The following is a 72,089-nucleotide window of genomic DNA, read 5'->3' on the forward strand; positions in this document are numbered from 1 at the left end:
TCATCGGCTGCATATCTTGAATAAACCGTAGTGATCCATTCTTCTTAGGTACCGTAAACCATCGACTAGAATACGACGCAAATGAAGGTTCCAATATTTTCATCTTTATCTTTTCTTTTAATAGTTCCACCAATTTAGGTAAATGTGTCCTCGATACTGGAATCGGTCTTAGATTCCAAGGTACATGCGGTACAGTGAAGATAACCATAGGTGTTATAATATTTGGATCCACACACCCAATTTCATGAGATTCGAAGGCAAACGATCTACCTTGTTTAGCCAACATCTTTTTGAAGCAAGTAATTTCCTCCGGCAATAAAGAACCATCAGAACCAATCTTCAATTCTTCAAAAGTCTCTTCAGTAAACTGATGTCCAATACTCATTGGATCTCTTAAACTTGCTTCTTTTGATGCTTCTCCCATTTGTTCTTTAGAATCCTCTGTAATGGTCTGGCAACAGGCTTTACTTTCTTATCTGCTGTTTTATATCTCGTCTCTACTGTGACTTCTGGTGCTTGAAAAGATTCAAGCATGGTATAAACCTCTCTCGAATGAATCTCAACAATCTTATCATTATCCCCTAACCCAATAGATGTAATCAATTCCAATGAATCTTCCAGTCCATTTTCTTCATAAACACCCAAAATCCTCTCATCATCTTGCAATGCACCTATCTTGCGTAATTGTCCTTCAATATTATATAATCTTTTTCTTTCTTTTCTTTTAAAATCATCAACTTTCTTATACATAATATTTCCATTCTCCAATATACCAATAAAACTCGCATCAAAGGCACCTTCATCTCGCGAGAGTACCTCCTCTTTTGTACCTCCATAATCTCGCTTTACAGTGGTACCTCCCCAAAATCCTTAAATCCTTCAACAATCTTTGGCAATGGTTTCTCCCTCAACCTATCTCGATTCCGTTCATGGTTAGGAGGTACTGTTAGAAATTGTACAGCTTTCCTCCCATCTTCGCTCCGTACCCTTGCATAAGCAGAACCATCGTCAAGTATCTTTGTTTCCATCCGTGTTGCCGTGATATAAGGTTGTCCTAAAATCAACGGATAAGACGTTGTATCTTGAACAAAGAAATGTTGCTCCATCGCAACATCCCCAATCCGAATTTTGACATCTGGACAAGCTCCATATAATTCACCCCGTGTGTTATTAGCTGCTCGTATTGCCCATCCATGTTCCATATCAATTGGCCATTTTTGCTTCTTATAAAGATCTTTAGACATGAGATTTATTTCAGAACCATGGTCGACCAAAGCAACTATTGGTTTAGTTATATCTCCTACCTTCACCAATATCTCAGTAGTTGCCCTTGCCCAATGCTTTCGAGTATAATGGCTCAAAGTTTCCATTTCCTTGTCACTAGAATCTTCGAAATGTACTCGCTGATTATACCCATTCTTTTCATTTGTTGGTTGCTTGTAACCAATATCAACCTCTTCTTCATCTCTACATATTCTTGCATCAATAGCATGACTCATTCCAGTTTCGTCCATTAATTGCCTCTTTCGCTTAATGCTGTCAATGATAACATCATGAAACTCCTTCTTTGCAATTCTCAAGACTTCTTTCAATGTGAATTCCACCTTAGCGTTTAATATACGTTCTTCCAACACCCCTTTCAAATTTGTTGCCGCTTCAATGTCAGAAAGTAGCTTATAGGCAATTGATTTGTCCTTACCTTTTGTCTCCGTTGTTTTTTCTCCCAATGATGATGAGGTATCCTTTATACGTAATTCTTGTGAAGCTGCCTCCCGAGCCTTGTCTCCTCGAGTTTGCCTCTTAAAAGAATTTCCTTCTCTAGTATCATCAAAATTTCCTCGTCTTTTTTCTTCCATCAAAGCTTCATGTTGGCTCTTAGCAATATATGCATGAACTGAAAGAGACTCAACAGGATCCTCCCAACCTGTTCTACCTCATATTATAGCTGCAGTTCTCAATAACGCTTCTCGAGGTAATTTCCCTTCTTGCATTGTAGAAACGGCAGAAGCCCAAAACTCACTAGTTTCCGTACTTCCACCAATTTCATCATCTACTCTAGCACCATAACTTGCACTTTCTCGTGCTACTGTTTCATGCTCTTTTAAGTAATCTTGAACCAATGCTCTCATTCTTCCCTTGCCAAAATTGGTTTGAAGAAGATCCTCTCGATTTTTCAATGCTATCTTCCCATCTTTCCAGCAAATAATTCCCTGCCGTATCATATTATTAAATTCATTGCAATCTTTTCTAGTGTGTGAAGCATCATCACACCAAATGCATCTTTGTACATATCCTTGTTTTGAAACATTCTTCGAATTGTTTATAGAAGTATTCTCTTCAAATCTTGCCAATTTGATTTGAAGATCTCGCATTCCTCATATAATTTCTTCCATACCCATATCTGCTTTCTTTGACAAGGATGTCGAAGGTTGAACTGTAGGCATTGTCGGTGGTGTTGTACGTACTGGAGCTTTGGGTGCTTGTACTGTTTTCGGAATATAGCTCCTATCCTTCCTCCTTTCTTTTTTTGTAAGCAACCCCACCGCATCTTCAACGTTCTTCTACTTCGTTGTCAATCCTTCATCTTCTTCTTTGTCTTCAAGAAGGGGTTCTAATTTCTCTTGCAATTCTCCATCAGCAGCTTGAAGAAATAGATCAACTTTGTTCGGCTCCAATGTCAATTTTTCTACCTTCGATAATTGAGAGTACTGCCTCTCAAATTCCCTTAGTAGCTCTGTTGCTTGCAAATTCTTATTGGGCCGTTCAATCCATCCCAGAAACAGCTTCTTAGTAACGCGATCAGCATCTTCCAAGAAATATTCGTCTTTCAATGCATGTGAAAAATCCTCCCATGAATTCTCATAACGATCCGTAATCGATGTAATGTGGTCTCTTATCTTTGGTATCGTGGCAAGTCCAAATAGTGCAACCATTTTCTTCTCAGAAACCCGATTTAATTCCATTTCACGAACATAACATCTTAAATACCTTGAAATATTCCTCCCATCAAATTGATCAATTTTATTGACCACTGCTTGCAATGCTTTGGTTGCTAAAGCTTCCTTTCGATCATTGCTTTGCTCTTGCTGCATTGACAATGAGAAGGCTTGAAACAAACTAGCAATAGACGGATCCATGTGCATACCTTGTCCTTTAGAAGACTCCCCACCAGAAACTCCTCCCAAAAATCCTTCAAAATTTTTATTTTCGTTTTCTATAAAATAAAGATAAAATCAACCGAAATCCAATACCTTCTACCTCAAGCTTTCACGTCGGGTTCACCACTTTTTGTCATATTACGTGCTTTCCTGCTCGAAAACGCGCTGGGCGTCTGGCTGTAGAAGGTAGTATGGAGATTCGTCGATAGTCAAGCAGTCTATCAGTTTTGACTACTGGAATATAAACGACTGCAACAATGTACCGTAAATCTATATGGATGCTCTTCGACTGCTTGTCGAAGTCCTTTTTTGCCCTAGCCGATAGGTCTCTAGACGTTATAGAGAACCCCAAACAACCCAAACTGTTAATCTTCAATACCGCTTTGTACTTACGATCTTGTATCCACTCACTGTCTTGTTAGATTAACCCAATAAATTTCATTCACTCCGCATACTCAATCCTATAGACATCCTTTTAATCCTTCAATCACAGACGTAACTCGATTTCACAAAACATTCAAGAGTATTCAAACCCACTTCATTAAAAATCTCGATTCACCATTACAATACTGACTTCAGCAGCGATTGCCTCAGCCTTCCCAAAACTCTACGAAGAAATCCATTTACCGAAAACAACGTTCCCTGAAACGGCACAGAGAACAGGACAGCCTGAAACAAAATCAAACCCCGTAATCGGGACCACATTGAGTCGCCCGACCAATTCAGGTCTCATATTGGGTAAGAGTCCAATAGTAACCTAGATGTTTCCGTAATTGGGTCAAATTGGTCCTGGCGTCAGATTGGCTAAGACCCGTAGTAAGACCTGGATTTCCCGTAATTAGACTGCATTGGGTTGACCGGCCAATTCAGGTCTCATATTGGATAAGAGGACCCAGATTGGATTCTCGAAATTGGATCCAATTGGCTCTTCGAACCCGTCGTGTGAATTGGTCCTTCTCTTCCTGCTGACTCCCGTTATTGGAATCGAATGGAGCATTTCAGTATGCCCTGACTGACTATAACGGAGTGACTGAACCTGACCACTCAATATTTGCACTGGAGTTGGTCGATGCTCCCAATATTCGAGGTAACTGAATATTAATAAAATTCCCCTTTATTTTTATTTTCACTGTATACTCGTGTTACAACACGAAAGTGGAAGAATATCTTACCTCACAGAGTTAAATTCAAACCAATGGAAAAGAAGAGGGCATTGGATATTATCTTACATATGAAATCCTATGATATTTTGAAGGATCTGCACACTATTCGGCCTTCTATTTCTATGAAGCAACTTCTAGTGGTCGTACAAGAGTACCATTCTATATTAAATTCATCGTTAACACGACATATGCAATGCAATAAAGAAGTTTGTGAAGTCAGTTTGAACCCTGACCCAGGTACACCAACCATCGATGTTTTAATTGATGGTGTTATGATCTCAGGTGTTCATATGGATGGTGGTTCCAGTGTCAATTTAATGAATGTTGATACAATGGATGCTTTAGATTTGAAACACTTAGTACTCACAACATTGGTATTATGGATGGTAGATAATAGTCGAGTTAAACCAATGGATATTTTATGGAGTGTTCAAACTATAATTGTCGGTATTGCATATAAAATTGACTACATTGTCTTTCGGTTACAACATTCAACTTTATCATATCCAATTTTATTAAGATGACTTTAGCTTTATCATGCCAAGGCCAAGAACGATTAGGGTCGAGGTACTTTGACAATTGGCAAGGACGAAGATAAAATGGTGTTACAAATATACCCAATACACTATCATGGAGAATCTCAATTACCAGCATCTGAATTGACATTGGACGATGAGCTTAGCGCTAATGATGATGTAGTAGCACTAATTATGGAGGCATCCGTAGAAGCAGACCAACACCCTAGAATGGTGTACCAATATGGCGGTCCGGGGGAGTACTTGATATACCCGACAGATTTGAAAATCTCTGCTAAAGTTAGTATTGATTGGATGATTAAGTATGATGTGCACCATGTGAGTGCCCTAGACACAGGATTCAATACTTTGCACATGTCGGACTTACTGATTGATTTTAAACTAGTGCGGGGGTTGAAACCGAACATTGCCACTATACCTTTATGTCAAACTATCAACTTAGCAACCACAGCAGAACCTCAGACAATTAAGGTATACGAAGGTATTAAAGAACAAAAATTAACCTGCTGAATAGAATTTTTCTTGCATCCTAAATCAGCTTTTCCTTGGACTTATGTTGATCTAAAAGGTATCTCCGCTGAAGTCTATGAGCATCATATTATTTTAGAAGAGAACGCTAAACAAGTACGGTGGAGGCAACATTACCTTAATCTTAAATATTCCCTCATAATGAAGGAGGAATTGGACAAGCTTCTTGCAATTGGTTTTATTTATCCGATATCAAATAGTAAGTTGGTTTTTTTAATCGTGACGGTGTCGAAAAAGAACGGAAAAATCTGAATTTGTCAAGATTTCTGGAAACTTAATGCTGCCACCAAGAAAGATTACTTTCCATTATCTTTCATAGACAGTATAGATAACATGTTGTCATTATCACTAGGTAGTAAAAGAATAGGAGTGGGGCCCAATTAAAGTCATTCTGTGGTATTATTTTGGATTGGCTGGAGTGCCATTTTCTTGTATTACTTGTATTTTCAAGAGTAGTAGTTCCAGTTAAGAATTAACAGTGAGGAGCCAGTCACAAGTGTCAATTGAAGATGTTCCAAAATGGATGAGTCAGCAGCAATAACAATTGGAACTTCAGGATGTCCAGATCTTGAAACTGGAAGCTTAAGTCCGTGAATTGGGAGAGTATAATGAAGATCTCTCAAACCAGTTGAAAAAAGAGCTAATGGACGGATTAGATGAGGAAGAAGAAGATTTGTAATTAGAACCAGATTTGATGGAACGCACATTTGATAATGCAGTAAATGATCAATTGGGTGGATTAGAAAAAATAGTACCTTTGTAGAATTTTGTTAAGTAGTTTTTAAATAGGTAACAATTGTGTGTTTGCGAGGGTGCTGCATGATTAGAAGTGGGGCTATGTAGAATAGGTAAATAAACTTTGTGATAAGTTATTGGTTGGTTATTGATAACCTTGAGAATTAGACTGATGATTAGGCAGTTTAATTGGTAACAGTAGGTTGTTAGTGGAATAAATAGTTAAAAATTCAAAGAGTCATAACCTTTGGAATCTACCGGCCGACAGATCATCTTTTTGGTAGAATAAAGAGGTTGAAGAAAGAGAGATTGGAGCCAAACTGTGAGAGTCATAAGCCAAGGGCAAGCTTGGTGCTACTTTTTTTTATTTCTTTGTTGTTGATGAGTAATGGATAGTTTCTCAATACTAAGAAGTTAGTCTGGAGTGCCAAACTTTGAGAATCATAAGCCAAGATATTAAATTCTATGTGATGAATTGAGAAACTGAATACAATAGGTAAGCTAGAGATCAGTAATTGAATATATATAAACTACAAAGAGAGTAAGTAGGAGATGAACGGATAAGAATATGGAAGTATCATTGAATTGATAGTCGTAGAATGGATTATGGGTTGAATTAAGATGGAAGTAGTAAGCCTTGATATTTTGTAGTTTGATGATTGATTTCAAATAGCCAGAGTATAGTCAATTGTGATACTAACAGACCCAATTCATATAACCAGTCTTTCTCCGTGTTCGAACCCACCTTTATTAGTTTAATTACTTTGGTATATTGAAGCTTGAACACAACAAGAACAATAGTCTTATATCCATTGGATGCCCTTACCATATATCAAGAGTCAAACCTTTGACCACTAACAACTTATCTAAGTTAATATCTTCTATAAGGTGACTTATTCTACTTTTACTTTAACAATTGTCACAACCTTCAAGTTAATATAATAGAGATGAAGACCATCAAGAATAATATTTTCTTCTTCAAATAGATGATAAAATACAATATGTTTGGTATCACAACCTTAGAATAGTCTTTCAATACTTAATAATACTATTAAAAATAGACACCAATATTATATAGTATTCTAAATATTTTATTTGAAGGAAGTTATAAAGACCTCAAAAATAATCAAATATTAGGATGGTCTTTTCTCTTTGATATAAGACACTATTGATGGCTGAAGGGATTTATTAATCACCTTCAAAGAAAACAAAGATCAAAGTTTGTGACAAACATAATATGCCTCATCTTAGACTTCTTCATCATATGATTATTTTTCTTTGTTGAACTCATTTCTACAAAAAGTAAGGGAGGGAAGGGAAGGAATAATATCAAAAATATATATATTTATCTAGATAAGAAGTATTATATAAAAAATAAATATAAATAAATTTAATATTATCTTATGGCAAATCTTTTTTAAAACTTTATAAATGCGTATTTTATTTTATATATATTTATAATTGATTTTTAGATTAAAAACTTAATCAATAAGTTAGCCATGTATTAGTAGCTTGTGGTACAAGCTAACTATGTAGCATACATATAAGAAACTTGTCTTATAAATTAGACATATATCTTGTAAGTTGGATATGTATTGAAGATTTTATAGAACGTTATCATATAGCTCCTAGTTAGATAATATATATAGAAGTAAGAATAAAGTTTTTTTCATTCTTGTCAATACCTATCTTATTTTTAATCTTATTTTAATAAATTCTTATTTTTTTTATTTTTGACAATAGCCATTTTATTTTAATATTATACCATCTTTATATAATTATATAGTCTTTTTGAGTGATACAAGAATATATTGATCTTTTAATTATTTGAAATTTATGTCCTTCATTCAAGGATATTTATCAATCTATCTTTGGTTTTTGTTTCTTACTTGTAAAAGATGTCACTACTAAGGACTCCAAAGAATCAACAATCATTGGCTTTGTCTTCAACAACGTAAGAATATATGAGACTGATAAAAGTTACAGTTGAAGTAATTTGGCTGAAACAATTATTAAGTAAGCTTGACTTTTTAAAAATGAATCCACAATAATTTATTAAAATTATAAAATTTCTATTATTTTAAATAAAAATCTTATATATCATTTATAAAATAAGCATGTAAATACTATATATTATTTTACAAGGAAAAAATATATAAGCAAAGAAAAGCTTATTAAATTCATATTAAAATGTATAGATTTTTTAATCATGTAATATAAATTAACATAATTCCAACAACTAGTAGAAAGCATTAACAATGCCAATTAGAGAAAAATGGTCTAAAAAAATAGCAAGATGATAATACTATATCAATTATTGTACTTGCAAGTTAAGATGTTACCACCACTTTGGCCTTTTTATTGTACCTTTGACATCATTAGAAAGTAATAAAATAGCTTATTTAATTGTGAATGTGTGAGAGAAAGAAAGTAGTGAAGAAAAATTTTCTAAGAAAATATTGATGATTAGCCAATTAGAAGAGAAGGATTAAAGTTTTTGTTGCTGTCTATTAGATGTTTATATATTTCTTTGTCATAATTATTCTATTATTAAAGAATATTTATATTTTTATATTTAAAAGATTATCAAAAAATATCATTGCTTAAAAGTCTTATTAAGATTTTTTATTTAGTAAATAAAAGTCTTTCTTTAGAAGTCTTGGTTCTTAGATGTAGTATAAAATGTAGAGAACTATATATATATATATATATATATATATATATACATACATATTTTGTTTCACAAGTCTAAACATATTACTTTATATTTTGATTTAATCAAATATAAGAAGTAGAAAGAATTTAATTTCTTTAAGTTTTATTTTAAGTAATTTTTGGCATTGATTCTCAAGTTTTTTTCAAAACTATATCTTAAGATGGATCTAATAGAAATTATAAAAAGTAAAAATATTTATGTGATATTGAAAAATATATATCTGATCTTATCTTTCCTTCTTAAGGCCTTTGAATTGATTTTTTTAAGTATATATAAATCACTATATTTTATTTTAAAAAATGAATATTAATCTTTCTTTTTGATAAAGCAAATAATCTAGTGATTTACGAAAAGAAGGTCTATTATAATAGCATTGGTTCTATGAAAAGGAGATATTGTACAAAGATGAATTGCTTGCTATTGAAGCATGTTTGATTTGACAATAAATAAGTAATATGTTCTAAATTATTTTCTTGGTCAACATTACTTATTTAAAGTTAAGTTTTTATCTTTTCTTTAGGATTTTTATATATATTTTGATTTATATGATTAGAGACAAGACTTTTTCTAATTATATAAAAATTAACATTTAGAAGAAATAATAGTTAAAAAGCCAAGACAATGTATTAAAGGACAATGGCAATAAAAGAGATTTTGCATTCATAAAGTGCTCAATTCAAGCCACTAATCTTTAGAAACATTATAGTAGATGTTTTGGCCTCTACTAAAGCAATAATTAATACAAATCAAAATTATGGTAGATATTTTATTCTCTTAAAATATGACTAAGAAATCTTTGATAAAGTTTTTAAGTCTTTTAAGTTTTCTACTTCACTTTGAGTCTTATGTCTAATATTTATTAAATCAATTTTGGCACATATAGATGATTTTGATAATGATTTTTTTTTCAAACAACATAATTAAAAAAAATATATATATATATACTAAATTTCAATTCTAAATATTGTTTTTTTATCTTAATAAAAATTTATATATAACTTTAAAACTTTCTCACTGGCTGCAATTTTATTCCAGCACTTCTCTTTAAAATATTTTCTACCTTCTTATCAATGTAGTTATGTTAACAAAGTTATATATTCTTTTAATACGGGCCTCAGATGTTGCATAATAGCAAGTCAAAGGCAAGTGTAAGGTTAAATTTTATTTTCTTAGAGTTTAATATGAAAATTATATTCTTTTTTATTAATTAAGGTTCTTTATATAGATTTAATGAAGTCTTATGTTTCCAAGTTCTTAATAAACATTTGATTATTAAAATAAGTGTTTTATATTTTGATTTTTATTTTAGGTTATTTTGATAGTTTCACTGATATAGAAAAACTTATTTAAATCTTAGAATAAAATAGTGTCTTGATAGATTAATTTCACATCATAACTATTAGATGTAAAAGTTTATTTTATTTAAAAATGAAATAAAAATAAAAAATAAAATTTTATAACTTAGAAAAAGTGTTGATTTTTAAGTTTTTATTTGTTTTAAAAATAATTTAAAATAAATTTTACATTTGAATTTTATAAATCTAAATATTTCTTATAGGATAACCTTAGATTTGAAATAGTAAATTCTTGTCAATTTTTTCTTAATAGAATTAAAATTTTTATTTTTTTAAATTACCTATAAAATATATTTTTATATTTTAGGATATTTAATTTAGTATTCATAGTATTTAGAACTTATTTTCATTATATGAAATTAATATTAATTCTTAATTATCTATAAAATTTCAGTTCTTACTTTATAAAAGACTTTACTGATGTTCTTTGTTATTATTAATCTTTGATATTATGTTATATTTTGATTATCAGTACTTGATTTTATTTTTAATTTTTTTAAAACATATTATTCAAAAATAAAAATAAAACCATCTATAAATTGATTAATTTTTAAATATATATACATATTTTTTTTCTTCAATTTATACTATTTAAATGCTTCTTTTCTTTCAAAAAAATAAAAATAAATTTTATACTTAAAAAAAATTAACAGTGTCTTATATTGCTTCTATTTAGTAAAAGATATTATATCATTAGAACCTAAAATAGATGAGGTTCTTTAATAAAGTTTGTAATTTTAGATTTTAAAAAGATCATCTTTTTAATTTCAAAGAATTTATCTCAATTAAACATCAATTATATCTATTTATTTTTTAATTAATAATTTTAATTAATTTAAGTTTTACATATATAATTTTAGATTTAAATATAATAATATAATATCATCTATTTTTAATAATTTTATAAATTAACTATAATTATTTGTATATTTTTCTTTCTATCTATTTCTTTATTTATTTATTTATTTTTCTACATCATTATTATTTTTTTATTAGAAATTAATCTATTCAAATTATATAAAAATAATATTTAATTTTTTTCTCTATAGATTGTTTTTTATTTAAACCATCACATCCTAGTTTCAAGGACAAGAATTCAAAGAATTCAAATAAATAAAAAAAACATATATCAAAGAAAGATGATAAAATATATGTATTCAATAAAAAATTGGAATGGATATTGTCAAACATTACTTGAAACTAGACTAGAAGCAAGAAAAGAATTAATAAGAGTGAAGAAGACATCATTCTTGCATCTATATATATTATCTAATTAGAAGTTATATGGTGACGTTCTCTAAGACCTCCAATATGTGTCTAACTTGCAAAGCAAATTTCTTGCTAGTGCACTACATGATCAACTTGTATTATAAGTGGCCAACATGTATAACATGTGGCTAACTTGTTTGCAAAATGTTTAACTTACCTCTCACTTATAAACAAATGTAAAGTCAAATTCGTGTCTATAAAGCTTCTTCACAAGGTATTATATAATTTATCTAATTTTATATATTTCTATTTATCTCCTCTTATTTAGGTAATTACTAGTATTGAATATATTAGTGACATTTAGTCATACTAATAAAATAATATTTCAAATAATTGATGTAAATTCTTAAATATTATTACAATAATAAAATCAACAAGTTCTATAGCTTATTTTGTTAAAAGTTTAAAAAAGATGTTAAGTATTGATTGGGTACATTAATCTATAATGTTTCTATAAAAAAATTAGCAAATAAATTCAAGACATTAGCTTCTTTGTACTAATTGGCATTTGCTATCAACTTCAAAAAAAAAAAGATAACATCTAGTTGTTTGAAGTTGTTAGTAAAAAAACAAATTTTCTAATGAAATGTTATTTCTTTTTATAAGTTTTTATTTCAACAAGATAGATAAGATATAGTATTCTATAATTTAGTTTTAATTTTAATTTTAATTTTTTTTATTGATTAGAAGTACTGGTAAAATTTAATTATAAAATAATTTAGTTATTATGTAGAATTTTTATTCATTTTTCAATATAATAAATTTATATTTAAAATTAAAATTAAAATATAGAAATCTATAATAACTTTTGATTTTTTTGAATTATTAAAAATAATTATGTAAAATATTAAATTTAGAATCTCATATTATAAAATTGTAGTTTGTCTTTTTAATACGTTAAATGTTTTTAAAATCTTATTCAAGTTCTATTATGTACTAGTAGTATAGAAAAAGTTCATAAGCAAATATTCAAATGTTATCATTATTTAGAATTTCTAATCATTTTGGAATCCATAGATTATTACAATAATTATATCTATCATTTTGATTAAGTTATATTTCTTAGAATGTTGACATTAGTTATATATTTTTTAAATAAAATAAAAATTTAAAATTTAAAATAATTTGTAACTTTTAATAATGTTATAAGTATATTTGTTAAATTTATATCTACTCTTTGTGTAAATCCTCTCAAATATTGAATACAAAGTAAGCTTTTAAAAATACTTGTTATTAATTTATTTGCATGTGAGTTTAATTTTTTTTCTTCTTTTAAACCATTTTATTTATTTTAAAGTAATTTTTAATTTTCAAAGTATATAATAATATTAATTTTAGTAAAAATAAAATGTAAAAGACTATTTATAATTTTAAAAAATTAAATAAATATATATTAATAAAAGAATACATATCCTACAATAAATAATAAAATTAGTTTAATTTTTTGAATTATTAAAGGTTCATAGTATGCAAATCTCAACCACTGCTGTTAATAAATTCATTCAATCAAATTTTCTCATTTAAGTCTTTTTGAGAATTATTTCTTTTTTCAATTAAATCGTTGTTTTATTAGTCACTTTCAATTAAGATTCAAATTGTTTATTGTATGGACCAAATATTCCGTTGTAAATATTAAGTAATCCAACAAAACATTTTTCTGCATCCTTGAATTTTCTTATATATAAATCTTTTACTACCTATATTAAATATGACTAATATGATTATCTTTATTATTGCAAGTCTGTGTAATAAAATTCTGATTAAGTCAAATAAGAGTTATCTCAATTTCACGTGCATTTAGAAAAAAGAAATGCTACAAATGGTTGTTCTTTTGTTGTCATTTTTCCTTGAAAGATAGCTTTACTGGTTAAGATAGAGCAATCTTTTATATGTTTTTAATTTTAAAAATGGTGATAGAGTTTTAAAAAAAATTATTCATAAAAATTAAATCAATCTATAGAATTTAAGTAAGTAAAATAAATAAATAAATAAAATAATGTATATATATATATATATATATATATAAATTAAGATTTTAATTCAATTAAGAAGCTTTAAAGCTTTAAAATTAAAAATTAAAAAACAAATCAAGTAATGGTTATGAGATATTAATCATCTAAAGTAATACTAATATGAATGTAGATAGACACCTCAAAAGAAAACATATTTATGCACAATTGAAAAGAATAAAATAATAAAAAAATATTTATAAAGTAAGATCATATAATAATATCTATTTCTAAATACAAAAAAATCAAAAATCTTAAAATAATACTAGAATATAAGATTTTTTTGACAAGATTGAAAATAGCCTTACTTTTGGTTTTATATATATTAACTAATAAGAAGGTTATATATAAATATTTCAAAAACTATAAAAGTTGTAGAGAAAGCATCTAAGTCATAAGAAGTTTGTAAAGGTAGGAAATTCTAAAAGAAGTTTGATAAATATGTTACAAGTGTAGAAGAATTTATAGATTTTTAATACTTTTTCAAGAAAGTTGTTACCTACCAAATATGTTTATAACCAATTTTATTTACTTGTACTTTTTTTTATTTATTTATAAAGTGTTTATATTTAATAAATTAATTTTCTTTTAAAATAAAAATTTGATGAAGAATAGTAAAGTTGTTTTAGAAGTTGATAGAGTTCAAAATTTGTCAAATACTATTTGTTAAAATTTTAATGTATACTTTGCATGAAGGGTGTTAATAAGTCCTTCCAACCATTATTATATTCTATAACCTTTCAAGTACACCATCAAGTCATTTGAATATTATTCATGCCTTCATAACTATTTTAGAATGTTATGTTTGGAATGCCATCAAGTATAGTATCTATTTCTAAGAGGACTCTAAAGCACTACAATTTTTTTTAATATTATGGTACCACATGTATTATTTTTGCCATATATTTTTAAAAAAGGAAATATGTTTCTTCAAACATTTGAAAATTATTTAGAAATTACTTTTTATTTCTTTTTTAAAAATTATATAAAACTGTCCTTTCAACTTAAAACTTGATGCCTATAAAATATTGGTAATGTAAAAATAATGTAAATAGAAAAATCATTTCCAATATTTAGGACTTTGAAATGAATCATCCTTGTGTATGAGACTCTTTAATCAAAACTAAATATATTTCATCCTAAGAAATAATCCATATTACATCCAAAATCATTTTTAAATTTATGTCCTAGAGGTCCAAAATGACCTTTCAATAACTAATAGATAAGAAAAGCGCATACAAGAGTGCAAAATAGCACCTATAAAGTTGGCAGTACAAACTTCAACGATGAAATCTCAATAATGCCTTGTACATGGTTGACTCTTGTTGTGTTACAAGTAAACTCAAGTTCTCAAGCTTCAAACTAATCAACTCCAATTTCAATTGTGTTGCTTCATGTCCCTCATTCAGGAAGTTGTTTACTTGTGACACCAAAAACTCCAGTCTCCAAACCCTAAACCCCATCAAGTCTGGGTGTTTTCGCTGTCGTCGTCAGCTGTCGAACCTGGACTGCACCTTGAAACAAAAAGGAATGCATCCCCGAACCAGATGACGTAGAATTTTTGTTGAAGGAATATCGATCCAGAAGAAACCTTTATTTGCCACACGAAGGACCTCATTCCTCTTTACCAAAAAACACAAATCAGGTCTGGAAACAAGAGCCTGATGAATAAATGGGAGCCGTCATTGCAGTGGCGAAGTTGCATGCAAATGAAGTAACTCTCATCTCGTGATCTACGGAACGGACCTGTCGAAGCTTCCTTGATAGCGCATTCACTTGAATCAAGGTTTGATATCAATGCTGTCATAGAGTTTGACTAGTACTAGAAACATAGCTCTAGAACTACTGGTGAATTAGAAATGACGGACCTTGGTGACTAGTTACACACCAAGCCTGCGGCGCAGTACCACGTTCAGCAGAGACTGGAGCACTGGGAGTTGGCGCTCTCAGTGGGTGCTGGTCAGTCCAGCTGGATGGGTGGGTGCCTGCTGGGGCACAGAAAGTAGTTGCAAATGCAGCACGGAGAAATGGGCACACTGTCTATTTGACTTGTGTGAACCACTTTGACAGGCCACCTTTTCTTCGCCAACTGAACTTCATACCAACTTTTTTGCGGTGCTGAGCGACTCGTAGTTAATGCTGCATAACAAAAAATCTGCTGACAACCTCCTGGTCATTGGATGTGCCTTTGCCTTATATACCCCGTCCCGCAGTTTCCTACGACACATTCGGCCGATTCTGAGTATTCTCTGAAGCATTTCTTGGTGGATCAACTCATCTTCGTGCATCTTCTCGAGAGGGAGAAATGGAGTGCTCCAAGCATTTTAAGCTGGTGGTGGTGGGAGTGTGCGCCCTGCTGGTGCTATCTATGGCGGGCGATGTCAATGCTGCGTGCAGCCTGTCGCAGGTGCGAACTTGCACATCGGCGGTGATAGCACCGAACCAAATGCCATCGCAGCAGTGCTGCTCTGAACTGTCGGCCATCACCGACTTCAACTGTTTCTGCTCCATGCTGCTCAACCAGGGGACCAACTTGAATCAGGACTATATCAACAATGCCTTGCTAATACCATCGAAATGCGGGGAGCAAGGAAGGAACCTCAGGGGCCAGCGATGCGGAAGTAAGCTCTACTACATTGCCCAGCAATTCTAATACTTACTGTCCTCTCACCTCCACCACACGTATGTTGCTGCAAGCTCACCCCGCACGGTGGCTTGCACTGTTAAACCGTAATTAGGTATTTCAGTGAGAGAAGCATTGGTCTCAGGGATACAACTGCGGATCATGTGATGGGCAGTCTCTTGGCCTCGTCTGTTTGCCTTCCAGTGGAACCCTATGCAGGAACTTGCTGACGATGTGCTTCTAACCATGCGATATGTGCTGTGCCTGTGCAGACTACGCGATTCCTTGAGGGAACTTTTGCTAGACCTGTTGCCGATGTCGAGCAGCACACCGACATGTTGATGCTCATGGGTTGAAGTGCATGTCTTGTCTAGCTGGCTAGCTTTCAATTGAGTCCCATGAGCTCGTGCCTGATGTCGAGTGCATGATTGTTCCACATTGAGACATCAATACAGAATGAAACTAAGTTTCTGTCCCTGTTTGTTACATCGATGACCTTGCATTCCTGTACTTTGTTGCGGCTAGCTTGAGTCCTCTCTCGAAGTATGTCGATTGCATACCTACTTTATTGAATTACTCCATTTCCTCTCGCCCTCCCACAAATGCCTGGAAACGGTGCATTGTTGCTGACTTGTTGTTGCACGAAAGCACAGTGTTGTCAGACAGGGAAACGTAGGCTGTACCTCCATCAAATCTTCAGTGTGACGGTTGTAAAGAAAGGAATTGTTGTGAGAAACAGCGAGAATGTGGTGTAAAGGAATATTAACCCTATCGTGTTGGGCTAATGTGTACTTATGTTTTCTTAGCTAGAGTGACAATTGGGTATCACTGATGTTGTTTTCAATGTGGTTTATAAGTAATAGTTGATTCCATGCTGTTCGTTCCATAGGAGATGTATTGTGAATCAAAAGATTTATTTTTCAAGATAAAAGTGACGTGTTCATAGTTTGCAAACTGGCTATGGGTCGTTATTCTGAAATGGTGTTCTAGATGTACAAATATCTTGTTTACTCATCGTTTTTCACTAAATAAACAAATGAAGTTTTCATTCGACCAAGTCAGTTTCCGACTAATTGATATGATTTCAATTTAAATGAGTTTAATTGAAATTGCTATGTTATCAAATATCATCCAGTCATGATTGTAGTAATTATTAGGGTGTAGTGAAAGCATTCTAATGAAACCTGAATAGAAAATTCTTACACATCAACCTGATTGTATTACGTCTTTGATACATCACACCTTATTTACTGTTTGATACCCATCTTAATAAAGTAAAAAGCAAACCTTTTATACATCGAATATAAAAACTTGATGTAAAATGAATGGACCTTTTCATCATTTGAAACAGTACCCCAACGCTTCCCCATCATTCATATGATATCGTTCACATTTTCTTACCTCCATATAATGATTTAAAAGCAATACGATTAACATATTTCCCAATCACCTACTAATATTATACTTGAAAATCTGAATTGTAGTACAGTTAATAAACTACAGAGAATTGAAATCTATTGTGAAAATGATCATTTGATTTTTCAGAGCGAAACTGCGGCTTAAGTAAACATATTTTTCTTTAAGTTGTACTCTTGATAGAACTAGCTACATTCAATTTGACCATAGAAATGTTAAATTTATTACTTCCGATTTTAAAATGTAATGTAAACCTATAATGAATAACTAATACGACCATTAAAAAATCACTCTTGGAAGTATACAATATTTTAAAAATCAATAATGCATTTAGAAAATATTTGAAATAAATAATGAAAATATACAATATTAATAGCCACCTATATTTAGGATTCTGATAATTTATGACAGATTCTTACATAATTTCTCGTCATAAAAAATACAAATTTGCAACAGTTCAAACAATATCCTATCAACTTAGAAGGAATAAAGAGAAAGAACGAAAGAAAAAAAGAAAAAAAGAAAAACACAAACACAAACATACATGCACAAAGATCTATTAAAGCACCACCTTCACAATTGTAGTTCAAACATGGGTATTTCTTCTACCAGATCTTTTGTTTTTATTTTGTCTATTTAGAGTGCAACCACTTGAATCTCATGGTTTTGGTATGATTAGTCTTTAAAAATTAAATTTTAAAATATATACATATATATATATATATATATATATATACAGTTACAGTTTTTTTTTCTCAGTTTGTCATCATAAATTATCACCAGATATTGTAATATTACAGTTATTGCTTAGATTTTGTTAATTCTCTCTCTCTCTCTCTCTCTCTCTCTCTCTTTCTATATATATATATATATATACATATAGAGATGTACCCATGCACACATTCATTCATTGTTTAAATATGTTGTTAGTAATATCTTTTTGGAAACTTGCTTTTATGAATATGGTTTAGATTTCACTTTTTAATAACTTTATTGAATTTTTTTAACAAATTTCCTACTACATGGATGATGATTTTATACTTTCAACATTTTATAGTGGTGTTTTTTTTATTATTATTATTTTTTATAAATAAGAATTTGTGATTCTTGAAGATATTTTTTCCACCTTTCTATTTACATGGCTATCCACTTTTACCACAGACAGTAAAACATTTAAAATTACTGTATTGCAAACACCAACTCTTTCAATAGTTCTTAAATGTTTAATTCAGTGTCTATTTATTTACTTTTTGATCAAATTGTAAACATCATTCATAAGTATGTTTAATAAAATAAAATAAATGATTTAAATTATTCATTAATTATTTTGAAGGTTTAAATCAATAAATTTATTGATTTTATTCATTAATATATAGAGGATCAAAGATCAATGTTGTAATTTTACAATAATACAATTTGAAATAAAAAATAAAAAATCGGGTTTTCCGAATATTAAAAAAAAATACTTGCACATTTAAAAACAACACTAAAGGTTAGAATATGTATACAATAAATAAAAATAAAAATGAAAAAAACTACAAAATGATAGACTAAGACAACTCATATATATATATATATATATATATATATTTATACATACTCACACACATACAAACACACATAAAAATGCAGGTTCGGAAAGATTTTAATATACATTTTATTAATTATATACTGTAATAGTCTCATAATTTAAAAATACGAAACAAAACTTTCCACTTACAAGATATTCAAAAGTTTTTTGTAGCACTTTAAAATTCCACCTAAAGCAAAAGCATCCAAAAGAAAGACAATATTATTGACGGATGTGGAATGGATGGATGAATATGGGCGTGGATCCGAGGCTGGACACCGAACGTCAGGTCCGGACCCAAACCGAAATTAGGGTTAGAGGGTTATAGTGGGATTGTTGATACTGAGGAGCTCTTTCTGAAGTTGGTGTGCGGGTGGCGAGCTCGATCGTTCGCCATGTCGAAGCGCGGTGCGCATCCTCGCTCTCGCTCTCTCTCTCTCTCTCTCTCTCTCGTTTCCGTCGTTTTGTTCTTCTGTTTTTGTTTGTTTGAGCTTCTATCCTTGCTGAAAATATATATATATATATATATATATATATATATATATATATATATATATATATATAATGATTTAGGTATTAAGTGGCTTTAGGGTTTCTGAAGTGCACGTCTTTGGTGGGTAACTGTTTTTCGGATGCGATCCTGGATTCATAACCTGAAGTGTCGTCTCTAGGTTCTATTTTATTTGGCAACGATGAAGCTTGCAGATGAGTGTTGATAGCGTGCTTCCACAATTCTTGTCACTTAGTATGTAATTAAACGAGCTGTGAGTGTCGTTTATTGTGATTGTGTTTCCGGTATTATTGAATAATGCAGATTTGTGGTGTGAGATTTAAGTTGTAACGGTTGTTCGTTTCAGGTAGAGGTGGTTCCTCCGGGAACAAGTTTCGCATGTCACTCGGTCTGCCCGTGGGCGCCGTGGTGAATTGTGCCGACAATACTGGAGCCAAGAATCTGTATGTTATCTCCGTGAAAGGAGTCAAGGGGCGTCTGAATAGATTGCCTGCTGCTGCTGTTGGCGACATGGTTATGGCCACTGTCAAGAAGGGGAAGCCCGATTTGCGTAAGAAGGTCATGCCTGCTGTCATTGTGCGACAGCGCAAGCCGTGGAGGCGTAAAGATGGTGTCTTTATGTACTTCGAAGGTATATATATTTCTCTTCCTGACGAGTCTCGGAGATTACGAGATAGTTTGCTCTTGGGTTTTTGTGCCTGACCTTTATAAATTCTTACGTGTTCGCATGAGGAACGTTTTTGCAAGATCCTTGAATCTTCTTGTATACGTTTAGTTGATTGGACATTATTCTAAGTTGAAGTAGTGTATAAGCCTGGAGATTCAATCCTTATAGTTTTCGAGCAATAGTTAATGATGACCTGTTTGGATCTTATGCTTTGGCCGCAGACAATGCTGGTGTTATTGTAAACCCCAAGGGAGAAATGAAAGGTACGCAGATATTTCCCTCAAATATCTTTGACGTCAGATTCGTTTTAGCAAAAGATCCAGTTAGCGAATGAGAATGATTGGCAGATATATGTCATCGTATGTTGTTCTTATCGGAATGTTGTGCACGTTATGACTTTTGGGATGAGCCTACTGATTTACTGATAGGTTTTTTGGCAACTTTTGCAGGTTCTGCTATCACTGGTCCTATTGGGAAGGAGTGCGCCGATTTGTGGCCTAGGATTGCTAGTGCTGCCAATGCCATTGTCTGAGGGCAATAGTTGTAATATTTTTGCCCCAGTAAAGATGATGAATTGCTTCTTACCAGCTACATTAGCGTGTTTCGTACCTTGCTGCATTTCACATTGGATATTTTCCGTATGCTCCAACTCGCTGTATGCTGAGCTGGGCTTTTGATACCTCTGTGTTATTTGTGATTCCATACTCGCCTCTGGATATACGCTACCCTCACGATTGAGATGATCACTTGCCTGTTCAATGTTCTCGTTGTGGCTCTCTCATACTGTGTCCTCACAGATCTTAAAAATAAGATATGATGACTCTATTGTAGAGGAAAATGAGGGTTAGACACTGAAACGGTTTATTGAATTGAGCATCAATTACCCCCGATCAGGTATTGCTACACTAGGTGTGCTTATTACTGAAATTTATTCCCGATTGAGAAGCTGGGGTTTTACCTGGCACGTTCATCCGTCGTAACTTCCCGAACATAGTTCCACAGAATACTGTTAGCAATGTATATGGTCAAGCCTACAATGTATAAATGATGTGGCCATACACATTGATATATGATGGGTGTGAATGATGATTTCTCTGGAAGCACACAAACTTGCATGCTTGACGAGTAAACCATGGATCCTGCCTGTTACATGGGGGTCGATATAACATGAAGTTAGCAACCACACTGCTACAAAGCTTTGTTGAACGTTCTGGTTGTAACTTGCGGTAAGCCTAGTGCTTGGTGTGGGTGTGCGTGAGCATCAAGTTGTGGTTGGGCAAGAAATTTTAACATATGTTGCATCAAACAATACTTTTATGAAGGAAATCTGCCAAAATTGGGTCTTTGTTTTCGGATTGCCGAATTATCGAAGAAGTTGGAAATGTCCTGTTCAGGATTTTCATTCCAATTTGCTTGCATGCAATTACGCAGGTTCCCTTTAATACCTATTCTCGTAACATAGGTTTAGGGCTTTATAATGTGTGAAAGCAGGCTTCTATTCGATTCTGGTGTTCCACTTGCTTTGGATCGAGGGTTTAAATTACGGTTATTAATAGAATAGGATTTACAGAAAGATCTGTGTGGTGCATGCTGAATGGGTATTAAGGAATGACGAAGATTAGCGTCACATGCAGCTTCATGCGTTCTGTACCAGAAATTTGCTTTAAGTTGGTAAAGCTGAATATTATGGTATTGCCGATCAGGGTGGCTGTGGAGATCTTTAAAGTTGGGAGCTCTTGCTCGTCAGAGCATGACATTTTCTGTAACCGAGTGGGCACAGGAGGTGTGATGCAACTATCCCCCCTGCATCTCTTTGTTACACCCAAAGATTTTTATCTATTTTTCCATACGCTGCACTTAAGATGAGGGTTTGCACAAGCTTACTGTGGCTGACTTTTGTGGAACACCAAAATTGATTGGCGTTTTTCTCAGGTGCTTGTACTAATCAGTTTTTGAGTATACCTCACTTGAATGTTTACAGACATTCTGTATATTGGATTATGGTCAGGAGAAATATTTACTTGGATTTGATGTCGGTAACTGGCCAGTTTGCATTGGTAGGATCAGGTTGTCAACCTCCTCAATTGTATTTTGTTTCTCAGTCTTGAGCTCCTTCATAAGACTCAGGGTTCTTATAATACTTTCTTCTACCGGGAATTATCTCATATCTTAACGTAATGGTCCGGTTTTCACTGTGGCTCTGAAGGAATGGAACATGAGAGCCCTACAAAGCATTTGGGTACATTTGTAGAATAGAATTCTCATTTCAAAAGTGCTGACCAATGTTGGGCTGTAATGAAAGTTGGTCCATCTTCGTGATTAGTACAGGTTGAGGTGGAGCAGTTAATTTACATGCTTATCAGTGGCGAATGCAAGAATCTCCGCTATGTTCCGTTCATATCCTTGCGAAAGGTACCTGTTCTTTTAGCATCTACGTGTAGACGTCGAGAAATACCAGGAAACCATAGACGAATGAGCATCAATTGTTGCATACCGCTGCACCCTGGAGTATGTTAAGTGATGGTATCTTGCATCATTTGTGAGTTTATATTGCAGTACTACACTGGCTATTTCACGTGTGCGACAAGAACGGAGTAATTCATGCCTTCTCGCTGAGTTTTCAGACATGAGAGGCCTGAACCGATTTGAGATTTCTGTAGCTGTCTAGCATGTCATGTAAGTCCCTGTCCATCAGGACCTGTGAGGATATATCTTATCCTGGGAGCATCGACAGCAGTTTTGGGTAAGACTCTGATTGTTGGCTTACTGTAAATACCAATTCTACCATTGATGGATAAAAACAGCAGTGATAGTGGCTCATTCTTGGACCGCTTTTATGATAGCCATGACAGTGGCCTACTTGGGCTGCACTCTTCTGACTCAACATCCCACTTTGACAACGATAGAGACGACTTCGTTGAGGGTAGGTTTACAAGTCCTCAGTGACAATATCACATTGGGATCCAGACCTGAACAGTAACAACGGCTTGATTAAGGGTGAGCTTGAGCTAAAGTCTTGCTGATGACCCAGTGATGGATTCAAAACGACTGCCTTGGATTATCACAAACAATCCCTTGTCTCATTTCTCTTTTGCAGCGCTGCAATGCTTCCCAGAGACAACTCTGATGCAAACAAGGGAAACATCCGCAACCACTCTGTTGCTATAAATCTCTGTTCTGTTTTTTCTGCGATGCTCCACATTCTGGTATCTGTTACAGCATCGACAACCACAGAGTCACGGCCTTCCCTGTCGACGACACATGAACAGACTGACCCATCGGTTTGAAGCGAGCCAATCACCAACCTATAAGGTGGACCTTCCTGCAGAGGTCAAAAAGTGTGCCAACAGTCATGGACGTGGTGCCTGCAGAAGGAGTTCGACGTAACCAACACCTTCAGCAAGTGGATGTTCTTACTCTGTACACCAATGCAATGTTAACACAAAGAAAAGAAAAGAAAAGAAAAACAAAACAAAACAAAACAAAAAATAATGGTAGATTCAAATCCTGCCTCACAGTAAAGTTCAAGGTGCAATACAAATGAAGCCGGATATGTATGAGATGCAAAATCACACTGGCAGAGAGGTACCAACTGCCTCCAAAGTAATCCTGTCTTATCAAGTTGGGGGGGTCCTACCACATGATTTTTAATCCCCGGAGAGGTGAATTCATCACATGCCAGATCCTGCAGTGCACTCACTCGTGGGGCTGAGTACTTGGGTGATGGTCTCGGTGACACCACTTCCATGACCCTGCTGCAGGATTGCATGTGCTGTTTGCTTGCATGTGGGGTACTAACTTAGTGGTGCAAACTTGTACAGCTGAGAAGGGAAACAATGTTGCAGTGTTTTCAGGCTTGACTTGGTCATCCAATGGAACCATTGAGGTGGTCGAGACCCAATCAAGGGAAACCATGGCTGATAGAGATTGACATGAATTGAGTCTCCAATGAATAGCCTTTGTTGTGAGAAATACTGCTGTAAGGCTCTTTAGAACATTTGGCAACATGCTATGAAAGTAGGGATGAGAGCCCATTCTTTTTTATAATGTTTTGTGTGACACTTGGTATGTTTTGGTTTTTTCATCTATGTGCATTGAAGAATTTTGTGGGTACACTTTGTTGCTTGAAAGGGTATAATACATGTTTTAGAGGTCTGTGTTGAATCTTTCGGAGCTATGGAATGTTTTTTTTTTTTATTTTTTTTTATTTTATTTTAATTATTGTAATTGAGAGGCTTGTCGACAGTTCGTAGATGCTTTACATTGCTTCACTTGATTTGTTTCAATGTGCTTCAAGGAACTTATGTCCCTTCAAATATTTGTCACCATCATAGTATGTTTATATATATATATATATATATATATTTTAAGGTAATATTTAGCAACTTGTAGTTTCACAATAGTGCAGACTATTCTAATTTATCAGTAGATCATAGATGCTCTACTAGTCTTAGACTTTACTCCAGTAGTCATGTTTCATCAATATGTAGGAAGCATTTTTAAAGCAGAGTTACAGCAAGAGTCATTAAAAATATGGACCTGCTTCTAATTTATACTCCCCTGGAAATTCACTTGTGAAAATTTTATTTATTAAAGTTTATTTGATGTTCACTGCAAAGAGCGTTGAAAGATATTGTGCATGACAAAGCAAGAAGTTAATATTCAGCACTCTAAAGCATTATGCTGAAACCCACTATGTCTAATTAATAGAACATAATTGTAAGATTTATGGAAAGTTGAAACATGAATTGCATAGTACTTGGGCCCACGCACAATGTGGAAGAGAATGGCTCCTTTTCCTGCTTAAAGCAACATTTTGAGAGCCTCACCGTGTATGATAAACCCCAACTTTCTGGTTCATTATCTTCTTCGTAGTGGGTGTTATACGTATGAAGGGAAGATACGAGTCTACATTGCCATGACTCACTACCGCTCAAATTTTCCAAAAGTGAGGGTTTAACATAGGTTTAATGAATGCCAAGATGTATTTGATAAACTTTAGCGGCAGTTGTATTTCAGGTGATGGTGCAGAGGTATGATTTGAGCATACCCACACTCGTGAGATTGCTGACAAGGAGTGGGCCTAAAACATAATGTGGTTGAACAACTCATCAGTCACTACAGTGACGAAAAACAGCCTATGACATGTAAACAACTGAGCTGGTTACAAATAAATTCAAGAGTATGATGATAGCGGTGTCTAATAATACAGGATAAAGACGCACGAAGCTACCCGAAAAACGTATCAGATGAAAAATGATTTTGATTATTTGAGTTTAATAGACTAAATGGAGGCGCCTCAATTCTACTTGAAAAGTGCCACTTGCATTCAAAGTGCGTTGGGCTAGATTTCGGATATCTTCTCTGGAGCACTCTCGGGAAATTCTTACGAGTTCCCACAAGGCCCCCCCTGCAACGAGGTCTTTGGCGTTCACCTCTGCAAATCCAATGACATTAGAAGTTAGTACATGCCCCTTTCCGAATAGCCAACGAAATATCGAACTAGGATAGACCAAGAATATTCAACTAACAATGAGTGCATGCAGATGACTTCCTGGTCTCGAATCAAATTTATCAGCACACAATTTGTATAGAAATCGATTTAGTTATTTAGAAATTTACAAGCTCATAACCCGATGATACATCAGAAGACACAGCATGAAGTGGGAGTAGATGGGTAGTATTGTTACATACCATGTTGGGCTAAGTGGCAAAGTGCCAGTTCGATGTGCCGACGGATAGGTGATGCTTCATTGTTCGCATTGGCAACAATCCATGGTAAGGCTCCATCATCGATGAGTAAAGACCTCCCCAATTTGTAACCTGCGTGTTTGACTAAGAGTCAATCTAGACTGTCTTAAGAACACAAAGGACAAGAGATCAATCAGCACCAGAACATCAAATAACAAAAGGCGGAATATGAGACCTTGAGCAGCACCGCGTGATTCACACTTGGCAAAGTTAGCAATTCCTCGCGCAACTTGGGCAAGCACGTCAGGATGACGTGATCGTACCATACCGAGAAGTGCACGAATTCCGCCTTCCTCCCTCAGTTTAACTTGTAGCTTATCTGAATGAATTCCGGGACCAATCACATAAGTCGTAGATATTTTATGCTTAAGAGAGGAGAATAAACACTACACAATGTTTGTGAACCGATGAGGGCAAACATGCACAAATGGAATGCAAAGGTCTAGTATTAGAAACTAACGCGAACTAGGTAGAATTTGCACAGTAAGGAAGAGAGGAGGAAGCACCATTGCCACATAAGTTTGCAATTGCACCAGCAACCATTCGCAATGTTTGTGGGTCTTCAGCATCATCGGCTGTTCGAGCTAAAAGACCTATTCCTCCTTGAGACATAATCAACTCCTGGTTTGTCTCTGTAGACAGCTCAGGTAAAAAGCTTAGGAATGGGAAAACCATCAAGTAGGATTGTAGTGAAAATTTTAACTAAAAGAGAATCACCAAGGTGTTGACATCACTGACCATTCATGGCAAGGTTGGCTACAGCACCAGCAGCTACACGCCTGATAGTCTCATCTTCTGAGCTTTGTAGGAGCATGAGTAAAGATCCCAAACCCCCAGCCTCTACGATTTTCTCTTGGTTTGCCTCTGAAATGAGAGAGTATAGTAAGAACCAAGAATTTCAAGAACAGCACATAGAAAACGTCGAAAAACCAGAATTGGTCCACCCTGCAAGTCATGTCTTCAAAAGTTGAACTGTGATGTACAAAATTTAGTGATCTATAGTGGCGAGGTGTCGGTTGGGAAACGACTTCAACAACTTTAACACCCTGACGCTGAAGGAGGAATGCCACGGTATTAATTCTTCAGTAAATCTGAAAAGAGTACCAAATCGCAACTGCTCCTCCACAGTTTTATGGCTTCTCCAAAATTGATAAAAGAAAAAAGAAAAATCTAAAACTTGGAGTCAATTATAAGAGGTGACTCACCTTCGGCAGCGAGGTTCGCCACCACCTTTACGGCATGGACGCGAACATCGACGTCCTCGGACTCTAGCAATGAAAGAATCTTGTGGAGACCAACTGCACACCAAAAACACAGGTAACATCTTAGAAGTGGGTCTTTTGACATTACCTAAAATCGTGATCACTACTAACAATTGAACAAAATTCAAGTTGGTGATCGGAAATAAATTTCTACTACTTGAATCGATGTAAAACTGTTAAAAAACATCAAAACACTCCATCAATATCATGTATTGCTATCAAATCCCCACACGACAGCTCGGGGAGTGATTCTTTGCGTCTGACCTGGGAAGTTTAGCCAGCCTTACCTTGTTCAAAAAGCTTAGCAATCGTTGCTCTCTGGCCATTGATGGTGTCACGCATATGGTTCGGCTTACTAATGCTGATAAGCGGGCTTTCTGAACCCAGTGAGCTTCGGCCTGAACCACCGTTCGCCATAATTCTCCTCGAATGCTATAACATCAAACCACATCATAAGAGTAATCAGGTAGAAGATTCACCAGAAATCACATGAAACCAAAAGAAAACCCACGCCAAATGCTTTGCAGTCGAGGCAAATCACAAAAATACAACGATCATGCAGTGGGCTTGGTCTAGTGTAAGGGTGTTTAAAAGGTAAACAATTCGTCGATAAACTACCTCTTCGTGCTCTTCAGAAAGAACCGAAATTTGCTCCTTCAGGTGGCGAATTTCCTCTTCGAGCCTCTCCCTCTCCCTTAACTCCTCATCCAGTCTATGCCTCACCGTCAGAAGTTCATCGCCTTGCTGCCTGGTCAGACTACCATTTACACTTCTTTTTGACATCTGAGTTTTCGCTACCCTTAGCTCCTGCTCCAGCTGCTCGCGCTTCTGACGTTCACCTTCCAGCAAAGTCCGAAGCTCCGCGACCTCAATAGTTTGCTCCTCGAACTGTATAATTTTCTGACGTTCACTTTGCAGCAGTGCTCGAAGCTCCGAAATCTCAGAGCTTTGTTCGTCAGACTGTTTCCGCTTCTGCCGCTCCTTTTCCAGTAAGGCTCGAAGCTCCGCAATTTCCATGCTTTGATTATCGGACTGTTCGTTTTTCAAACGTTCGTCTTCCAGCAATTTTCGAAGCTCCTCAATCTCCCTGCTTTGGTCATTGGACTGCTCCAGGGAAAATTATGAACCAGAAATTAGCAAAGCAAGTATTTACATTGGTTCATGAGAAGTTAGACAAGTACATATTGATGCCATGAACAACCACAGATGCACTATGTCACTGCGGGAAGTGTTCTGCGAGGATCAAAACAGAAATTGTACCTCTGAATCTCTTTGAATTTGAGGCGTGGCAGCCCGGAGCTCCTTCTCCACGCGTTCAAGCTGTGCAAGCTGCAATCGTTGGCTGCCCAGCTCTTCCTCCAAGCGTTCCCGGTGTGCCCTCTCAATGTTCCGACTTTCCAGCGCCTCTGCTAACTCATTTTTATGCTTTTCAACTTGCTTCATTAAATCCATATGTTGTTTTTCCATTTTCATAGTCATCTCCTTCTGCAGCTTTAGGTTCTCTTCATGCGTATATTTCTAAAACCATAATCAACAAAACGGTTCAGTATCTCTTTATTTACCAAAGCAGCCATACACTCAGCTATCTTTGATTAATCGAAGGACGCGCTTGGAGTGCTGTTTTGCCTCCCTAATATGGATACATATAGCAATGCTACAAGAGAACTTCAAATATCTTTTTACACAGTTGTGAGAACTACAATTGAGAAAGGCATTCACTAATACTTCCCACGAACAACAGACGGCAGAGCCTTTTCCATTTAACACATGCAGTCCAAATGGTGCTTTGCAGGAATGAGTCCAAACATACCATGAAACGAACAACCTATGTGATACGTCAGCAGCTATTCCTCGACAACAAACAGAAAAACGAAGGTTGCTCCAAGGTCAACGAAGCCCACTCACCTCTTGTTGCTCAGTCTGGCGTTCACGTGCTAGCACTTGGACTTCTTCCTGCAATACATCCCGAACACGAATAACTTCTTCCAGCTTATGCCGAAGCTCTTCCACCTCTTCGCATCCTCTTTCACACTTTTGCCGCAATTCCTCGACTTCTTGTTCATATATACTCTTCTCCGCCATCATAGACTGCACTCATCGAAGTAGTTTCAATTTATATCATCAAATATTGAACCATCTACTAACCATCCACTAATCAACATTCTGAATAAAAATCTACATATTATAAACATTGCCATTAAAGATGAAGAATGTCAACATACTTGAAGCGCAGTTTGGAGGCGGTTCTCAGCCTCCATCACAAGCTGACGACTTTCCTCCACAGTTCGGTCCAGTTCTTCGTCGTTCTCCATCCGGGCTTTCACTTGCCTCTCATTTTCTGCAACAAGTCTGTCCAGTTCTGCTTCCATTCTACGGCAAAGACTTTTGTAGTCAAATTCCTCTTTTAATTTTACCATATTCTCGACCTTCATTGCCTGTAACAGTTCGTCCATACTCCATGTTATGATTTACAAAGGTAATGAATGAATTTAGCAGAAAAACAGGTCCCAATTGAACACAACAAAATTAACATTTCTTTAAATTGAACGCAACAACGTACTCGCTGGCCAAACATAATAGTACTGGTTGTCTCTCCTCTGTGCCTTGGTGAAGGTCCGATAGTCACAATCAATGACGTCCTAGCAGTTCCTGCATGTAGAAATATCTAAATGCATCACAGAAAGCAACTGGCAGAAGAGGTTTTCAATATAGAACTTGATTCCTCTGAAGTACCGAAAAAATCCACTACTTCTGTTCAAGCCAATTCAAACGATAAAGTACAACAAATCAAGCCATTAAGGACCCACACATCCTGTACGGCAGGCGAACAGAATAGTCTTACCACCAAAAGAGTCACGTAATAGTCTTGTCAACTTAGAGTCCCGTATAGGCACATGAGGGCTGTTTTCCGCTAAAGCATTGATACATTTACCCAAAGCTGTCAATGATAAGTTAATAGATTTCGCTTCCTCCAACGTATGACCTTCACTTCCTGCGTTCATATAATGGACAAATTTCATACTAGGTGGCTGTTCGTTACTACTATATTAAACAAAGCTTCAATATTGAAACATCATTATAAAAGATAAATTAAGAACAAATAGTGTACAGAAAAAAATAGTTAGCTTTCCAAAGGGGGTGAACAAGCCGGCCAACAGCCAACCTGATTTATCAACACGCTCTGAACCAGCGAGATCCACAATCAATAATTTGCTTCTTCGGATCGTAGGTGCGCGCATTTTTCCATTCTCAGCAGGTTCCTTTGTTCTAACCGCTTTTTTAACTTGTACCTGCACAAGCGATAACAGAAATTCAATGTCTCTATCATTCAAGCAAATACTAGAGAATCAAATTGGGTGTCAAGGTTAGAGATGAGGGCAATGTGGAGGCTAGTACAGAAACTAAGCTTATAATGAATAGAACAGACTTCTCATCACAGTTAGCTAACATGAATTAAATTGTTTTAATCATGAAGGTGATATAATACCACATACCAACAGGAGCGCGTGACTTCGCGAGGATTCTGTATTAAGTTTCGTATTGGCGGCAACGCGATTTGATTCACCAACGTCTAAAAGATTGACGAAGCTCTGGTGGTCAGTCAGCTGTATCTGAGTGGCTCCCGGCACTGAAACATCCCCCGTCTTGGGATCTTCTTGGATATGACAATTGTCCCTTTCAGGTGCTAGCAGGTCTTGTACTGATTCCATGTAGAGCTGCAGCCCGACTTAGCATTTACATTTGGGCTCGATTATCGGAACGTTAAAAATATAAATTATACAAATTATAGATTATCTATTTACAAATAATAAAGAGATTAAGAAGTGCAAGTTCATGATACTGAAAACAATAACAGAGAGTTGATTTGTACCTGCAAATAAGACACTGTAACTGTGTCATCGGCGTGGTTAATATTGGACAAGATATCCTCCAATGCACGGACCATAATTCCTCGGTCAGCTGTGTCTTCATCACCTAGTTTTCCAAGGGTGAATGTCTTTCCTGTTCCCGTTTGACCATAAGCCATGACAGTGCCATTGTACCCTTCAAGAACGCTCTGAACATAAAAAAATGTATCAGACTTGACCCGCTCATGTGAAATTGGTCGACACAAACTAGAGGATCAGTATGACAGAAATCCTGCTAAAACCTAAAAATTGTCATGATCGGTATAATCAGTTGAGGATTGCATAGCTACAGGAAACAAACATCAAGTGAAATCCTATCATTCTGAATGCAAGGGTCTGCTCAAAACCTCCACGACAGGTTTCGCAACAACTTCGTACACACGCTTCTGAGAAGCCGTTTCCGTAAGAATTTCATCGAATTGATAAGTCTCACTCTCCCAATTATTCTTGCGGAGCTTTAGCCTTTTAAGCTGTGCAGACAAGCAAATGGTTAGCTAATCTGCACTAGACACTATCTCAACGCTACCGGTTTCAACAGGTGTACAGGAAACTCTTAAAATCTAACGATATTGTCCACAGTACCTCAGGTTGAAGCTCCACACAATCAGCAAAATCAAGATCGGCTTCCAATTCTTCTGCATTTCTTGGACGTAACCGAACTGTTACTCGCACCCGATTCGCAACTGCAAATCCGCAATTTCTAGATAAAGTCAACTTTTTTCAATTCACATTAAACTCAAATACCAATGCAACTTAAACATTGCTAGGGGTGCACGAGCTCACGTTCAATATCTTATATCGGATGGCATAACAGTAATTGCTCTAACATCAATACTGGAAAGGAAAATGTGCTTATCGCAGTGCAAGTTGTAAGGGCTCATCGAATCTGAACCTTAAATATTCCTAGTATATATATTGGATGTACTCATCTAGTTGCGCAAGGCGGAAAACTGGCACTCACTTAACAGAACGTCTGACGTGCGGCACTTTGTCCTTAACATATCGGAGGTGTATCACATGTTTCTAACTGAGCATCACGTTAGGCAGAGTTGCGCTACACTTTTCGTGCCGATGATTTAACTACTCGGTTGAAAAGTACGCAGGCTTCACGCATCTAGGCACAATATTAACTCATCATGGCTTGGCAACACTACGACAGATTGAGTGTATACACGTTACGTCGTGATCAAGTCGCCAGAGTAGTATACATGCTGACAAATCTACTGGATTTGGTGCAAATACACCTAGCAAAAAGACCAAGCAGGGCTGAATGGAACGTGCATTACCACTCTCCTCCAAAATCATGTATTTCCAGTAGCCACTTGACTCACACTTGTAATGATTAGCATAAGACATTCATATAAAGGCTAAACAAGCTCGATGAATGTGACCCTAACGTTATAATAAACTAGCCAAGGTACTCAGACTACAGAAATTGGATATTTTGAAGATAAAGGGAAAAAAAAAAAAAAAAAAAAAAAAAAAAAAAGTGCCATTATATCTCCTGTCCATGAATCAAGCTGACTAACTTCTAAGCAAGTTCTCAATTGGTGCATCGCAAGATGAGGTCATATCGCTGACGTAGGAATCTGAAAGAACTACTCGCATGAGTACTTTGAGAACCTCAGGGTGAACAGTAGCCTAGGTAATTTGAATCTCCATTCAGATAGGAATTGGAAAGATCAGTCTTTCCTAGAACACGATGGATAACCAAAATAGATGGTAAATCGACCTCCCACAGGTACAAACCCCTTCCATGTGAAAGTTCGTGATCCTTTCACTAAGTGCTTCAGGAGCATAAACCCGAACAAATTCTGTTTGGGGCAATTATTTCTATAAATGGGAGATCCGAGAAGCAAATCTACGCCAATCTCGTAAATCAGCTGATAATAAGGCCCATTTCCTGTAATATCATACAGGACATTCATAATCCGTGGCTAATGACAACGATACCATTTCACGTTTGACGCCATTCTAGCGACCAATGATAGAAGAGGGAAGAATGTATTAGAGGAAATGCGTGACCAGAACCTCAGAGAAGTAGTGTACACTTTGGAATACGTGTGCAGATAGAAAATACTTACCGCCGCCATCGTGTGATTGCCGGGCAGATCCATTGCTCTGGCGCCGGGTGGAAGTAGCGGATGACGAAGTAGCAGGCGAAGCAGACTTGGTACGCGAGTGTGTAGCCTTAGCAGATTCGGGTTGGGAGGGCGACGGCGTCGGCGAAGGAGACAACCCTCCAACATTCTTTCCAGTGTTCACAGACAGGGGCCGACTCTTGTGCGCCTGAGCGAATGCCATTCTTCGATTCAGCCTCCGTCACCGCATCCAGAGGAATCGGTCCCCGCCTGGTCTCCAGAAATATAAAGACCGCCCTGCGATTGTGATCTCTTCTCTTTCCTAGACAAAACTGGAATCACGAATGCCGTATCCCTCTCCCTAGCACAACCTCAAATGGCCCCGAGTCCCCCCAATGCTAATCACTATACTACTATGCTCTAAATTCCAAGAATCCGAATGGCTCGGAAAAACCAGATAGAAACCCCAACACCAATTCTCCCAATAGGCCCACGCTCGCAGCCGCGTCCGCAACTCTTCCTTCCTTCATTTCATTTCACACTCCCCCCGAATCACTACCATCTTGGCGTCGGAACAATCCACGAATCCTATCAGCACAGAATCCACCACTGACATGATCCGTCAAAGACAGTCTCACATCCAACAATCCAACAAGCCACACCCCTCACGACACAAAAACCTTACATCACAGAGCCAGAGCCAGTGCCATTGCAAAATCCCGAGATCCAAAACCCCTGGCGAAATCCGGGAACAGTGGATGGCCTCTCTCACCTCCACCAGCACTAAGAGCGTCAGATCCAGCACGAAGCAGCCGAGAGGACCTAGAAAAACCTGGATCTCGAAAGAGATTTTGTAGAGAGAGGGGAACGGGGAGAGAGGGTGGTAGTAGGGGGGGGGAGGCAGGCAGGAGGGAGCTGTGGCGATGGGACTGCAAATATGAGATAGGCAAATATTCAGCAGGAGGGAGGAAGAGGAGCCATTGCCTGCCTGCCTGCCTACCTGCGCCAGCCACCAGAGCGTGCGAGGATTCTGGGCAGGATCACACCCGGTGATCTCCCGGGCACGTCCACCACCCCGCCCCCGCCTCATGCGGTCAGTCCGACGAGGATGGTTGCCATCCGCTCTACAACCGTGTTTCCTTGCCTATAGCCACGGCGTGGGGGTCCTGTGGCCGAGGTGCGGGATTGTCTCTCCGCACCTCTTATGGTGGATCTCGTAGATCAGTTTTTGAAGGAATTCGTGTGTCTGACTGGGTGGGCATAGTATCATCCATCCGTATGTGGGTGGATCCCCTACATTCATTGGTTCGTTCGTTCATTCATTATTCGTATGTTTGACATCTTCCTGTTCTCTCTTGAGCAGAGATACACACATGGAAAGAGAAGCGTACAAATAGTGTTCTGTCTGACTGTCGCCCTTTCACCATTCCATCCCCTGAATCCATTTCTCTTTCCCCTTTGCTGCGAAAAGGAAGCAATTTTCTTAATCTCTCTGTCCCTGCCCCGTTCTCCGAAACCGTACGTGGAATTAGGCTAGGCTAGGCTTGGCGGCCCGCCTAGAAAAGCAGACCAACCCTCCCTCGTTTCGTTTCCACCCTGGTTTTCTTCTCATGCATCTTGCACCACCCCCCTCTTTCTAAACTCTCCCGTGTTGTTGTTAGTGGTTGTTAGTTGTTTGTTTGTTGTCACACAGTATCTCCAGAAAGAAAGAAAGTAATAAAAAATAATATGAAAAAATAAATCAGTTTAGGAAGTAATATCTCTTTTAGTGTAGCAGATATTCAGATCCAACTATTTTTTTTCCCATGCAAATTGCAATCATGAGAGTTTGATTGGTTCAACTTTATGAACCCTTTTTGTGAGTTCCCTCTGCTACCCACCCACTTCTTCTTCTCGTTGTTTTCTTCCCTCAGATAGTTTTTTATTTTTATTCTTTTTAAATGTTTTTCCATCAACTTCCCAATACTTTGGACTTCTGTCCCGTCAGTCCCTGCCCATCTGTTTTGTTTTCTACCTACTATTTTTTACACTCTTTCCTCGATGTACCCTGGGACTGAAATGTGCTCTGAAGAAGAGGGGGATGATTACTCAACCATCAATGCTCGCATCCCCTTCCCCTCTGAAGCTCTCTCTCTGTCTGCTTGTGTCTGACCTACCCCAGGAAAAAGAAGCAAAACAAAAAAAAAATAACAACATGAAAACAAACACAGCAATCTGTCTGTCTATTCAGATGTGAAACAGAAACTAATAAAAAAACAGTTAAATTTATGAAATTAAAAATAAATAAATGAAAAAATAACTCTCAATGGACCCCGAAAACCTCAAAGGAAGGGAGAGAGGACAGTGTTAGCACATGGTGTGGAAGAAGGCAAGGGTTCAAGAATAAAGTATCATCCAAAACTCATCCATCCAACACCCATTAGTTCCCCCGATATTCTATCCAAAACACAGTACATTCATTCACAAATCCCTGGTCCTGGACTGGGCCAAATGGAGCCGCCCGCCCTTGTGGTGTGAGAGAGAGTGAGGAGATGGTGTGTCAGATTGGGAACTCATCTTCCATCGCGATCCCATGTCCGTTCCCATTCTCGTTCGTTCCCACGCTTACACATCATTCCAGGCACATTGCTACTCTGATATACCTACCTACCTACCTGGTCTATGGTTCTCCGACCTGCCCCTCGCCCTCCCTCCCTCCCACCCGCCCTCCAGTGTTGTCAGCCAGGGTGTTCCAATCAGTACCTGGATGAGATGGGTGGGATATGGACGAACAGTGTATCGATGGAAGTGGATGACAATATGGGAAGGGATTAAGTGTGTATTAATGTATTTTATAGAAGGAGACTCCTTGTCACATCCATCCATCACAGGTCCCTTCCATCCATCCATCATCCCTTCATACGTTGAGAGCATCAAATTCTTGGTCATCCGTTTTGCGGAGCAAAGGTCTTGAAATAATAATAATTATAATAACAATGTATGCATGTATGTATGTATGTATGTATGTATGTATGTTGGAAATTGGTTATATTTTGTCATACCTTGTGTGCAACATTTTCTCATTCAAACCAAACTGACGTGAATGAGGATGGATTCTCTCAAGATATGAACATGGTTTTTATGGGTATACCTGTAATTATTTATAAGATCCTCATCCTTCTTTGCTATAGAACACACACACACACACACACACACATATATATATATATATATATAATCATAACAATGCAAAAGCTGAGAAAAAAGAAAAAAACAATGAGTGTAAATTATGATTCATGTATGTGAGTTTGAATTTTTGAATATTTCACTTCAATTAACACTTTCTGGTAACACTACTTTTCTCTTGAAAAAGTATTGAAATTCCTTCCAACTGGGATGTTTTGATTATGAGTTGAATCATAAAAATCTTATTATGTATATATGCACATTTATACATCCATTCATTGAACATAAGTTATATATATATATATATATATATATAAACAATGGTATGGTTAAATACAAACTCTAAATCTGACATATTCTTAGAACTTATTTTTTACTGGTATTAAAAAAAATTTAGTAGAAATGTTATGTGTGCTAGTAATCACATAAATGTGTGTGTATATATCACAAAAAAATGTCGTTATTTAACTTCGTTCAATGAAGGAGCTTGCAACACGTAGAAGTGCTTGTTTCCACAAAACCAAAATGTAATGTCAATATGTAAGAGAATTGATTGAATAATGATAATGAGGGTAAATTAGCCAAAATAAAATAAAATAGACAAAACAATTTAGTGGAGCATATGACTGTTATATGAAAATTTTATACTCTTTTCAATATCCTATATTGGCAGAGTTACCAGAAATAAACTTATAATCTCATGAATCAAAACCTTAATTCTATGGCAAATAAACTGAATATGAAGTTGATAAAACTTTAGTTGATATATTTTATTAGATGTACTAGAAGAAACACAATATTAACAAAACAATGTATTAAAAAATAGATTCAAATTCAACCAATAATGTTCTCATAAGAAATGCCTATATTATAATAAATTAAAAAAATAAAAAATTACATAATGTAGCTAAGGCAATTAAAGTTATACATATATATATATATATATATATATATGATTGTTAAGATGTGTATAGAAAAAAAAAAATGGTGAATTGAAATTACTTGTCAGTTTTTAAGATTATAAATTTTATTTCATTTTATGTTTTGATATATGTTAAAACAATTGCAATAATAATCATAACCTTACACCAAAAGTTTTTAAATATCAAGCATAACCTTAGTATGAGCAATTTTGGTTTAAAAATCAATCAAAACATGTCTTAACCTTGATTTACTTCTATATATTGGTAGTTATGAACCACATGGTTAAAAAAATATTTCTTGAAGATGTTTTGGATGCCTTAACTTAAAGCAAGTTATTAGAATAAATTTATTAATATTAAATGGTTGCAATCCTAGTTGCTTAAATAGGCATGTATATCCATTGAGTTGAGACTAAGTAATAGAATACATTATGATTTTTTAAATAAGTAATTAGAATATGTACCAGAAGGACTAAAACTTAGTTATTATTTTTAGTTTCTTTATGGTTTAAAAATACATCAAATTTAAACAAGTTTCATTGGAATGTAAAATAATAGGAGATTTATTTGTATATATATATATATATATATATTTGTATATATATATATATATATATATATAGTGACAGATGTGTATGCTAACTTAAATTTATACACAAACAATCAGTTGATCTTCAATCGTGAATAAATAATAAAATAATGTTGATACAATGGAAAAGCACGTGATAATGTAAATTGGTTTCAAAACTAGAAAAAAATTAAAAATTTTGAGCATTTCAACTTTTTTTAAAGCACTCATTTAAGTGCACTTGTATGAATTAAGCATTATTATCAATTTATTAAACTATCAAATTGGATCTTAGTTTTAATACTGGTTCAGTTGAATATTTAATCATTGCAGTTATTAAAGAAAAAAAATGCATTGGAAGAGAATTTTAGTTTTTTATTACAAAAAAAAGTATAAGTATTTTTTTGATTAATTTTAATATTATTGCAAGTAATTATGTTAAGGAAATGAAAGAGTTCTAAATATTTCAATTTCAATTTTAATTACCATTACCACTGTATAAGTTTTTTGAAAGTTCTCTGTGAGTGGGAGAAATTACCGTTTTGATCACAATTAATGTTGATAGTTTTGCATAATTCAACTGTAACAGCATTGCAGTTACATTTATATATGCATTTTTTCAATGGCTTAAATCTCTCCCTGAAACCCACAGTTTATTTTCCAAATCTGGTTCCAGTCACCACTGCTTTCCTCCACTCAGCAATAATTTTATTTTATTTTATTTTATTTTTTTAATATTCAGCTTTTTTACAAATTTTTCCAGCAATGCAAGTGATACATATCTTATATTGTAGGTTTATTTCATTCATATATATATATATACATATATATTCAATTCAGTTAAGATTAAATATACTGTTTTTTGTGATTCTTAGTTTAGTTTTTTAGTTTTTTATTTTTTTTAATGATTTTTCAAAAAAAGTATTTCCTTTTATTTATTTTTCGGCATGATTGGGTTGTTGATGATGCAATGTTAATAATAAATGTTTTAGACATCATAATTTTGAAGATATGCAATTACACTTGATGCATTTTCTCATGGTTCATGAACATTTAGATTATATTCTAAATATTTGATTTAACCACAAATTAGGTTTGAAGTGTATATGAAAATATCCAGTATCTATATATATATATATATATATATGCATTAAAAGTGTACAAAAACACAGTTTTCTAATGGTAAGGTTTTTAACAAACAGTATTATTTTGTTTGAAAGGACGATCAGCTGAAAAAGTACAAAAATAAAGAATCTAGATCCTTATATTACACCAAATATGTATTATTAATAAAAATAATACTAACTCTCTGATAAAATTATATAAAACTGGTGTGTAAATATGATCACTTATAATCATACACACATGTTTGTGTGTATGCATGATGCATTTTGCTTGCATTGAACTTATTGTCATAAATGTTCTAAGATGGTTATATTCTAAAATATGTTTAAACAGTAAAAAATAAAAATAAATAAACATTTTTTTCTCAAAACATTACAATCAAAGTGCATAATTGAAGAAATACAGAGAAAGTACATTGCCAAAATTGATGTCTAAGGAGATGAACACAAACAATTTTGCTATATTATATAATGAATAATTGATAGGAAATAATACTTGAAATAAGCCTTTACTTGTATTCCTTGTGAAGTTGACTGTTGAGGGTTATTTTAGTATGATTACATCAATAAGTAAACAGATCTTCAATGTTTTGTTCATACAAAGCCACAAATACTCAAATTGTCATTTATGTGTACACAGAGTATGCTAATGATGTGAACAACTTGTAAGAGCACACACAACATTATGTCAATATTATCCATAATAACAAGGTGCCCAATACTTAATTTGACTTGATCTGTGCTTCAGTTCTACAATATAGACTTTTATTGGTGTTCAAATTTCCTATTTTTTTTTTAAAGTATAAAAAGTTAGAAGATTTATCATTTTCAAAGGCTAAAATAATAATGTTAAAAAAACATTTATGAAGTGGATATAGATGTGAAAAATTATACACACCTATATATATATATATATATATATATATATATATCTTTTAATTTAAAATATATACAAACCTAAATTAAAAAAATCATTACAAATAGTCCATGATAGACTTTTAATAGAAATATGGTTATTTTGAGAAATTATAAAATATTAGAGCTATTTATGCAAAATAGATTATAATAATATAAAAATGAGATTAATAATTTAAGTAGGAAAATCTAATGATATTAAATATTATAACTTTTTTTTATTACTATTTCTATACTTTAGCAATTGTTACATATCACAAATTTTACACAAACCATAGTCATGCAAAATTTAGTACAAACTTAACATATCATTTGTAATATGATTTGTTGTAATTGACCTTGAACATTTTACGTCATAACATCATATGTTTGTTCATGTAAGTTTAGGATTAAAATTCAATATATATTAAAGATTTTAATATACCAAAGTTTAATTTGTTACAATTACAATTAGTAGTATATATATTTTGTCATTTATGTGCCTTATCTTAATTTTCTATAACAAACATTAAAATAATAATAAAATAAAGAAATATCTTTTATCATTGTCAAATGTTACAAATTAGAATTCAAAGAATCTACACAATAGTTATAATTGCAAACCATTTACAAGTAGTAATGCTTAAACATGTGGAAAATATATTTAGTGAATTTTTAGATATTATAGTGATGATTTGTAGAAGTACAAGAAGAAACTCACCATTTATGACTTTAATGATATAAATTAACTATATACTATAGTTTTTTAGTTTAAAAAAGAAAATTTTGAAAGTTTTCACATATCATGCTTCAAGAACTTAAAGACACACTCAATCTTTTGCTTGGGCATATTTGAAGGAATTATAATTCTTCATTTCTATATACCACTATTAATAAAACTATATGATTTCTTATTCATATTTTTTGAAATAGATATTAATTTAAAATTCTCTATTTACTAAAATTAAAATTTATACTATATATATATATATATATATATATATATTCCTTCAAATGATTAAAATGGTAGGTAAAACATTGAGGTTGTTACTAGTAAGGAGTTTAATAGCGGACAAGATAATGGTCATGAGGGCAAGAACATCCAAAGAAGGAGGTCGCATTGGAGGGCATCCAAAGGCAAAAATGTTTATGGACAGACACAAAGAGGCAGCTCTAGTAGACACAATAATTGAGGAGCCATTGCAAGAAATAACAAATCAATGGATTTCTCTAAGCCAATTTTTGAAGAGGAGTTAATTACATTGGCATCACCTGCCAATTTAGGAAAGCAATTTCTATTGTTGATAAAAAAAAAAAAAAATTTAGTAGTAGAAGAGGTGAACTGAGAGAATGTGGAGGCAGAGAGAAGTATGGTTGAAGAGGAAGTGGTGAAGGAAGAAGATAAGGAAGTTTTGAAGGCCCTTACGGTTGTAACTCTAAAGGCAAGCATGGAAGTTTTGAAGGCCTTTATGGTTGTAGCTTTAAAGGCAAGTATGGAAGTTTTGAAGGCCCTTATGGTTGTAGCTCTAAAGGCAAGCGTGGAAGTTTTGAAGGCCCCAAGGATGAAGGTTGAGGGCATGGAAGTCGCAAAGGGCAAGAATGAGACAAAGAGAAAGACCTTAAATGTGGTGGTAGTAGAGAAGGAAGTTGTGAATAAGATTGTTATGTAGGTGTGGATACAATTCAAGATATAATTTAACATATAGTTCAAAAGATCACATAATCACTTAGTTTAAGAGATCAAGCATAGAAAAAACAAGCTATAAGTTCCACCATTTAATGTATAATATAATCAACATGAATGATTCCATTGTTATGTATTTATTTTATTTTATTTTATTCTTGGTTAATATTTCTTTTGGAGTGGTTAATTTTTGATGTGTTATCAATAAAATAATAAGCACATATTAATAGCATGAATTAATAGTGATGATTAAAAGCACATTTCATCTATAATATATCCTTCTTCCTAGAGTCAACAATTTAAATTCCATGATAAATATTTTTTTTTGAGAAGTTTTAATTAGATAAATATTAGTAATTTATTTTTTATATTTTGTATTTTTATTTATTGACTACAATACATCTTTGTGAATCTTAGCATACTTTTATGATTTTTTAATCTAATTTAATGTTTTTTTTTTTTATATTTTCACAAGTAGTTTCTTGAACAAAATCAATTACTTTTTTTTGCATATTATCCATGACAACATAGATTCATCTATCCTATTTTGTAGCCAAAAGCTCCATTGTGTACTTTATTTCTTTCTATTTATATTGTATTGTATTTGAAAAATATTGTGTCTCACAAACTTATCTTTCAAAAATAACTTCATTTGAGTCACACTTTCTGTGACATCACACAAATTCATCTAGTTGTTTGTTAAAATATAACAAATTTAACATAATTTCCAAAGACCTTTTCAACTCTTTTTGAGAAATAATAGACATTTTCCAAGAATACCCACTCCATCTACCAATCAACTTTTCTATGCTTCATCAAGTTGTATGGATATCCTACAAAGTCAATCAATTTGTTTAGACACCCAAAAGAATAAAATGCAATTAATTAAAATCCATACAATCTTTTAGAAAACTTTTGACACTACCCTCACGCCACTATTGCAAATTCCTTTTGAATTCTAATGAGACGTCTTTGAGGACATTTGGGACATAAAATAGTACAAAACAGTTTAAACAATGAAGCTGGATACCATCCTGAACTTTTAAACACAGATCTATCCTAGACACTAGTTCAACAACCGAAACTTACAGTTTCTCTGGAAATTATGTAGCAATTGGGGAGTAGTTGAAAATTAGTCAGAACACCACTCTGAACTTTAACTCTATGACCAAATCCATTGTAATAAAGGAAAACAACAAACATACAAACGAACTAACAATAGACTTCAAAACATTGCTGCTGATTTCAACTTGATGACAAAGAAGAGTGCTCGACTTCAAGGAATAGGGTCTAATCACTTCTAACGAATCTCATCTCAACTACATTCCACCACTTTCTGTTTTTACACCAGCCCTTACACTCGTTGCAACTCATCATCTGCATGCATACTCCCCACTTGCAACATTCACGTCTTCCGTCACACAATACACTCACATGCCACACCACCACCCACAACATCAATCTCATTCAAAACCACGCCCTCACCACCAATCCACACCTTCTCGTGTGCAACGCATGCTTGTATTTGCAACCGTTCCGATTATACACCTTCTCCACCCTAAGCCGACGCAATCTCTACCTCACCATCATCAATCTCTGCTTGCAGGTCCTTCGGGTCTTTGCCGTCCACACTGCACCCTACTGACACACATGTTCCCAAAATTTCCTTCACCGTGCCTGCCAACTCCTTCGCCATCGACCTCGGTGCCATGATCTTCGCGATCTCGATCACATCATCCAGAGAGATGTTGCCGTTGTGCTTGATGTTCTTCACCTTCTTCCTGTCGCGCTCGGGCTCCTTCAGAGCCTTGATCACCAGAGCGGCAGCGCTCGGCACAACAGCTACCTTAGCCTGTCATTCACTCCAACCACGCCTGTCAGTGCCTCATCTCCTTCTCGACATCGGAATCCCGTGCCTCCACCCTCAGCTGCCCGTAACACGCCACAATGCCATAACTCCACACCTCTTATCTCCAACACAAATCAGCCAAGTCGACCAGAATGACCTAATCGGACCCTGCACACTCCTCCCATTCCAACATACCTGTCGGTTCTGCACCGTAAGCTTCACTGTAACTCTCAAACCCTTCCAGTCCCTCGCCGTTTCCTTGGCGATATCTTCTCCGACCTTCTTTGGAGACAACCCGAGGGGTCCGATCTTCGGCGCAAGCGACGAGGCGGCACCCACTTCTCCTCCTGCGACAGACCCATAACGTTCAACATTCGTAAATCCTCTCCATCATTGCGGTGAATTAAAATATAATGCAAATTCAAACTGTAATACACTGGACACAGACGTTTTTGAACTTTTTAGGACGCTCAGGGAATACAAACTGTAACTAGGCGTGCATCCAGAACCAACAGGCTGCTGTTACTTTCTCAATGGTTCATCGTTGCGTCCACACACGAATCTCAAACTTTTGAACGGCATTGACATACCAATCTACAGAACAGTTCCAATGTCCGTCTCTAAAACCCAAAATTGTTCCACACTTAACGTGGCTTTTGAGAAAATGCAAACTCAAACAGCAGTTTGACGGCTGCTCATGGTTGGACCGGATACACATCAAGTGCTAAGCACAATCGAGCAAAATCCACACAAGAACAAATTGAAGTCCAACAACACCAACAACAGAGGAAACTTCGTACCGGTGACGCGCACATAGACCTCCACGATTTGAGAGGGGTCTAGTTTCGGAGGCATGGTGACAAGAGGAGCGGGGGGTGGGAAAGCGAGAACGAAGGAGGCTGTAGCAGGGGCGAGACAGCGGCAGACGGTCTCGTCCGAAAAGCACAACTTCGGATTTCCACCTCCGCTTTAGGGCTTCCTCCCAAATCTTAACCTGATGAAGGGCGAAGAAACGAACAGCATCGTCGTGGAAAGACAGCGGATGAAACGCCGCAACCAACGCCACTCCTAACGCGAAACGCGTCGCGAAAAAAAACCCTGAATCTCTCTCTCTAACCCGTTTCGTGAGGTCGTTGAGAAGCGGAACCTCAGGCGAATGCGTCGAGTTTCTAAACCCTCCTCCACAGGCGGCAGCTCAGCGCTGTGAAATTCTTCCGAATGCGTTGATGCCAGACAGACCCACCGACGCCGAGGCTCACAGCATCGCTCGCAAAAGCCTTGCGGGATTCGATGGCGGGAAGAGGCTCCATCGGTGACGATGTTGGTGCCACTCTTTTGTCCGTCATCATCAGCGGACGCCACGTGGAATGTTGACGTGGATTTTGGTGCTCTTTCTTGCATGCTCTTTTTCATAGACTTCATCCAATGCTTGGGACTTTTTCATCCAGAATTAAATTGTGAAGTGAGGGTTTGAATTGTCTGTTCTCTTTGAGATCTAACATACAAAAGTAGATTTTATAGCCCTTGAAATGTACAATCAAAGCATTTTATTTCGTTTTGATGTTTTTTTTTTTTTTTTTTTTTTTTTTGTGTGTATTTTTTGTTGTCAAAATTTTGATCATAAAAATTGAAGTAAATTAATTTATAAATATAATACTGTAATAAAATTACTTTCTTGTTCATGCTATCAACATCCAATATTTCATAGTGTGATTTTTAAATATTTAAATTAGGCTTAAAATTTTGAAACATGAAATTTTAATATATTTTTTGAAGTTTGAAAAATATATTGTATAATTTATAGCATACATTGTTGCAATGCCATTTTGTTAAAAGTCTTATGTGCATAAGAATAAATTTAAAAAATATATAAAAAGATAATAAACATAATAAGTTGTAACATTATGTAAGATTAAGTCTTATAGTGTGCATATACAAGAATTACATATTAGCATTAGAAAACTCTTTATATACAAGTGATTGGAATATATATATATATATATATATATATATATGTACAAATAAATTTTTATAAATTTTATAATTTTTATTATTAAAATATATACATATATTTTTTCATAATTATTGGTTTATTTTAGTATTGATATTATTTATTAATAATTTATTATAAAATAGAATTATAAGATAGTTTTATTTTTAATTTATGTCCTTAAAAATTAGTTGTAATTTAGATCAACTATACCAACATTAAAACAATGTTATTGATCAAGAGTAAATCTAGAGGCTATATATAGTTACACACTTTTTCAAAGATGAAGTTTTCTACTTAAATACAACTACATATAAAATTTTTTACAAGCATGTCTTCAACAATTTTAGACCTTGGGATGACAAGTACGCATGTTATGAATATACATATATATATTCTAATAATTACTTAGATAGAAGTAGGTAAAAATATATTAATTTCATAGACAGGAATTTGATTTTATATATTTTTTTAATTAATTGATAGGTTAAAAATTTGGTCAACAAGTTAACCACATATTACACGTATTGCTAGCTTGTGAAATAAGCGAATTATGTGGTATATTTGTAGAAAACTTATCTTACAAGTTAAGATATGTCTTGCAAAGTCAACACGTATTAGAGATTTTATAGAACATCACCACATAATTCTTAGTTAGATAGTATATATGGAGGTAAAAGTAAAGTCTTTTTCACTCTTTTCAATGCCTTTGTTGATCTTAGTCTTACTTCAAGAATTTTTAGTCTTCTTTTCTTTGATAGTAGCCATTCTAGTTTAATATTATATCATTTTTGAGTGATTATCTAATCTTTTTGAGTAATAAAAGAATCTCTTGAACTTTTAATTCTTCAAGATTTATATCCTTGAAAATTTGACAAGAATGCCAATTTATTATTCTTATCTTGTTTTACAAGTGAATTAATTATCCCACCTCTATTGTTGTATTAGAAGATTATGGACTACTTACCTTTAAACAAACAATTTATTTTTTAAACATTGATTTTTTTCTTTAAAGAAAGTGAATTATTCTTCTTGGTGGAAATTTTCATTTGATATTAGAAATTAGAGATTATCTTCTTCTAGTTTAATTTTTGATTTTATTTGACTTATCTATAAAAGAAAAAATTACAGATGCTACTTTTGGCAAAACTCAGAATAGATTTGTAACTATTATAGATCTTCAAGAGCTTATTAATACTCTTTGGATAGAATTTTCATGTATTTCTAATATGAATTATGGAGGTACTATTCTTATGCCCATAGAAGAAGTCAAGAATGAAGTTCAAAGTTTTTACCAAAAAGATATATAATTAAGTAAAACAAGTAGATTAAATTCACAACTAAAAATGAAGAGTCTTGATACTACAAGTATAAAAGAAGTAAAGATAAGTATGCTGGAGAAGTTTGATAGAACAAGATCAAAATTTCAAGGATTTTTATAACAAATAAAGTTCTATCTAAGGTTGCATGCTTCTTAATATCCTAATGGATTTAATCAAGTTGAATTCATAAGAGCACTTTTTTCTATAAGTGCTCTTTCTTGGTTTTTACATTTGATGGAAAAATATTCACAACTATTCTATGATTTGAATTCATCCTTGGAAAGATGAATTCTACATTTGGAAAAAATAATCAAAAAAAGACAAAGCTTATATCTTTATAACAAGGATTATGTTTAGCCACCACTGTCTCGAACATATACATTTACCTCAATAGTTACTTATATGATTAGGTAGAAGTAGCTAAATATAGATTAATTTCATAAAGTCTTTTAGAAAAGCTTTTTAGAAGTTTTATATATGCGGTTTTGACTTTAAATATGTTTGTAGGTTAGAAACTTGGTCAATAAGTTAACCACATATTGGTATCTTGTGGAACAAGTTAACTCCATGTAATAGCTTGTGGAATAATTTAACTATGTGGTACAAATATAGAAAACTTACCTTGCAAGTTAAGACATGTGGCTAGCAAAGTCAATACATGTTGCAGATTGTATAGAACATTTATATATAGCTCTTAATTAGAGAGTATATATAGAGGCAAGAGTGAAGCCTTCTTCACTCTTATTAACTCCTTTCTAGTCCTTAGTCTTATTCCAAGACTTTCTAGTCTTCTGATTTTTGGCAATAGTCATTTTAGTTCAATATTTTATAATTGGTGAGTATCTTTCTAGTTTCTTTTAGTGATACATGAGTGTAATAAGGATTTTCTTTCACGAAGATTCATGTCCTTGACAATTGTGTTAAGGATTTTTTTTCATCAAAATTCATATCTTTGATAGTTTAATAAAAGTGATAACTTAGTATTTTTGTCTTGTTTTAGAAGTGAATGGATTATCCCACTTCTATTGTTGTATTTTAAAGGTTGCGAACTATTCACCTTTAAAAAAATAATCTTATTTTTTATCATTGATTTTTTCCTTAAAAAAGAGTGGATTATCCTTCTTCATGGAAATTTTCATTTAACACTAGAGACTGTGGATTATTCTCCTTTAATTTAATTTTTTGAATTCTTTTTTTGAATTATCTATAGAAAGAAAGATTATGGATGTTACTTTCAATGGAAGTGAGAATAGATTCACAACTATTGCAAATCTTCATAAGCTTATCAATACTCTAAGAGTAAAGATTTCATATATTTCTAATGTGAATCATAGAGGTACTATTCCTATACTTATGAAACAAGTTTAAAGTTTACATCAAGAAGTTGTGCAGTTAAAAGATGCAAGTAGATCAATTTTATAACCAAATCCATTTTTTTTTTTTTTTTTTTTTTTTTTTTTCCTACAAATATGAGAGGAACCATGATTAGTATGCTGGAGAAGTTTGATGGAAGAAGATAAAAATTTTGAAGATTTTTACAAGAAGTCAAGATCTATCTAAGATTGCATGCCTTCCAATACTTTGATGGATTTATTCAAGTAAGATTTGTAGGTGCACTTCTATCTGGAAGTGTTCTCTCTTAGTTTGCACCTTCGATGGAAAAAGATTCATGACTTCTTTATGATTTGAATTCATTTCTAAAAGTATTCACAGCCACATTTGGACAAAGTGATCAAGAAAGAATATGAGAGACTAAGCTCTTATCTTTACAATAAGTATCATAGTCAGCCACCATATATATTGTTGAATTCCAAAACCTTACTTGTGACATGGACTGGAATGACAAAGCTCTTATCAATCAATTTTAATATGGATTAAAGGATAGTATCAAAGACTTGTTACTGACATTGTCAAAGGTAGAATCTTTGAAATAATTCATTGTTCAAGCTATTACATGTGATAATAGATTATTTGAAAGATGTTAAGAAGAAAGACTTGGCTAGAGATGAACAAGTCAAGTAATGACCTTTAGTTCCTAAGTTTTTTAAAACTTATTCATCAAGGCTAGAACTGCAAATTGATATGGTACGTTTTAAATCCTTTACAGGGTAAGAAAAAATTCAACATCATCAAAAGGATTTATGTTTATATTATGAAAAAGTTAGATACACTGCTCAACATTGTCCAAAGAAGCAATGCAATTATAAAATAAGAAGCACAATTGCCAAAAAAGATAATGTATCAAAAACAAGTTGTTCCAGCTACAAAAAGGACCTTGTGGCTGGAATCATAAGCAACATCTAATAAAGGTCCTATTCTCTCCTCTGATCTCTCATCTTGTTTTATAATAGAAGTGTATTTAGGACCAAAAAATCACAAAGTTTTAGCCTTGTTGGATTGAAGAGCCTCAGCTTATTTTATAGATGAAGACTTTGTCAAAAAATAAGATATGTCTTTAATTAAGAAAATCAAACATATACATCTTGAAATAATAGATGGACGTTCATTGTCTTTTGAGGATGTTACATATGAAACTATTCTTGCAGAAATAGCAACTAATGGTCACAATAGTTTAATAATATTTAATATGATTAAATTTCTTTCTAATCTAATTATTTTAGGATTTTCATAATTAGAAAGATATTACCCTCAAATAGATTGGATTTCTTGCAATCTTGATTTTTTCCATAGTATAGTTTAAGGTCTTGCTATATAAACAAAAATCTATAAATCTAATACGTCCAAACTATTATTGATAGGTGTGAGAGCTTTGATGCATGCCAGAAATGAATGGTCACTTTTTGCTATATATGCCTTCCCTATTACTAATAGTGAGAAGATATTAAGTGGTATTCCTAGCAAGTATCAAGATTTCTAGGATGTTTTTGAAAAAAAAAATACAAATATTCTTCTAAAGCATTGTTTTTATGATTGTTTCATCGATCTTCAAGAAAGAATTCAACCACCTTTTTGGATCAATCTATAGATTATCACAAAATGAGTTGATTGCATTCAAAGAATACTTTGATGAAAACTTGGCTAAAAACTTTATATACTATTTTAAAGCTCCAATTAGAGCTCCTATCTTATTTGTGAAGAAAAGGACAGATCTTTGCAGATATATGTGGACTATCAAAGTTTTAACAAGATTATCATCAAGAATATGTATCTTCTACTTTTGATTTCAAGACTTCTTGATTAATTAAATCAAGCAAAGAACTATACAAAAATAGATCTATAAGAAGCATGTAACTTGGCCTACATCAAAGAAGGAGATGAATGAAAGACTACTTTTCAAACTATGTATGGACATTTTGAATATAATATCATGTCTTTTGGATTCACGAATGCACCAATTACTTTTCAACATTTAATAAATGATATCTTTTATGAGTTTCTTAATGATTTTGTCATTTTTTATTTGAAAGACATTTGAACGTATTCTAAGATCACAGAAGAGTATGAAGTTCATGTTTGTTATATGTTATAAAAATTATGAGATGCATGATTATACACAAAGATGAAAAAGTATGTATTCTATAATACTCAAGTTGATTTTTTGAAATACATCATTTCTAATAAAGGCCTTATGATGGATCCCAAGAAGGTCCAAATTATTATAGATTGAAAGATCTCAAGAATAATAAGAAATGTGTAATGCTTTTTTGGCTTTGCCAATTATTACCAAATCTTCATAAAATCTTTTCTAAAGTTGCAGCTCTATTTACACGTTTGACTTGTAAAGACAAACTTGAATGGAATAAAGAAGTCAAAACATTGTTTGTTGCTTTTAAGAAGGAATTTATTTCTACACCAACTTTGTATTGTGTCAATTTTTCTAAGGCATTATTTATAGAAACAAATGCATCAAACTTTGCTTTTGGTGCAATATTGTCACAAATAGGAACAAATAACAAATTCTATCTAATAGCTTTTGATTCTACAAATTTTTTAACAAACATGATTAAAGATGAGATCCATGACAAACAACTTCTTACAATTGTGGATTCATTTCAAGAATGGCATCATTATTTAGAAGGTACTTTAAGTCCAGCCATAATATATATAGATCACAAGAACCTCAAGTAATTCATGTTGACACATGTTTTGAGTTATTGCTAAGTTTGTTGGAGCATGTCATTATGAAGATTTGATTTCAAGATCACATATCAATCTAAAAAATGACAAGGTTTATCATATGCTCTTTCTAGATGTTCTTATCTTGCACCAAAAGAAAGAGATGTAACTTTTGATCAACAAAGAATAATCTTCTTGAAGCCAGAGCATTTTTATCTTTGAGCAATAAAATCAACATTGATTGTTGATTCAACCTTTATCAAATAAATTCAATCAAGTATGTCCTCTAATTTTCTTATTTATGATATTAAGAATCTTTCTTCTAAGTTTCATGATGTTTTGAAGTTTGAATTCAAGAACAATCTACTATATTTCAAAGGACACCTACATATTTCAGAAGGAGAGGCATCTTTATGTGTTCTTCAAGCATGTCTCAACTTTCTAGCGATAGGACATTTTACATATAATAAGACTTTAGACCTTATATCTAGAAATTTTTGGTGGTAGCAAATGTAGAAGATGATAAAAGTTCATATAATTCTATATTTATAATTATAGATTGCTTCACCAAAATGGCATATTTTATACTATGTACAAAACCTATTTCAGATGAAGAAATAGCTAAGCTTTTTATTGACAATATCTATCGCTATTATGGATTGCCAAAGGATATTATATCAGATAAGGGGACTCAATTTATATCAAGATTTTGGAGAACCTTATTTAAGATTATAAAGGTAGATACAAAGCTTTCTTTGGCTTTTTATCTTCAAACTAATATATAAATGAAATGGATGAATCAAATTTTGGAGCAATATTTGAGGTGTACCATCAACTATCATCAAGATGATTGGAAAACTCTTTTGCTATTGGTAGAGTTTGCATATAATAATTTGGTATATTTTTCTATTCAACAAACACTTTTCTTTGTCAATTATGGTTATCATCCATGACTTGATACTTTTGACTTTTCAAAAATTGATAATCATATAGCAGAAGATTTAGCAAATCATTTGTTTTAGCTACATGTAACAATGAAGACACAATTATAGGAAGCTCGAGAATGACAAAAGACTATTCCTGATGCCTATTGCAAGAAACAACTACAATTCAATGTAGGTGACAAGGTATAATTACTTTGTTGCAATATCAAGACTACTCGTCCTGATGATAAATTGGACTATCATAGGTTGGGACCTTTTTTTATTTGTGAACAAATCAATCATGTTGCTTATTAATTATATCTATTAGAGTTTATGAAGATCTACTCTATATTTTATGTATCTCTTCTTAAGCCATATAAGACAAAGAATATTTTGGGAAGAAGACAAATGCCACCTCTTCCTATAAAAATAGATAATGATCAAAAGTTTGGAGTTGAAGAAATCTTAGATTCAAGGTGGCATTGAAATAGATTAAAATATCTTGTTCATTAGGGTAGATATGATATTAATAAATGCACATGAAAGCCAACAAAGAATATTACAAATGTACAAAAGAAGATTGAGGCCTTTCATCAATGACATCCATTTAAACCAAGATAAAGAATTGTAAGATTTATAAAAGATGATGACCACTTCTTGTAGAATTTGTCTCTAGAAAGGAGGATAATATCATAGATATATACATTTATTTCAAAAGTTACCTATATGATTAGGTAGAAGTATGTAAATATAGATTAATTTTATAAAGTCTTCTAGAAAAGCTTCCTAGAAGCTCCATAGACGCGGTTTTGATTTTAGATGTGTTTGTAAATTAGAAAATTGTCCAATAAATTAACTCCATGTAATAACTTCTAGAATAAGCTAACTATGTAGTGCATACATAGATAACTTGCCTTGCAAGTTAAAACATGTGGCTAGCAAAGTCAACACATGTTAGAAGTTCTATAGAATATCGCCACGTAGCTCTTAATTAGAGAGTATATATCAAGGCAAGAGTGAAGCCTTCTTCAGTGTTATCAATGCCTATGTACTACTTAATCTTATTCTAAGACTTTTTAGTCTTCTTGTTTTTGGCAATAGCTATTTTAGTTCAATATTATATCATCTTTGAGTGACTTTCTAGCTCCTTTTAGTGATACATGAGTATATTAAGGATTTTCTTTCCTCGAGATTCATATTTATGATAGTTGTTTTAAGGATTTTCTTTCCTCAAGTTTCATGTCCTTGACAACCACATATATTATTAAATTCTAAAATCTTACTTGCCATATTGATTGGAATGACAAAGCCTTTATCAATCAATTTTGATATAGATTGAAAGATAATGCCAAATATTTATTATTGACAATGTCAAGAGTAGATTCATTATAATAATTTATTACTCAAGCCATTCCATGCAAGAATCAATTCTTTGAAAGATTCCAAGAACAAATATTTGGTTGGAGAGGTATATATCAAGTCATAGTGATACAATTTAAAATTTTGAAAGCTTACTTTTTCAAGCCACAGCCTATGCAAATTAATACAATATGTTTTAAATTTCTTATTGAACATGAAAAGATTCATCATTATGAAAAAGATTTATGCCTATATTATGGAGAATTTGAGGGTGCTTTTTAATATTATTAAAATAAGCAATACAATTACAAAATGAGGATTATGGTTACTAAAGAAGATGATAAGTCAAAGAACAAATTTTTTCAATTACAATAGGGACCATGTGGTTAGAATGTTGCATAATACCTAGTAAAGATCATATTCTTTCTTCAAATCTCTCATCTTTTTTTATAATAGAAGTTTTTTTAAAACTAAAAAATCACAATGTACTAGCCTTATTAGATTCAAGAGTCTTATCTTATTTTATAGATGAATACTTTGTCAAAAATAAGAAATATCCTTAATTAAAAAAATCAAACATGTGCATGTAAAAATAAAGATGGTTGTTTGTTGTCTTCATGAGATATTACACATGAAATTATTTATTCAAATGTAATAAATACTAGAAAAAATACTTAAATAATATTTAATATAATTAGATCTATTTTTAATTCAATTTTTTTAAAATTATTAAGGCTAAAAAAATATAATCTTTAAATAGGTAAAGTTTCTCTTAACTTTAATTTTTTTATAATTTATACCAAGATTCTACTAGCCAACTAGAAATTAATAAGATTAATACATTCAAGTCATTATTGATAGATACAAGAGCTTTTTTGCATGCTATAAAAAAATAGATAATTTTTAGTATATATACTACACCTATTGTTGATAGAAAAAAGTTTTTTAGTAGCATTCTAAGCTAATACTAAGATTATTAAGATATTTTTGAAGAAAAAAATACAAATATTCTTCCATATTATCATGCTTATGATTGTTCCATCCATCTTTAAAAAGGAACTCAATCACCATTTGAACCAATTTATAGCCTATCACAAAATAAGTTGGTTGCTTTCAAGGAATGTATTGATGAAAATTTGGTGAAGAACTTCATATGCTATTCTAAAACTCCAATTGAAGGTTCTATCTTATTTGTGAAGAAAAAAGACGAATCTCTATGGATGTGAGTAGACTATCAAAGACTCAACAAGGTTACTATTAAGAATAGGTATCCTCTATCTTTGATTTCAAGACTTCTTGATCAACTCAATGAAGCAAAGATCTATATAAAAATAGATCTAAGAGAAGCATATAATTTGATATGTATTAAAAAAAAATAAAATAAAAAATACTTTTCAAATCAAATATGGATATTTTGAATATAATGTCATACCTTTTAGATTCACAAATATATTAGTTGCTTTTCAACATGTAATAAATGATGTCTTTTATGAGTTTCTTCATGATTTTGTTATTTGTTATTTAGACAATATTTTAATTTACTCGATGAATACAAAAGAGAATAAAGTTCATATTTTTTGTATCTTACAAAAATCAAGAGATAAAAAATTATATGCCAAGATAAAAAAATATATTTTACACTATTCAAGTTGACTTCCTAATCCATTCCAATTTTTTTTTAGCAATCAAGATTAACTACTACATCTATGACAAAGAACTTCTTCTAATTGTGGATTCATTTCAAGAATGGCACGAGAATCCACAAGGTGCCTTGAGTCCAATCATTGTGTACATAAATCACAAGGACCTCTAATACTTCATATCTATAGATATTTTAAATCAATTCCAAATCTATTAGAGCACGTCTTTATCAAGTTTTAAATTTAATATTATTTATCAATCCAAAAAATAACAAGGTTTGTTAGATGTCCTTTCAAGACATTTTTATCTTATATCAAAAGAAGAAGATGGAGATTTTAATCAATAAAGAATAACTTTCTTAAAGCCAAAGAATTTTCATCTTTAAGCAATAAAATAAACATTGATTGTTGATTCAATCTTTCTCAAGCAACTTCAATCAAGTATGTCTTGTAATTTTTTTATTTATAATATTAAAAATAATCCTTTTAAGTCTTATGATACTTCTAAATTTAAATTTAAAAATAATCTATCATATTTTAAGTAACAATTATATATTCTAAAAGATAAAATATAATTATGTATTTTTCAAGCTTATCATGACTTTCCAACAACCGGACATTTTGGATACAATAAGACTTTGGAACTAATATCTAAAGTTTTTTGATGGCTCAAATGTGAAAGGTACTTAAAGACTTTGTAAAATCATGTGACATTTTTTCAAGATCAAAAATTCTTCATTATTAACCTTATGGACTTCTCTAGCCATTGTCTATTTCAAAATAATCATAGTCTTGTATTTTTATGGATTTCATCACGAATCTTCTAACTTCAAGTTTGTGTGATTTTATATTTTTGATAGTAGATTGTTTTACTAAGATAGAAAATTTTGGACCAAGTACAAAATCTATCACAAGTGAAGAAATAACTAAGCTTTTTTTGATAACATCTATCACTATTATAGATTATCCAAGGATATTATATTGAATAGAGGGACTCAATTTGTATGAAGATTTTAACAATTTCTTTTTAAGATTCTAGAAATGGACATAAAACTCTCATTGGCTTTTCATCCTTAAACCAATGGACAAACGGAATGAGTGAATGAAGTTTTGAAGCAGTATTTGAGGTGTACCATCAACTATCAATAAGATAATTGAACAATTCTTTTGCCATTAGTAGAATTTTTATATAATAATTTAATATATTTTTCTACTTAATAAATATTTTTTTTGCCAATTATGTTACTATCTACAACTTGATACTTTTGACTTTTTAAAAATTCATAATCTTGTAATAGAAGATTTGATAAATTGTTTATCAAAGTTACATAGAACAATGAAGATGTAATTAAAAGAAGCTCAAGAACAAAAAATGATCAATACAAATGCATATTGCAAAGAATAACTACAATGTATTATGGATGATAAGATATGATTACTTCATCACAATATTAAGACTATTCATTCTTAAAAATAAGTTTGACTATTGTAGGCTTAAATCTTTTTGTATTTGTAAACAAGTTAATTCTATTGCTTATCAATTATATCTATTGGAGTCTATAAAGATCCATCTTATATTCCACGTGTCTCTTTTTGAGTCATATAAAGTAATGAATATCTCAAAAAAAAGGCAAATGCTACCTTTTCTTATAGAAGTAGATAATAATCAAGAATTTGAGGTAGAAGAAGTTTTAGATTCAAGGTAGTACCAAAATAGATTAAAATATCTTATACATTGGCATAGATATGATATTTGAGTGTGCACATGGGAGTCAACAAAGAATCTTGCAAATGCAGCAAAGAAGCTTGAGGCTTTTTATTGACAACATCTATCAAAATCAAGATGAAGAATAGCAAGATGTATGAAAGTTAATGACATAAAAGTAAGTAAAAATATATTAATTTCATAACATCTTTTAAAAAAATATCCTAAAAGCTTTATAGATGTGATTTTGATTTTATATATATTTATAGTTGATTGATAGATTAAAAACTTTGTCAACAAGTAAACTACATGTGATACATGTTGGTAGCTTGTAGAACAAGCTAACAATGTGACACACCTATAGAAAACTTACCTTGCAAGTTAAGATATATCTTGCAAAGTTAACACATGTTAAAAGTCCTATAAAATATTGCCACATAGCTCTTAATTAGATAGTATATATGGAAGCAAGAATGAAGCCTTTTTCATTCTTATCAATTATTTTATAGTCTTTAGTCTTATTTCAAGACTTTTTAGTCTTTTTATCTTTTGCAATAGCCATTCTAATTTAATAGTATATTATCTTTGGGTTATTATCTAGTCTTTTTAAGAATATTTTAATCTTTTAGTTCTTCAAGATTTATGTCCTTGATAGCACTACAACAATTTTTTACTTCAAAAGAGTAGAAGGTTGAGATGAAATTTTTAACTTTTTAAAAAGTTATGACATAAAGTGTAAGTCATTCAAATTCAAGTTATTCCTTAACGAGATTGTTTAAGAGTGGTGTGGTTTTTATTTCTTCCTTTATCAATTCTTGCATAATACATCTTTAGAAATAAATGACATATAAATCCTCTCGCTTTGCAATACAACAACAAAACCTCTAAGTGGAAATAAGAAGAAGAGAGAAATGAAGACTGAGAATGGAAGAAGCAGAGGTTTGAAACTGATTGAATCAAGATGAAAATTGAAAATGGAGAGAATATGGATTGGGAATAAAGAAGGTCAAGATGAGAGCTTAAAATTGAGAAAGCGAGGAGCTGGAAACGAGGGAGGTAGGGATGAGGGCCATGATTGTAATGATGGTTTTTGGAGATGATCTATTTTTCTAATGATGGTTATAATGAGATAGGTTTATTGAGTAAAAAAGTATGTCTACTTAACATTCCCTTTAATAAATTATACTTTCATCATGACTCAATTTATATATATATATATATATATATATGAAAGATAATATTAAAATGAACCAGACTTTTGTTAAATTGATCCAGTTGTGTAAATCATAATTGCACCCCGTCCCTCATCTCCGTCTCCAACCCTCATCCCCGTTCCCCTCATCCCCTGACAAGAAGAGGGCGGCTGTGTTAGAATTTCACCCAATCGGAGCTTCGGGGTCACCACAGCATTAACCCATCAAAGAAGAGTGCGAGCTGGGGAGGGTGTTCAACTGTGACGTTGTCGGAAACTATTTTTGTTTCTTCTGTCTTTCGTTCTCATGTGGATGGGCAACAGCTTGAGTTAGAGTTATCATGCTGTCTACTTCCTGGGAATATAATGACTGTCGAATCGTGCAAGAGTGAGCGAACCATTCTCCGCCGTTAATGTGTACTCATCGGAATCAAACATGCGGAGGAGAATTTGAGCTTGGTTGTGAGCACTGTCTTCAAGCGGCACATTGACAAAGTCAGATTGGCTCATAAGTACGTTCCACCTAGCGGTATCCTCATGTCTTTCAACTCTTTCAGCTCCCTCACACGACAGATGTTGCGAATCTCACGAGGTAATAGCTGTTCCACCTGTACACGAACGCAACTCTCTCTTGAAAGATTGGCTTCCAGAGAATCAAAAATCGAAAAATAGTATTTCAGGGACTCTAAGAACCTGCCCTCAAAGTGAGGACTGTTATGACTCCCTTCTTGCTCAACAATGGCCACCACCCTAGGTTTTGTGCTCCCAATCTGATTCAAGAGATTTTTAATGGTTTTCCCGGAATCATACAGCAACCGATGAAGTCGAGAGATACAATTGACAGCAATTGCTTTGTTCTCCTTCACGTGCAGCATCCACAATCGTACATCCTAAACCTATCTATAACCGCGTGGAAGGAGAAAGGAATGTTGAACTCATCAACAAATTTTGCTAGCCGATCACCTGTCTCCAGAAGGCCATCCTTGCAGTTTCCAATTCCTATTCAAACCATACGCCAGAGATTCAGTAACGAGAACATATTGCTAGATTAAATTGCCTGATAAAATACTGATCTTCCAAAACACGGACATCTCAATTTCAACCTAGTAATGTTTCATGCTAGATTCCTGTGCGAGAAACAAGGGACTAAATGGAGAATTTGCTCACAAGTTGGAAGACTAGGATAAGTAAAAAATCAGGGGGACATATTAGCAAGGGAAAGTAAAACGCAACACGGAATGTTAACCACTTTCCCAAATATAAACACCTTACGATTACGAAAGCACCAGTCGCCTTATCAAAATACAAGTGGTGGGACTAGGGATTTGTAACTAACTTTGAACTTACATGTTGTCTTAAGAAAAGGATGATTCAAGATAGCAACACAGAGTTACAGGTTGACAATCTTCCTCGCACGTCATATGCTAGACGCCACTGAACGATGCAATTATGAGATTACTTCATAGATCCTTGCATTCATGATTCATCAAACATCACTGGAAGGAAGTAGGCGAGGAAAGAGTGAAGAAGTTTGCACCTGTGATGCGGATGTGTGAGGGCGGGCCACATTCCCGCTCAGCTAAGCTCTGAAATAACGCTGGCCACTGCAGACCCTGCTTGATGTCGAAATCAGTGACGTGCACGCGGTCAGCGCCGTCAAAAGCCTGCAAGATTATATCGTAGGCAATGAAATGCGCAAATTTTGTGTAAGGCACGACGTGGTTGAGAAGATGGAACGTTGTCTGGAGTTGTTCGTTTGTTGTTGACTCCCACAGTTGTTCTTCTAGCGTTCACCTTCTCCGGTAGACTCCGTCGTTGGGGTGGAGGTACTGCACCTCACCATTGGGGAAGACGCGGTAGAACTGGTACTGGAATTTGAACTTCGTCCTCAACCTGGGTCCTAATGCAAGTCACTGCTCCTTCCTGGCCAGCTTCAACAGGTTGGGTCCGGACGTCATGATGGCAGCCCCTTCAGGTGAAACCCTTGGGTTGTTGGAAACATCTTATATTATTATATGATCAATTCTCACACAATATATTGTGTGTACAAGGGTGACACCAAGAGTCACAACTCTTGGTATAAGGTCACAATTAAGTAGATAACATTCTACACTGGAGACTAGTGTTCTATACTGAATATTTCTCCCAATACTCCTATTAGAACACTAGTCTTCATCCGTGAGTTAAATTTCATCCATAATAAAAGTTCATCCATTTTAAAATGGATATATGTGAAAAATTTAAGGTTTCAATTTGTGGCAATGTTGGGGAGCTCTCTCGTAGGTCTTCCCTTACTTCTTGAATTTTGAGAAGGTATGTGATGTCTTCTCTTCATTTGGGTGTATTTGTTGTTTTGATTTTGTTTGTCTGCTTTATTTGTTGCAGCGCTATGGAGGTGCGGCGCAGCTTTGGTATATTGTTGATATATGTGTTGAGGCGGGCTTGTGGAGAGGTGCGAAGGTGAGCACCGTTGTAGGGCCGATTGTCAATACAGGTGCTGCGATAGGCTTGTGCGGAGGTGTTAAGTTAGACGCCAGTGAAGCCCAAAGACGAGCACCAGTAAAGGCTTGCCTGCAAATTCAACCGCAATCTCGGCAGTAAACTTGGCTGTGCACCCTATAGCAAGCTCGGTGGCGAGCTTACAGACGGCCTCGATGGCAGGCTTTTCTACAAGCTCGGTAGTTAGTGCAATAATGGGCTCTACAGGAGAGTGGCGGCGGGCACCACAGTAAGCCAGACGACCAGCTCTGTAGTAAAGCTCGGCTGAGAGGTCTCCAACAAGTCCTGTCTCTTGTTCTCCTAGCAATTTAGGAGTTTTGATAGATAGGATTGTATTTTGAAATTTCATGGATTTGGAGTAAGTTATCTTATTAGAGTATTTCACACTCAATGATGAATGAAAATATGAAGGTTGTATAATTTCTTGTTGTTTTGAATAGATTAGCAAAGCTTGAATGGTTGTAGAATAGTTTGCTTGTTTTCAATTTAGAAGAATTTGATACATGCCTAGTTGAGACAGGCATTGAAAATGTTTCTCTTTGGGAAGAGATTTTGTAAATACATATGCTATTATATGTGTGGTCGGCACATATTGTAGGTTGATTTCTTTGGCAAGGATCTTTTCTCTAGTAAAATGATATTGTATGTCCACATGTTTGCTTCTAGAGTGATATTTGGGATTTTCATTAAGAGCAATAACACTTTGACTATCTAAATATATGGTGGTTGGTTCATGTTGAACAAATCTAAGTTCATGTAATAACTTTTTTAACCATATGGCTTCAACTATTGCTTTTGTTAAAGCCATGTGTTTTAATTATGTGGATGATAATGTAACAAATTGTTGTTTCTTGTTGCTCTAAGAAATAACTCTTTTAGGTAGTAAGAAATAAAATCCAAAGGTGGAGTAGTCGATGTCCTTGTCACTTGCCCAATGAGCATCAAAATAACCATGTAGAATATCACCTTGAGATAAGTGTTGATATTTGATTCCAAAATTTATTGTGGCTTTGATATATTTCATAGTTCTTTTAAAATTTGAATGTATATAGGTCTTAGTCTAGAGAGACATTGTATGAAACTATTGATAGCATAAGTACAATTTATACTAGAATTAACAATAGCATACATTAAATTACCAATAACTTAAGATTATAGATAATTTTGAAAAGTGATATGGTTTTCATTACTTAAACAAATTCTTGGTTGAACTAGAGTATTGAATAGATTGAAATTCAACATATTGAATTCATGAAGTTTATTTGTTAAATATTTTTCTTAATGGAAGATTATCCATCTTTCTTCTATATTTTTTAGGATGGCATTGCCTAGAGTGAAATGGATTTTTTTTTCATTTGATATATCAAATTCTTCTTGTAGAATATCTATTTTGTTGAATTAAAGAAATCTTGTTGCTAATAATGATACAATCATCAACATAGACTATAATTATGATAATATATATATATATATATATATATATATATATATATTTAATATAAATATTTGTATTTTGATTCTAAATATTGATATTTGTAAAGAAGTAAGTATTGATCTAATTTTTGATACCATACTCTAGAAGATTGTTTAAGACCAAATAAAAATTTATTTAATTTATATACATTATTAGTATGTGTAGAATAGATAAATAAACTTTGTGGTAAGTTACTGGTTGGTTATTGACAACCTTGAGAATTAGATTGATGGTTAGGCAATTTAGTTGGTAACAATAGGTTGTTAGTAGAATAAATGGTTAAGAATTCAAAGGATCATAATCTTTGAAATCTGCTGGTCGACGGATCATCTTTTTGGTAGAATAAATAGGTTGAAGAAAGAGAGATCGAGAGCCAGACTGAGAGTTGTAAGCCAAGAGCCAGATTGAGAGTTGTAAGCCAGGATAAGCCCCGTGCTACCTCTTTGTTTACTTTATTATTTGTTTATGAAGAATGGTGATTGAGAGAAGTATTATTGAATTGATAATCGTAGAATGGATTATGGGTTGAATTAAGATGGAAGTAGTAAGCCTTGATGTTTTGTAGTTTGATACTTGATTTCAGATAGCCAGAATACAATCAATTGTGACACTAATAGACCCAATTCATATAACCAGTCTTTTCCCGTGTTCGAACCCACCTCTATTAGTTCAATTGCTTTGGTCTACTGAAGCTTGAATGCAACGAGAATAACATTTTGGCACCGCTACCGAGGAAATGATAACAATATAAAATGTTAGAAATTGATCGTATGGGAGATGAAATTATATATTGAATGAGAATGTGAGAAGAACCAGTTTAAGGGTTACAAATATGTGAGTTATAATTCAAGGCAGTATTGATTTTGTAAAGAAGAATGAAAGATTATGAGTGATAATTATGGAGGGGAGGAGGGGGGGAGATTATCAAAGATATAATTGACAAGCGAAAGAAAGACAAGAGCGATTACGCATAAGAAATAGCCTATGAAAATCACAAAAAGGAATTGCAAGTCCAAGAAAAATCAAAGGAAGAAAAATTCAGATTCAAATAGTAAGGAGACTAGTGATAACACCAATGGCCATGGGAGTGCCAAAAGTATCAATTGCAGTATAAATGAGAGTAGTAGGAGACTGAAATATAAGTGTGGCACCATTATCTATTTTTAGTGGTTGGCCGAGCTCTAATCCCGATCACCATATATCTCAATTCTTGACAGCTTGCGTGGCTAATAATGATAGAATTGAAGACATTTGGTTGAGATAGTTGCTAGCAACTTTAAAAGATATAGCTTTTGAATGGTATATTTGGCAATCAGTGGATAGATTTCTTAATTGGAAGGCCTTGAGGAATGCCTTCCTAATCCATTTTACACCAATTGGATTTGAAGATCGGCTTCGAGAAAGTTTTATGAATAATAGAATATTTGCGAGGAAATTCGTAGAGTCCTATTATGGCCAGATTGCGGATATACTTTGTAAATGGTCAAATAATCAAATGCCAGATGCGTTTGTATTATCGATATTAATTAACATTTTGCATCCACCAGAATTGAAATTTTTTGTAAAAGACGCTCAACCAACTATGGTAGAAGCATTGTTGGCATGAGCAAAGGTGTGGGAAGAATGTCATTATGACCAATTCTTAACAGTCGAGGCCACGATGATTCCAAGTTTAGGAAGCCAACAAATACAACCTGAAAATGTGTCGATGGATAATTATCCACAAATAGCTACCTCCAATGTGAAGAATGTTATGTTGCAACAACCAACTAATGCTACACCATTCCAAGCAATAGCGCCAATAACGATGACACCTTCTTTTACATCGCCAACCTATCAACAACTGGAGTTGTTTACAAATGCGACTGTTAAAGATCCAAATGAAGCCTTGTTATTAAATCTAATAAAGAAAATGGAAGAATTGGCCAAGAATTTGGCTAAAGATAAGGAGAAACGACATAAGCCTTCTAATATGAGACCTAATGTATGGTATAATAATTGTAAGGGACAAGGTCATTTTGATACGGAATGTCCATCACCTAGACAAATGGATGTTCAATGTACATTTTGCGGAGGAAAACACCCTACCCAAAACTGTTGGCATTTACAAAGGCAAGAACAATTCATTAATCAGACCATGATCCCACTGACTCAGTGGAAAGTCAATCAAGTTCAAACGAGAAATATGTATGGATGGAATGGAAATCGATCTAATCGACAAAATCAAACATTCAATAATTTTCAAAGTTCCAATTTTAATCAGGGATCTGCATCAAACCCTCAAAACTACGGGAAGGAGTAGCAGAGGTATCAAGAATATGCTCCACCAATGTCATCAAACCAAGTACCCTCCGTACCAATAGGACAACCAGGATCATTTTCTAACCCTACATGGAACAAGCCTAGTAGGTATATACCGGTGGAGACACCCAATATGTCGAATGACGGTGCAAGAAGACCACTTCGTTGTTTCTGTTACAGACAAATTGGGCATTATGCCAGTGAATGTCTCAATCCTAGAGCCAGTGAAGATTATGCGCCACTATGTGTGAATTGCAAGGAGTCGGGACATACTTATCAGCAATGTAATGCTTCGTTCAATTTCAATAATCAAAATCAGCAGATCCAAAGCCAAGAAAAAATAGAAGAGATAAATCAAGGTTCTCAAGTTTCACTAGTTCATCTTGTAGAAGTAATCCAAGCTGTCCTTATAAGAAGTCAGCAAAAGAGGAAAGGACCAATTCAACATTTGGGTGATCTTGAAGCAAAGGACCAATTAGATCTAATTATAGGGACATCCAATCCAGGTCCTGACATGGGTCCTTTACTCAGTATAAGACTTGAATCGGTTGTACATCCCAATGAGGTACCAATTACGAAGGCTTCGGTTTTGCATCGAGCTATTCCGTTCTCTACACAATTTTGAGAAATGTCTTTTTTGTTGAAAGATCCTCTAAGAGGCGTGAATTCCAAGGAACTAATATCAGCCCAATTGGGAGAACAATCTTATCCATTGAAAGAACTGATTTTACAAGCTTTGTCAAATTCAATTCCAAAAGCTTTATCAATTTTTAATATAGAGAAAACCAATTTACATGTGTCGGTGTCTAGGATTGAGAAGAAGAAACGGACATTGGGAATTACCACTAATACAGAATCATATGATATTATAAAAGATTTGGGCACCATATAGCCCACGATTTCTATGAAACAACTATTGGCGATAGCACTTGAGTATCGAACTATCTTGAATTCCTCATTAATTCATCGTAGATCTTGAAATAAAGAAATCCGAGAAGTAAGTTTGAACCCGATTTGGGTGCACCTACAATTGATGTCTCAATTGATGGAGTATTATTATCATGAGTGCAAGTAGACGAAGGATCTAGTGTAAATCTTATAATTGCCGCTACAATGGAAGAACTAGGTTTGGATCACTTATTGCCTATTACAGTGGTTTTGAGAATGACAGACTCTAGTCAAGTTAAACCTATGGATATTTTACGAAGTATTGATACAATAATTGCGGGGATTAGCTACAAAATTGATTATATTATTTTCTGATTGCAAAGCTCTAAATTGTCATATCCAATTTTATTGAGGCGATCGTGGTTGTATCAAGCTAAAATTCGAAATGACTGGGACTGTGATACATTGATAATTAGGAAAGGTAATGATAAAATTGATGATTCTCATCATATGATTGCATATTGGATGAATAGATGAGTTGTTAATCACGTTAGTGCTATGGAACTGGAGTTGGAAAGTTCTAATGTGTCAGATTTTATGAAAGATTCTAGAATTAAGCAGAACATCAGTCCAGGGACTCCTGAAATTCCATGATGTCAACCAATTAATTTAGGTACATAGGAGGCTCTCCAAATCATTCAGATTTACGACGGTAAAAAAGGTAAGAAGAAAGAAATTTGGGTGAATTACTTTTTAATCCATACAATTGCTTTCGCATGGTTGTATTCGGATTTGAAAGGAATTCTAGCTGAAGTTTGTGAGCAACGAATTATATTGGAGGAGAACGCTACACTAGTACGCCAAAGACAACATCAACTTAATCCAAAATACTCACTTATGGTAAAAGAAGAATTAGATAAACTCTTAGAAGTTGGATTTATCTATCCAATTCTTTTCAATGAATGGGTTTCATCAATTGTTATGGTACCAAAAAAGAATGAAAAATTTCGCATCTGTCAAGATTTTTGAAAATTAAATGCAGCTACCAAGAAGGATTATTTTTCTTCACCATTCATGGATAGTATACAGGATGCTGTTGCTAAACATGAATGTTATTCATTTCTTGATGGATTCTCTGGTTATAATCAAGTTAAGATTGCAAAAGAAGACCAGTTAAAAACTAATTTACTACGGATTGGAGGACCTTTGCCTATAAGGTTATGCCGTTTGGGCTTTGTAATGTACCAGCTACATTTCAAAAGATAATGATGCAAGCATTCTAAGATTATCTATGAATTTCAATGGAAATATTTCTAGATGATTTTTGTACATTTAGTATGAGAGCCAGGTATTTAGAATGTCTAGGTCAATGTTTGAATCAATGTGCCGAATATGGAATTTCTTTAAATTTGAAAAAGTACCAATTTGGTGTGCCTTCTAGTAAATTGTTGGGTCATATAGTTTTGATGGCAGGCATTGCTACAGATTTGGATAAAATAAAGATTATAGTAGAATTAAAGCAACCAGACACTGTTACGGGTGTTCGAGCATTTGTTAGCCATATCAATTATTATTGGTGATTTATCTATCTATTTGCAATTATATGCCTTTCTTTGATAAATCTCTTGAAGAAACCACCAACCAATGGGACCAGTCCATTTTGGACAAAGGAATGTACAATTGCATTCAAAACATTAAAACAAAAATTGGTTTCAGCACCAATATTGGTGGCACCTTGTTGGACAAAACCATTCCAAGTTTATGTGGATGCATCTAATGTCACAATTGATTCTGTGCTAAGCTAGAAAGCTGTTTGGAGTTTTGATCATCCTATTTATTATGCAAGTCGTCAATTGGTAGCAGCTGAAAGAAATTATACAACAACCGAAAGAGAAGCATTGGGAATGATTTATTCCATACAAAAGTTTCGACATTATCTTCTTAGTTATAAATTTGTTTTCTATGTCGACCATGATGCTTTAAAATATATGATTAATAAGCCTCAATTGAGTGGTCGTATTGCACGATGGATTCTATTCTTGCAAGAATTTGACTTTATTATTCAGGTAAGACTAGGAAAATCACATTCCAATGCGGACCATTTATCTCAATTATCCAATATATTGCATAATGAATCCATTAACGATGCACTATCTGATACAGAATTTTTTGCGATAGATGTAATTACTTTGGAGTATAGTGAAATAATTCAATACTTGACATTTCAAATCTTCCCACCTAATGTCAATAAAAAGCTAAATCGATGCTTAATATTAAAATGTGCACCTTATACAATGATTAGTGAAGCTTTATATAACCAAGGCAAGGATGGAGTTTTGCAACGCTGTATTTATCAGACTCAAGTGCATACTATATTAGAAGGTTGCCACTTGGACAATTGTGGTGGACATTTTGTTGGGGACAACACGGTGTCATGTTGTAACATGACTATATGGTGAAAGATGATAATATGGATCTTATTATAGAAGAGCCAAGTTAAAAGAAAAGGTAGAAAAATATGAATAAAAGATAGGAAGGTAGTAAATTTTTTATTAGTAATGCTGCCTTTTTAGAAAAAATAGCTTCTACTTACTTTGTAGGGCCAAAAATAAGGCAAAATAAGGTAGATTGGAAAAATAAATGATATAGACATCTTTAGGAGAAATTTAAGAGTAAATTCTAGTAAAATTTACTAAAAAAAACTAGATTTTGATGCCCGGAAAGGGCCGGTTATGAACCAGGGTCGAAATCAGACCCTGAGGCACAAAACCGAGTTTCGACGACGACTCCAGGACTCTTTGGGAGATCAAAGAGCTGAATTAGAGAGAAGACTTGTGGAGGGATTTTTGAGAAGTAATTTCGTGTCATTTGGATCAGTATTGGATTTTTGAGGGATTTTCAAAGTAAGTGATGTTCTTTGTGAATTTAGATCTTTGAGAAATAAAACCGGTTTACAAATTTTTGGATTTCGTGTCTTTTGTAGCATTTTTACGGGTGAAAATTTAAAGACTTATTGGTATGCTTGTTGTGAATGTTTGTAAGAGATTTGAGATCAATCAAATGGCTAGATCGATACATATGAAGGTTTTTGTGGGCTAAGGTCTCAGGATTTAGGGTTTTAAGGACCAATAAGGTTTTCTTAGATATCTAGCAATCTGCCACTTGGATTGGAGAGATTTTTGGTTTTATCAGTAGAAGACTTGATTTCCTATATGCAAGTAAAATTTGGAAGCAATTGAATAGTGGAAAAGAGAGATATCAGCATTAGAAGTTGGTATCAAGATTGGAGAAGGAGAGACCAGCTGACATCCGAGTAGAATTTTGAGGTCATCGACTAATTGGACCTTTTGTTGCAATTTTCTTTTATCTTCCACAACCAAGTACCCAGTGCATTCTCAAGCAAGACTTCACATAATACGACATATTTGGTGAACCCGACGTGAAACGCTTGAGGTGGAAGGAATTTAGTTTTCTTGGATTATTTAAATATTAGAGAAGAAAGACAAGAAAGTTGGAAGAAGAGCTTTGGGTGATATGTGAATTGGAGCTTTGGATACTATTTTAAAATACAATGGCAATATTTGAATTATCATGGAGTATTATAAGGCTTTATAGATATGTTGGAGCATTGTAAAGTATCATAAGGTATTTATTGGAGTATTTTGATGTACCATTTGGAGAATTTCAAGGAACATTTTTGATCATTGTAGAAAAAAATGGAAGATGTATTATCAAGATTTTTAGATATGCCGAATATTATGGATGGATCAAATATTAGTGAGTTTTTTAAATCTTTCTATATATTCATAGAGGAGCAACAAAGAATGCAAGCAATTGAAAAAGATATCACAAGGGCATTGCAAGGAGTCATAAACAAATTTGGGAGGTTTGAAGGATACAACATCACTAAGTTTTTGCAAGTTTATACATGTAAGATGGAAACATGTCAAATCCCTGAGGCAAAGATGATCTCAAGCTTACATTTGGCTATTGAACCTAGGTTTCAAGAAAAGATGAAGGGATTGCTTGAAAGAGGTATAGAAACATGGTCAAAATTTCAAGAACTTTTGAAGAAAGAATTTATTGATGGATATGAAGATAGGATTACCAAGCGAAAGTTTTTAAATTGGATAGAGTTTCAATCAAGCAAGCATATGGATCTTTATGAATTCTAGGAAGAATTTGATAGGAGATTTTATCAACTTTCATTCTGTAATCGTCGTTTGACTCGGACTCAAAAGACCAAGATATTTGATCAGTATAGGTGGGTTCGATCTCGGGGAAAGACTCGTTGTATGAATTGGATATGTTATATCACAATTGATTATGTATTAATTATCTAAAACTTCCAAAGTTCTCTTCCTCATCTCAATTCAATCCCTTCACAATCTCTACAATCGTTCACTGCCCTGCAGCTACTAAATATCACTGACATTTCCGACATCTACAGGATGCTTAATCTCTTTCCACAGTACTTCAATTCTCAATTCCTTTACTTTTACTCAATCTTCCAGTGCTACTATCACAATGCAATAATCTCTATTATCACAATCACACTTTCTTTCTCCAAATTAATTAATTCGAATTCATAATTTTCAATATCTCAATCACAGTTTCAGCAATCCTTTTCTTAAATCCAATACTAAAGAAAAACACAAAAGCAAAGAAAACAAAAGGGTAGCTCCAAGCTTTACCTTGGCTCACGACTATCACAGTCTGGCCCCCATTCCTTCTTCTTCAACCTCTTTATCCTACCAAAATATGAATTGTCATTCAGTAGATTCCACAGGTTGTGAAACTTTGGCTTCTTAACTACATATGTTCCTAACTTCCTAATATGAACAACTAATCAAACTAACCATTCATCTAAATCCCAACATTACTACTATTTAATCGATAACAAACCAGAAAAGTCATTTATACATTCTACATAGCCCCACTCCTTACTGTGCAGCGTCCTCGCAAACCACCTCGTACTATGTTTTACAATATGACCACATCATTGGCTTCCTCCAATGTCTGAACCTCTGGTCCGCCTTGGTCCGTTTCATCATTTTCATAAGTGAGATTGGTTTCGACTTCTTGAGCTTCTTCTCCAACTCCCTCTCCCACTTGCTCTCCGTTTAATAAAGCTGTCAAGTCCTCGTTAAGTGCTCCCAATTCCCGAACCTGAAACTCCAAAAGCGCAATTTGGGTGTCTCACTCTTTCAGTTGCTCCTCCAGGGCATGCACCTGTTTTTCTAATTCCCGTAAAGATGTACTTGCTGGATTGACCTCTCCTTGCTGCGTGGTAACTGTAATCATTTCTGCCTCCAATTCGGCAATCCTTCTCTTCAATTGCTCGTTCTCCGTCTTCGAGCTCTCCGATTATCTCCAAAAATTGTCCTTCAATTTGGATCTCCCGGCTTCCAATTCCGCCATCCTATTCTTCTCCTCCTGGTATTGGTTCCGCAACTCCATACACTCCTGCTTGGTAAGCTCCATCAGACTCTTTGCCAACTTGTTCTCCTTGGCCCATTCCGCTTGGGTCTCCTTGAATTGGTGCTCTAATCTTGAATATTTGAGAGCGTCCGTTACTGAAGCACGTTGTAAATCCCCAATCTTCTTCTTCTGATCCTCAATGATCTTGTCTTTCTCCTCCAATACCTGTCTAAGGCTGAACTCATTGCCCATTTTCTCAACGGCCATCTGTAATTGAGTAATTTGTGCCGAGATTAACTCCTTGAGTTCTCTTGCCTTCTGGCCAGCTCCCGATAAACCCACCCGTTGATAATACTCTACCAGTACTTGTGGAGTGACGACCATATTGGTACTGGGACGACCCAATTCTCTAGATGACGAGCTGACATTGGTCCGTTCGTAATTTCTAGCTTAGCTGCACTTTGCTATCGCCCCTTCCTTGACTTGTTTTGATGGCAATGGCGTTGACTCTACTCTTGTCTCTGTTGCTACAGCGTCTAGTCTCTCCACCATTGAACGTTGCTTCAGTTGATATCTAATTGCTTCACACACGTAGTTGGAGCATAACATTGTGGTAACCTTCCCTGTTCTTCTTTTCACGTCCAATTCCGCATGGATTCTGGTCGCAACATATGCTGCCCAGTTGAAGACCATCTCCTCCAACATCGCAATTGCTGAAAACAATAACTTCCTTGCCATATACGTCGAATGTCGGTGCAGCCCTAATCGCTTCTGCACAAACCGCATCCATTCTCCCAGCTTCGGCATAAGCGCATCCGCTGTCTTTCACCCTTGATTTTTCTCAGACACTTCATTTTCTGACTTGAAGTACTTGATTGGAACAAAATCAGACTCCAAGTCTCCCGATACCGGTAGCTCACTTATGGGAAGATATAGAACCTTGTTCAACGTCACCTCATCTATACCAATAATTCTCCCATGAACCACACTGGACCCGTCTTCCGGATCATAATTCGTCACATATTCCGTTAACAATGCTATATCTATTGGTGGTAGCCTCTACGAAAACTTCAGAAACCCATACATCTGCGCCGTGCGAAACTCTCTTTGTCTCCTTTGCGACCAAAAAATGTCCATAGCGACCGGCTCCATGCTGGTCACTATCACACATTCCATTGGTGGCAATGCTCCTTTCGACTTGACATTACGCTGTCGCTCCTCTCTCGTAGCTGTCCTCTTCTTACGCTCAATCACCATCTTCACTACTCACGATAATCATCTAAAACCTGTGCTTAGCAACGTGAATCAAGAAATTGCAATGTAAACAATGCCAGCTAAGAGTCCCATTCCTAACTTCTACCCTGGTTCTCCTCCTGATATGACTTAACCTAATAGGCCTATAACAACCTATCCTATTAGTGTCTTCCTGACGGCTCACCTTCACTCAACCCGTCCATAATCTCATCATCACACGCTCTTCCCTTCCCATCACAACTCTTGCGCTGTCACTTCAATACTAAATTGGCTTTCTCTCTCCCCCCCCCCACCGATATAAAACCCGTCCCGAGTTTATGTAGCATACAGACATAGCCGATTTCCATTTATATGCGTGGTAAATTTAGCACCCATAAAGTCTTCCAATTGGACTGAGCCATTGGAAAAACCCTCAATGACTCTGTACGGCCCATGCCACTGAATATGAAATTTTCCTGGAAAATTTTTAAAACGACTGTCATAAAGCAGTACCAAATCATTGGGCATAAAAAATTTTGGTTTTAATTTACTATCATAATAACTTTTTCATCACCTTTGAGTGGCCTCCTGTCTCAATAG

The 72,089-nt window shown here is 34.1% G+C and overlaps 6 protein-coding genes across 19 annotated transcripts; 3 read left to right on the forward strand and 3 right to left on the reverse strand.

The window, feature by feature from the left end:
• The first annotated feature begins 15,706 nt into the window (after window positions 1-15,706).
• Window positions 15,707-16,578, forward strand: LOC112278296 (uncharacterized). The gene is made up of 2 exons (XM_024511553.3): window positions 15,707-16,090; window positions 16,365-16,578. Exons 1-2 carry the CDS (start codon window positions 15,775-15,777, stop codon window positions 16,379-16,381), a joined length of 333 nt encoding a protein of 110 aa, XP_024367321.1. The 5' UTR covers window positions 15,707-15,774; the 3' UTR covers window positions 16,382-16,578.
• A 2,864-nt stretch (window positions 16,579-19,442) lies between these two features.
• LOC112278231 (large ribosomal subunit protein uL14x/uL14z/uL14y) lies at window positions 19,443-20,847 on the forward strand. Its single transcript, XM_024511419.3, has 4 exons — window positions 19,443-19,486; window positions 19,936-20,220; window positions 20,478-20,519; window positions 20,706-20,847. The coding sequence occupies exons 1-4, from the start codon at window positions 19,474-19,476 to the stop codon at window positions 20,786-20,788; spliced, it is 423 nt and encodes a 140-aa protein (XP_024367187.1). The 5' UTR covers window positions 19,443-19,473; the 3' UTR covers window positions 20,789-20,847.
• A 470-nt stretch (window positions 20,848-21,317) lies between these two features.
• Window positions 21,318-24,420, forward strand: LOC112278232 (uncharacterized). 12 transcript variants are annotated; one of them, XR_016501108.1, is made up of 5 exons: window positions 21,318-21,687; window positions 21,891-22,039; window positions 22,189-22,313; window positions 22,585-23,841; window positions 24,078-24,420. XR_016501108.1 is itself a non-coding variant. In XM_090247812.1 (5 exons), the coding sequence occupies exons 1-5, from the start codon at window positions 21,638-21,640 to the stop codon at window positions 22,852-22,854; spliced, it is 450 nt and encodes a 149-aa protein (XP_090103938.1). In that variant the 5' UTR covers window positions 21,318-21,637; the 3' UTR covers window positions 22,855-24,420. The 12 variants fall into 12 exon arrangements, 7 of the variants coding, with proteins under 7 accessions (XP_090103938.1, XP_090103939.1, XP_090103940.1 ...); XR_016501109.1 differs by having other exon boundaries at window positions 22,585-23,253; window positions 23,354-24,420; XR_016501110.1 differs by having other exon boundaries at window positions 22,585-22,999; window positions 23,354-24,420.
• A 947-nt stretch (window positions 24,421-25,367) lies between these two features.
• LOC112278242 (kinesin-like protein KIN-UB) lies at window positions 25,368-34,201 on the reverse strand. Of its 3 annotated transcripts, none has more exons than XM_073532008.2 (20): window positions 34,031-34,201; window positions 33,262-33,846; window positions 31,760-31,860; window positions 31,525-31,647; window positions 31,141-31,326; window positions 30,764-30,985; window positions 30,433-30,559; window positions 30,112-30,261; window positions 29,830-29,918; window positions 29,492-29,704; window positions 29,175-29,357; window positions 28,530-28,787; window positions 27,888-28,373; window positions 27,557-27,701; window positions 27,213-27,305; window positions 26,746-26,871; window positions 26,514-26,639; window positions 26,183-26,326; window positions 25,951-26,079; window positions 25,368-25,693 (listed from the first exon to the last, which is right to left on the reverse strand). In XM_073532008.2, the coding sequence occupies exons 2-20, from the start codon at window positions 33,479-33,481 to the stop codon at window positions 25,533-25,535; spliced, it is 3,282 nt and encodes a 1,093-aa protein (XP_073388109.1). In that variant the 5' UTR covers window positions 33,482-33,846; window positions 34,031-34,201; the 3' UTR covers window positions 25,368-25,532. The 3 variants fall into 3 exon arrangements, with proteins under 3 accessions (XP_073388109.1, XP_073388110.1, XP_073388111.1); XM_073532009.2 differs by having other exon boundaries at window positions 33,262-33,867; XM_073532010.2 differs by lacking the exons at window positions 31,525-31,647; window positions 31,760-31,860; window positions 33,262-33,846; window positions 34,031-34,201 and having other exon boundaries at window positions 30,764-30,996; window positions 31,141-31,283.
• Window positions 34,202-43,097: 8,896 nt separating this feature from the next.
• LOC112278276 (large ribosomal subunit protein uL11x) lies at window positions 43,098-44,397 on the reverse strand. Its single transcript, XM_024511522.3, has 3 exons — window positions 44,266-44,397; window positions 43,661-43,812; window positions 43,098-43,468 (listed from the first exon to the last, which is right to left on the reverse strand). Exons 1-3 carry the CDS (start codon window positions 44,318-44,320, stop codon window positions 43,175-43,177), a joined length of 501 nt encoding a protein of 166 aa, XP_024367290.1. The 5' UTR covers window positions 44,321-44,397; the 3' UTR covers window positions 43,098-43,174.
• A 13,003-nt stretch (window positions 44,398-57,400) lies between these two features.
• LOC112278241 (scarecrow-like protein 28) lies at window positions 57,401-60,521 on the reverse strand. Its single transcript, XM_024511450.3, is given in 5 exon segments — window positions 57,401-58,245; window positions 58,248-58,565; window positions 58,568-58,672; window positions 59,211-59,465; window positions 60,245-60,521. Coding segments are annotated over 5 exon segments (1,179 nt in total). The 3' UTR covers window positions 57,401-58,021.
• Window positions 60,522-72,089: the final 11,568 nt, after the last annotated feature.

The sequence above is a fragment of the Physcomitrium patens genome, chromosome 25 (assembly GCF_059467195.1).
Source record: "Physcomitrium patens ecotype Gransden chromosome 25, ASM5946719v1, whole genome shotgun sequence".
Classification (NCBI taxonomy): Eukaryota; Viridiplantae; Streptophyta; class Bryopsida; order Funariales; family Funariaceae; genus Physcomitrium; species Physcomitrium patens.

What these genes read in the sequence shown, in the direction of transcription:
- LOC112278276 (XM_024511522.3), bottom strand. Translation starts at nt 44,320, where the DNA reads ATGCCTCCGAAACTAGACCCCTCTCAAATCGTGGAGGTCTATGTGCGC. An exon ending in GGTCTATGTGCGCGTCACCG is followed by an intron (nt 43,813 to 44,265) that starts GTACGAAGTTTC and finishes GGTCTGTCGCAG; the next exon opens with GAGGAGAAGTGGGTGCCGCC. An exon ending in TTACGGTGCAGAACCGACAG is followed by an intron (nt 43,469 to 43,660) that starts GTATGTTGGAAT and finishes AGTGAATGACAG; the next exon opens with GCTAAGGTAGCTGTTGTGCC.
- LOC112278296 (XM_024511553.3), top strand. Translation starts at nt 15,775, where the DNA reads ATGGAGTGCTCCAAGCATTTTAAGCTGGTGGTGGTGGGAGTGTGCGCC.
- LOC112278242 (XM_073532008.2), bottom strand. Translation starts at nt 33,481, where the DNA reads ATGGCATTCGCTCAGGCGCACAAGAGTCGGCCCCTGTCTGTGAACACT. An exon ending in TTTCTGAAGAGCACGAAGAG is followed by an intron (nt 27,702 to 27,887) that starts GTAGTTTATCGA and finishes TTGATGTTATAG; the next exon opens with CATTCGAGGAGAATTATGGC. An exon ending in GGCGAACCTCGCTGCCGAAG is followed by an intron (nt 26,872 to 27,212) that starts GTGAGTCACCTC and finishes CTCTCATTTCAG; the next exon opens with AGGCAAACCAAGAGAAAATC.
- LOC112278231 (XM_024511419.3), top strand. An exon ending in TGTCTTTATGTACTTCGAAG is followed by an intron (nt 20,221 to 20,477) that starts GTATATATATTT and finishes CTTTGGCCGCAG; the next exon opens with ACAATGCTGGTGTTATTGTA. An exon ending in CCCCAAGGGAGAAATGAAAG is followed by an intron (nt 20,520 to 20,705) that starts GTACGCAGATAT and finishes CAACTTTTGCAG; the next exon opens with GTTCTGCTATCACTGGTCCT.
- LOC112278232 (XM_090247810.1), top strand. Translation starts at nt 21,424, where the DNA reads ATGAAGTTAGCAACCACACTGCTACAAAGCTTTGTTGAACGTTCTGGT. An exon ending in TAACCGAGTGGGCACAGGAG is followed by an intron (nt 22,040 to 22,188) that starts GTGTGATGCAAC and finishes CGTTTTTCTCAG; the next exon opens with GTGCTTGTACTAATCAGTTT. An exon ending in TAACTGGCCAGTTTGCATTG is followed by an intron (nt 22,314 to 22,584) that starts GTAGGATCAGGT and finishes TGATTAGTACAG; the next exon opens with GTTGAGGTGGAGCAGTTAAT.